At 33.1% G+C, this 56,250-nt stretch overlaps 3 protein-coding genes across 4 annotated transcripts; 2 read left to right on the top strand and 1 right to left on the bottom strand.

The window, feature by feature from the left end:
- Positions 1-915: 915 nt before the first annotated feature.
- LOC132753819 (uncharacterized) lies at positions 916-16,969 on the top strand. Its single transcript, XM_060744355.1, has 8 exons — positions 916-973; positions 1,564-2,443; positions 3,070-3,165; positions 3,557-3,631; positions 4,405-4,560; positions 5,303-5,353; positions 15,448-15,862; positions 16,443-16,969. Exons 1-7 carry the CDS (start codon positions 916-918, stop codon positions 15,449-15,451), a joined length of 1,320 nt encoding a protein of 439 aa, XP_060600338.1. The 3' UTR covers positions 15,452-15,862; positions 16,443-16,969.
- Positions 16,970-17,897: 928 nt separating this feature from the next.
- LOC132753813 (uncharacterized) lies at positions 17,898-27,647 on the top strand. 2 transcript variants are annotated; one of them, XM_060744349.1, is made up of 3 exons: positions 17,898-18,240; positions 18,625-18,876; positions 26,338-27,647. In XM_060744349.1, exons 1-3 carry the CDS (start codon positions 18,211-18,213, stop codon positions 26,458-26,460), a joined length of 405 nt encoding a protein of 134 aa, XP_060600332.1. In that variant the 5' UTR covers positions 17,898-18,210; the 3' UTR covers positions 26,461-27,647. The 2 variants fall into 2 exon arrangements, with proteins under 2 accessions (XP_060600332.1, XP_060600331.1); XM_060744348.1 differs by lacking the exon at positions 26,338-27,647 and adding an exon at positions 19,653-20,380.
- Position 27,648: 1 nt separating this feature from the next.
- On the bottom strand, positions 27,649-50,604 carry LOC132753818 (tRNA-dihydrouridine(16/17) synthase [NAD(P)(+)]-like). Its single transcript, XM_060744353.1, is given in 12 exon segments — positions 27,649-29,689; positions 29,936-30,017; positions 33,456-33,651; positions 34,475-34,569; positions 35,239-35,335; positions 35,825-35,969; positions 36,266-36,369; positions 40,810-40,817; positions 41,117-41,127; positions 41,130-41,184; positions 43,076-43,323; positions 50,531-50,604. Coding segments are annotated over 12 exon segments (1,269 nt in total). The 5' UTR covers positions 50,535-50,604; the 3' UTR covers positions 27,649-29,465.
- Positions 50,605-56,250: the final 5,646 nt, after the last annotated feature.

The raw sequence follows: 56,250 nt of genomic DNA, 5'->3' as shown, positions 1-56,250 counted from the left end.
GCAAGTGAAACATTTTCTCATGTTTATCATAACCAATGTTCATTCCTTATAAAGATATTACTATACTATTTGGATTGCAACATGCTTTACCCAAAAAAAAAAAAAAAAAAATATTGAACATTTACTAAATATGCCAGGTGATTCAGAGCTCAAAATCCGCAAAAGCTTAGTATTGTGTACACATGGTAAACCATACAACATCTGAACATGTCCGTCAAACTGCTACACTTTTATGACGGTATGTTATCATTGTGTCATGCATCATGTGCATAGAGTATGTCAGGCATAGAGTACAATCACCCAAACCTACCGCCCACACCCTTGTAGGTAGTCTAAGCTAGCCCAGGAAGAATCATCATCTGACAGTTGCAGTATGACTGCTTGTTTGTTTGGGGTTGTACGCCTCTACAATATTGCTGCAATATGACTGAAATATGGTTGAGAGGCGTAAAATCTCAAACAAACAACTTTGTCTCTGAGAGGACCATATCTGGTTTTAAACAGTTAAAAAAAGAAGCAAAATTGAATTTGTAGAACTCTCCAATTGAGAATTTATGGCTCCCCTGGTCCTGGGATTAGCAAAACTGCCCAATAAAACCATGTTATATGTCCTCATGGGTATGCAATTAATATGTTATATTAACATGTTTAAGACAGTTAACTGGTTTAAAAGTTGGAATGCAGTAACAGATACTAACCAAGCTAACAAAAAATTAACAAGCTAACCAAAATTAACATCACTTCTAACGTATCTGACTTTAGCTGATTTCATTTAAACTTCATAACCCTTAGTGGTTTTAAAATATATTATACTTTGTACATGTTTCACTATTACCGATAAAGAATAATTCAGTGTAAGTTACTAGAGGTATTTTTGCTTCAATGACAAAGTTACCTTTACACATCTTAAAAAGAATGAAGCAGCAAACCTTAGGTGTAGTGATTGTCATTGAAAATGGTCATGACCTGATTAGTAAATTTGTTTGTTGCAAATTTGTTTGTTAAGTGATTTATAGGTTACAAATATTTGCCTCTAACCGCCTCCGTAGTCGAGGGTTTGAGTCAATTCCTCCTAACAGGTTACCTTTCTGGCGCTGGTTCGATCCCTGGGAGATGCTTTGGTAGTTTAGCGCGGAGGAAGGTAGTCTAGTACTGGTGTAATTCTCCAGGAACAATGGTTTTAGGAAACTACCCGCCTATATGACTGAGATACTGTTGGAAAAAGGCGTAAAATGAAACAAACAAACATTTGCCTCAGAATTTGAAATAGCTGTAACATGCTTGGAAAATTTTGCTTTAATCATGCTAATAGGAGGCAGGTGATATAGCTGTCATTAAGAAAGGTTGGTAATTGTTTAACAAGTATAGTTAAAATGCATAGGTGACCAGGGATTGATATGTCACTGAACTAACTGCCTTGATATTACTGAAATATTTTGGACACAGTGCATTAATCTTCAAACACTCGCACATATTAGACTGCTTCTTTATCTTGTTCTACATGTTTTAAGACTGTCATGACTATTTTATTAAAAATTTCAACCAGTATCATCTGCTTTTTAGATTCAACAGACCTGAAGGACCAGACCAGCATATGGTTTGACAAACCAACAGCAGCACTTGACACAGCAACACTTGACACAGCAGCACTCGACACAGCAACACTTGACACAGCAGCACTTGACACAGCAACACTTGACACAGCAACACTTGACACAGCAGCACTTGACACAGCAACACTTGACACAGCAGCACTTGACACAGCAACACTTGACACAGCAACACTTGACACAGCAACACTTGACACAGCAGCACTTGACACAGCAACACTTGACACAGCAACACTTGACACAGCAGCACTTGACACAGCAGCACTCGACACAGCAGCACTTGACACAGCAGCACTTGACACAGCAGCACTCGACACAGCAACACTTGACACAGCAGCACTTGACACAGCAACACTTGACACAGCAACCCATGACAACAGTACAACATATAACAAACACAAGAAATTAAAACCTGGGACAAAAATTCAATGCGCCACTAAGGGTGAGCAATATAAAAGACAAAAGCAAGCTCTGAGAATGCAAAAATCCAGAGCATTGAAGACCATACAAAAATGTTCCCAGAAATTGTGTAAGCAATCAATTGAACCAGTCGAATTTGTGTTCGTAATGAAGGAAATAAAAAAAAATAAGTATAAGTATTTTGGTACTGGTTCTTTGCTGAAAAAATTGGAAAGTGGCAAAGTACTTCTTGATATGGATGGGAAAAGCAAGAAGTTACCTGTAGATGGGAAAGCAACAACTACTCAAGCCTTGACTCCGGGGAAATACCCCTTCAGCTTCACAGGAAGTCTGGCGGAAGACCAGAGACAGAAGCTGGATAATGTTGAAGTTCAGCCAGCAACTTCAACACCAATGGCTACAAGCATGACAAGGTATGAAATTTCTTAATACTGGACTGTTTGTTCAAAATGCTTATGGGGGGGGGGGGATTTACGCAATGCCTGAGATCCAAACAACCCTACTGCAGTCATCCATAAAGAATCCAACAATTTCAACCCTTTCTTATCCTTGAGAAATCTCTGGAACATGCATGGCTATACGGTGGTTGCTATGATGTTTGCTTTGCCATTTTAATAGGTAGTCCGTCAGCCACAAGGGGCAACCTTCAAAATGTAATAGTCTCCAGATTACAATTCAACTTTGGGAAAACCTTGTTAACTGAGTACAGGATAGGCAAGCTGGTGGTCCGAGTTACAATATCTGGCTTATGATGCAGACATTTTAGCCCATTTTAACATTATTAGTAATTCCAGATTACAGTCAAACTTGTGCTTAAGAATACCCAGTCACACACAGACTTTACCATGTCAACAGTCAAACTTTAAGGCAAAAGTATAGATGAAACTTGAAGTGTAATCTTTACAGCCACAGTCTGGATGGAATAAAAGTGCCATTAATAGAAAGCCCTTAAACCTGTAAAGGGCTTTTCAATATTAAAGGCCTTTAAAAAATTGTTTTAACAAAATACAATGCCTTTACCTTGTTTTAATTTTTACAGCAGCAATGTGACTAAAACTGCTAAACGGAAAATTGCAGAAGCATTTCAAAGTTCAGACTGCAGTGATTCCGAGCCAGAATCCGATGTATATGACATGTAAGCAAAATTTACTGCATATATATTTCATAATCATAATATTCGTGCTAGGAATATTTTTTACTAAAGGAATTCAAAACTGCACAACAATATTAATTTTAACTTGATAGTGTTGCATTAACCTTGTTACAAGTCAAATGGTTTATTGCGGCCAAATATTACTACAGACCAGAAAATATGTGTGATCGGTTTTGGTTTCTTCAGCATGTTCAGTCATTTGTGTGTTCAAATAGTAAATGTTAATTTTGATCTAATAAACAGTAATTTTTGTAAACTACAGCCATGAAATTCAGACCATGTGCACCATCTTACAAGCAGAGATATCAATACTGGCTATATATTTCACTATGCACTCATTCAACTTACAAATTTGTTTTCATTTTGTTGGTAGACTTCCTGTAATGAACAGTTCAACAGACAATATGGGCGATGAAAGTACTGAAGACCTGCAGTTTGGTAACAATATGTAAGTACAACTTTTTTTTTATTGTCTATCCTAAAGTCTTCTTTGTCTTCTTATCATTTCACATCAATACTGACTCCAGTATATTACTTCACATACTGGATTTGCCCAATAGTTGCATTAGTGCTCTGCCATATGCCTGAAATACTGCTAAAAGCAGTGTTAAACACCAAACAAATTAACAAATACTGATTTTCTAAATTTAGGAGAGACTAAAATGTTTTTAGACAGCAAATGGTATAAGCAAACTTAAACAACTTCTGCTCTGTTACAAGTCTACCGAAAAAATGTTAAAGTCTGCAGAAAATTTAGTTGATTTAGTTGTCACCAATTTACCTTTTTGTTTGAATGTTATTCTACAGCCCTATACATAACCTGAGTAATGATAATGTTCACAGGTATATCGTGATGCCTGTATTTAGCTCACCAGTCACAGAGTGAGTTTTTGTTATAGCATTTTGTCTGTCGTCCATCCATCATCCGTTAACAATTGTTTAACACTGTAGAGGTTACATAGATGACTGTATCTTAGTGAAACTCTAGATAATCCCTAGCTCAAATTTTAATCATGGTTATGTAGGGTCAAAAACTAGGTCACCAGGTCAAATTAAAGGAAAAGCTTGTTAACACTCTAGACATCCCATAAACAGCAGCAAAATATATTGTTTGAAAAAAGTGAAATACACTGTTTGGTAAAAAAACTATGACACTGGAGGTTGTGGGACTCACTTACTTGTAATATGTAAGTACTTTAATATCTGCATTTTTTTATGTAGGGCACCAGGGAGAGGAAGAGCCAAAGGTGGTCACAGCAGAGGTGCTCAAACCAGAGGAGCTCGCAGAGGTGCTCGAACCAAAGGTGGGCGCACCAGAGGTGGTCTTAGTCGGAGGCGTGGTAGGGGAAAGGAAACAAGGACTAATGTGCCCAAAATGTAAGTATTGCATTTTGAAATTTTCCGTAGAAGGTATTTGCCCTTGAAAATGACATGTAATAGCAAAAACCTCAGATTCAAGGGCAAATAACTCATAAATTAATTCAGTGACACCCTTTTTTTCTTATCAATATGTTTCTAAGGTTATTTCTTATGATCATGCCAAGTTTTAAAATTTTCTATGGAACAGTTTAATTTTTCCTTCTTTGTCTATATGAGAAAATACGAAACTGTGTGAAAAGATTTAGGTACAGGGATTTTTTTGGCTTATTTTATAGACGTTTATTGGGTCATATTCCCAATTGAAAATAGTATATTATTTTCCCAATCCACAGAAAAAATTCCCAATTGAAAGTTACAAAATAAAAGTATTGAATAAAAATTCTAAAATCTTTGAAAATAAGGGCTTCTTCATTGTAATTAGTGCTTAAATCTTTGAAGATGCCATCCTAGACAGTAATTCTTTGCATCCATTTAATCACTGTAAAATTTCAGTCATGTTTTTTTTCCCCAATTTTTAACAAAACACCGCTGAAATTCCCAATTCTATGGGTATGGGTCATGTTCCCAAAATCCTGGAAAAAAATCCCTGAGGTAGGATAGGCAACAATTTCTTTCATTTTTCTCAGTCCAAACAACATTAAGGATAAGAAATTGTCAAATTAATGTTAACATATATATATAAAAAAAATTACAAGTGACATAGTTACATTTGATACAGAGTATGATTTTGGGGTTGCAGGAACCGATTGATGACTGCCACAAAGATTCTGAAAGATCTGCAGGATAGTCTGTAAGTAAACAATTGTTGCTATAGATATTAAAGTCATGAGAATTATGTGATCCTGAAATCACAACAATTTTCTAATCCTGTTTTAATTTGTTCACCGTTGTGGCAACACACTTAACAATGACTTATCAATGATTGATTATATTTGCAGCTTGTACTTTGTGGTATCCTTACGTTTCACTGTACAGCTTTTGTTTGTGTTTTGCTATTCTCTATTCTGTTCAGGTACTGGCTTTGTGTGGGTGTGTTTTTTAGCTCACCTGTTACAAAGTGACAGGGGGGAGCTTTTGTGATCGCTTTCCGTCCGGCTTCTGGCCGTCCGGCGTCTGTAAACTTTTACTTTGAACGACATCTCCTCATAAACCACATAGCCAATTTTCTAGTGAATGTCTACAAAGTTTGTTTAAATAAAAGCCTTGGAGTCAAAATTGGCCCCGCCCTGGGTGTTATTGATTTTCCTTATATTTTTATAGTAAAAACTTAAAAATCTTCATTGAAAAAAACCCAAATAGCTAGAGTTTAGATATTAAGCATGAAACATCTTACAAAGTTTGTTCAAATAAAAGCTCTGGGGTCAAAATTGACCCCATCCCAGGGGTGTCATTGGTTTTAACTATATGTGTATAGTAAAAACTTAACATTGTGAAACATCTTCTAATGGGTGTCTTCCAAGTTTATTCAAATAAAAGCCCTGGGGTTTTAAGTGGCCCCGCTCCGGGTGCCTTTTATACAGGTGAGCGACCTCAGGCCCATCATGGCCCTCTTGTTTTATTTAGCATTGTTTGATTTGTATTATAGACAAAAAATGATTCTGAATAATAAGCATGTTAAGGCTGTAGAAAAGTTTTAGATTCTCACCCCAAGATGTTCAAAAATGACTCTGGAAAATACTGTTCACGTCCCAAGCATCTGCTCAAAAACTTGTTAAATCAAATAATAGTTATTTAAACTTCTCATAATGTTACCAAAATTAGAACAATTGATATCATCAAATTAGATTTCATGAGCAAGAGCTGATACTTTCTTAAATCAAGTAAGACTTAAGACAGTGAGATACTGTTCAAAAATCTTGTGACTTCATTGCATTATACTTAATTCAACACTCCTTTTTATTTCAGTCCTCTTTTAACATGTTTAAAACAGCTATGCAATGCCCTGTGTGTTACACAAATTTCCAAAGCACTGTTAATCACTAATAGAATAAGAGAACTTTGAAAAATTATTTACAAATTTTTACAGCAGTAAATGGTAAAATAATACATGTTTTAACGTTTGACACTATACCTGAATAGTTTGACACTATACGTGAATCACTGTTATGTTTACATGGTAAAAATTAACCATGTAATTAGGGGTTACATGAGCCAATAAAACTCCCATTAATCCTCCCATCAGACCCTTTGATGAACCAGTATCATTTCAAGGCAGTCAATGATTTTATAGCTCTTGTGACTAACAAGAAGGTGTAATAATATAACTGTAAACAAAATAGAAGGTTTACTGTTAATTTCTGTGAAATCATACAAAATAGTTTTAGATTGAAACTTTTAAATTTATTTTTCTGCCATGTGATAATTTAAGGCATAATGAGCTTATTTAAATGAAAAAAAACAAAAAACAAAAAAAAACATTTTACTCCCCAGTGTATCCTTACTGCAATAATAGCAGACTGCACAGGAAGTATTATACTTCCACTTTGGGGTATATATGTGTCAAAGGTTCAACTCAATATGTGTTATAAAATACACAATTTATACACAAAGATGTTTAATGGGCAGATACAGGCAACAACAACCAAAGAAACAAGGTTTGAGCCAATTGAGCAAATTGAAAATGTGGTGACCAAAGCTCCGACAGAAAATTCCACAAAATTCGTGGGTTCCATCCCAATGAATCAAATGGTCTCCACAAGGAAATGCCTACATTGTTACAATAAAATTGACATGGGTGAAAAGTTGTGTGTATTCACATAGCCTGACTATTAGAACAGAACACATTGTGTCATTGTTACAATATCTTGTGTTTTTATATAGTTTTATTTATTAAAAGTTAGTCTGTAGAGGTTACAAATATTTTTTTCATGTCTACACAATTTTTTTTGTCCTTTTGATATCTTGTCTTACATACTTTATTGTATAATAAACTTTGTAAAGATACACACAAAAAAAACAACAACAATGAAACCAGCAGAATTTCTGGAGAAGGCGGAGTTAAGTAGTCACATGGTAGTGAAATCACAAATCAACATGGCTGTTTCCACCAAAACTACGACTTTCAAATCTAAAAGCTTCTTCACTGAAGATGACGCGTTAGAAATAATAATGAAAGAAAAGTTAGGTGTCACGGCAGTGCAGGTTCGGGAAAAACTAAGAGATATTTTAAAACCAAGCATGGCAAAAAACGCCAAGGAGGGAAAATTTGATTGACTTCAAAACTTTTTCAAGAGATATAATGATTTGTTAGAGTGAATAACAGAGAACAAACAGTTTTTTTTGTGTGTGTTTTTTCTTTATTTTGTTAATATTAATTAGTGTGTAAGCTTTTAGTGTGCTTTATTGCTTGGTACCTGTTTTATATCTAGATCTTTTTGTTTGTAAATATAACTATAAAATTTTCAATCGATTTTTTTTATGAATTTCACCTCAAATATGTTTCTGGTAAAGATCTTAAGATACATAAACATCAGGCAAATTTGTTTTATGGAGACATATGTCAGAAGTGTTTCATGTTCCCCATATCTCTTGTTAAAAATCATATGAGCCGCGTCATGACAAAACCAACATAGTGCGTTTGCAACCAGCATGGCTTCAGACCAGCCTGTGCATCTGTGCAGTCTGATCAGAATCCATGCTGTTCGCTATTAGTTACTCTACTTGTAATAGGGTTGGTAAGCGAACAGCATGGATCCTGATCAGTCTGCGAGGAGGCGCAGGCTGGTCTGGATCCATGCTGGTCGCAAACCCATTATGTTGGTTTTGTCATGGCACGGCTCATATTTAAGAACTTTCAGGTATGCTGGAAATGGGCTGGATTTTTTTCCATGCTTTACCATTGATCCTAGACCATGGACTATTTACCATGGTAAAATGTCCAGCATCATTATGTTGATAGTGCATTGAAACCCCTGGAAAATGTTGCATTATTTCATTGCAATACAGTGTATATCTAAGCAATTTGATTCTTTTTACCCACAGTTGATTACATTTTTAATTTAAATGTCCCTAGACAAAACCAATATGCTGTTGGAGAATAAGAAAGGCTATTATTAAGAACAGTTTTCCGCCCTTATAGATAATGCGTCAGGTACATTGCCTAAATTATAGGAAATATGTACGATCTGCCCTAATACTTAAAGGAGTATCGAAAGATGACAGGAGATGTGACCAGCCCGACTGCAAGGGAAAAAAGGGAGTCTTGCGTTTGATACAGTGCTGTGTTTGTGGACGGTGGTTCCACACAAAATGTTGTGGAGTCACAACAAAATCAGCCATCGAAGATGATTTTGAGTGTGTGTTTTGTTTGGCTGCATATAATTAAAGCTGCATGCCTCCAGATGAGCCAAAATATTTCAAGAAAATAAACCTTAAGAAAAATGTTCTTAGATTTTAAGAATAGTAAAAGTATTCACAATTCAAGAAATAGTTTACATGCTGTATGCAATAAATGACTAATTTTGAATTATTTTTTATCTTATACTGCGTTACTTACGCAATAAGGACTATTTTTTCATATTTTGTTAATTTGAAGTGCTGATTGAAATATGAACATTATTTTCTTTGTTCACTTTACAATATTTTACATTTAAATACATTTTCAAAATGTTCTCTAAAAGTAGCTTGAATCTGGAGGCGTGGTGCTTTACATACATAGGAGACTTTGTATTTCAGTTTATTATTGACAGACAATAATTAGGTATATAAAAATGTTAATGTGTTTTACTTAATGTTTGTGAAGTGTCATATTCAATTGATTTTTAAACATTTTTGGCTTAAAATCCCTATCATAATTGATGAATTGAGTAAATTAAATTATTTATTATTATTAAATATTTTATCATGGAACTCATATGATTTTGTTCAGAAACTTCACTTCAATACAAATCAGTATGGTTAATGTTACTGAGAATATGAAATTAAAAACTATGGCTCCATAGATATTTAAATTCCGAACTACTTTAATCATTACTATATACATGTATACTGCAATACTTTGGTTAAATGTCATGGTTAGATCATTTGGTAATTATGATAATATATATCTAGAGTTTATACCATTACATAAGGGGCACATTTGATAACTTATAAAAGATCAATTTCTCAAAAAAAAGTCAACTTTCCAAGTTAATCACTTAAAAATTGGAATACTGGTCCACCGACAGGTCATGTTAACTATGGATCCAATGAAAAATCCACTCTTGTCTAGGTCAGTATCACTGGCTATTTGCCTCACTGACTTTTAATTTCATATTTGGTATGAGGTATGATTCATCTGATGGTTCTCAAATTTTTGGAGGCATATTGATTACCTTCTTAAACTAGCCATCCAACTAGAAACTTTGGTTTCCTTTATTTGTCTTTAATAGTTATAATAGTTGTATAAAAGTTGTCTTTAATAGTAACATCCTTGTGTTGTCATGAAAATTAGGCTGTTTAAGGGTCAAGGTATTACATACAATATTTTTTTACTCTTTTAGCTACATTTTTATAAATGATGGACACTGAAATACAATAATTAACAAATATGCAGATTCAAGGGTAATCCAGGATCTGAAACCATATACTCTTTCTGGTTAATAGGCGAAATATATTGGTAATCCTCAGTTGTTTTTTTTTTTCATTTATCATGTTCTTTCATATATGAATTACAAACATTCCAGTTACCATACTGTTGTTACATATATCGCATAAAATGCTGCACATGAGTGTAATAAAGCAATTTATATTAAAAAAGATATAACACTAGACATTATTACACTATTGTAATAACACTTTGATGTGACGTCATTTGTGTAAACATAGCGTTAAGGCGCACTAATGTTAGCGTTACATTATAGGAGTGTCAAATGAAAATGACTATTGTTAACAGTTTACTGTTCTTATTTTATATATGTGATAAATAGAATATTATATTTGTGTAGATCAAATACTAAATTTATTGAACTCATTGAATATAACAATATTATGCTCACCAGATGCTTGCATAATATGATTTTATTCAACTTGTTCAATAAATTTAGTTATAAACCAAACCTCATTCAATATCCTCTATGTATTCAACATAATATATTCCATTTTAATAATTATTCAATTCTAAAACAGTAATGTAAACACACACACTAATGCACACACACACATGCACGCACTCACACACACACACATATACACATACATACACAAGCACTCACACATGCTCTCTCATGCTTAAAAATCTTTTTGTCCCCTTTTTTGTATAGTGATGAATACAAATGTTATTAGTTTTCTTTACAGATAGGTTTTTTAGCATTATTAGGTTTTTTTAGCATTATTTTACTCTTGATTTACACGACAATTCTTATGTGACAGAGGATATTCCATTTTGTCTTTAGGTAATGCAATTTGTTCTTCTATTTGTATTGTACTATATAACATTTTTCTAAATATTTCAAAACTAAAATATTTTTGATATCTTAATCCTCAGTTTTGTTCAGCATTTACCTTGAATCAAAATTGACCCAATCACCCCACCCATTCATAAAAATCTTGGACTCTTAAAAGACCTCTTTTAAGGATCATTTTCCACAGGGCAAGAAACATTATGTAATTATGTAAGCTTTTCTTCATAGATCTTTTGAAATTTATTAAGTTTTGAAATTTTCACTAAATATCCAAGACAAGAAGTTTGTAGGTTCTTGAATGGGTCCATCCAATTTTATCACCTTGAAGTTGATCATTTAAAACCTCTTTTATAATATGTTAGCTGATTCACCCGGGACAATTTGTGTATTTTTATGTATTTTTGAAATAAAAGTTACACACCTTACCCATTAAGTATAATGGTGTGGTTTAAAGCTGCATGCCTCCAGATGAGTAAAATTATTTCAATATAACCATACTTGAAAAATATGTACTAAGATTTCAGGAAAAGTAAAATGATTCAAGATTCAAGTAATATTTTACATGTTATTTGCAATAAATGACTGATTTTTCAATATTTACAACTATATTTCTACTGTGTTACTAACGCAATAAGAGCTATTTATGCATAATTTGACCACTTTTTGGTAATTAATGAGGTTATAAAGCGCCATTGAAAATGTGTAAATTGCTTCCTTAAGGTTATTTCACAATGTTATACATTCAAATACATTTTCAAAATTTTCATGAAAATAAGCATAAATCTGGAGGCGTGCTGCTTTAATCATAGTTCTAGTATATTTACTGTTGTACACTGTTATAGATATGTTTTATTGGAGTTTTTGCATGTGCTAAAAATGCAACTTATATCTGGCTGGTATAATGGATTAATATAAGAAATATTATGCTCATCTTTGGAAAAACTACTGTTATTGCAGAACTTTTTTTTTTAAATGTTGAGAATTCAAACTAAATTTGTCTTAATTTGAATATGTTTTGGAATATGCATTCTCTGTTACTGACCTTTCTTAAAAAAAAACTGCAAGTTGTTTTTGTAATGACACCATGTATCTAGACTGTGATAAAATGTGTAGCAGTGTCCCAGTGTGCACTCAAAACTTATAAAACACAACTCTACATTAAAAACATAAACCATAGTTATAAATATCAATGTTTTCAAATATAAAATTTGAGCATAATATATCTTTAAGTTAGGTTAGTTATTTGAAGAATAAATACATTTAATACCTTATATGTGGTTTTTCTAACTTAAGAAATAATATTATTGAGACAGTGTCCCCTGAAACATTCAGGTGTCTGTGGCAAAGGTCTGTCTGTGTGTTCATTGCAAAATAGTGTAATACAATACTTCACCATGATGAGTGGTGTGTCACATGGTAAACCCAGGTCTGTTTTTCAAAGGTTAAGGTCACACTTGAGGGGACGATGCAAATGATTGTCCAGAGTGTAATTTCTTCAGGCAAAGGGTCGCTCGAAAAATACAGGCGTCTGTGGCAAAGGTCAAGGTACTACTTGAGGGTCAAAGGTTGAATAAATTAAACATTCATTTGAGAGTATAACTTCTATATATACATGGCTGGATTTTAATATCACTTAGAATGGGAGAGTTGTCATTTGCAAAATGAAGGTCAAGGTTACAAGAGGTCAAAGGTAAAATTACAATATTGTTTGTTTTGGGTTTTATGTCACATCGACACAGTATAGGTCTATCGCGGCGTTCCAGCTTTACTGGTGGAGGAAGAACTCAGGCGCCCTTCCATGCATTATTTCAGGCACGAACGGGCACCTGATTAGAACCACCAGCTAGCTGGAGAGCTTCCTCACATGAAAGAATCCAAAGTCCCTGTCGGGATTCGAACCCAAAGCGGTGAGGGGCAAGTGGTCCCTCTATTAAAAAACCTATTAGGAGAAAGATTGTTTACTTAACTTTTAAATGATGTTTTTTACAAAAAATATTCTGAAGTATATAAATTATAAATTCTTCCTTTCTCTACAAATTCACATACAAATTAGTACTTTCATCAATAAAACATATTATTTTCCTTGAGTGGATTAGTACTTTCATCAATAAAACATATTATTTTCCTTGAGTGGAGCTAGGTCTGTGACCGTGAAAATTTTAAAAAATGAAATTTTTATGAAAATATATAAAAAGCAATAAAATTAACCACTACCATTTATATATAATTATGGGTCGAGTTCGTAAAGGGCCGAAATTTGTTTTAGAGTTGACCCTGATTTCTGGATAAGTGGGGCTTTTTTTGCCTTTTATTACATTATATATAGAGCAAGGCAGGCTATTATCGAACCCTTAGATGACCTTTGTATTAAATACTGGATAATTATGTCAGACAATGATGCTGCACTGCAGTTGATTGCGATAATAAAAATATTCATTATTGCAAAAAAAATTTAAGAGGGGGGGGGGGGGGGTTGGGGGAGTTTCTGGGGACTGAATTGCCTTGGTACCCATACAAATATAATTTGTTATGGTCCAAATTGTCAACGGTCCATTTGATAGTCACACAGGATACTTATTATTATATGTCCTTAACAGATTGCACTTTCTTGATTAATGATGAAACAAAGCCTTATGGTGAAACAAAACCTTTTAAATAATATATAATGTTTACATTTTCTCATAATGATCGCTATATTCAATCCCCACCCACCTGTCCACCACTATTTTTCTTATTTATTATCAAATATGATAAAATTATGTTATCACAGAAGTAGCTCTTAACATCATATACTGATCTGTGTTATTAATTGATAATTTTAAGTCTGCAATTTTATCATTAACAGTAAACTTGCAGTTCTCATGACTTGCGAGTCTCATGAACCCCAACATGAAATCGGCAAGTCATTTCGAAACCGGAAACGGAACTTGCATATCTCATGGTACTTGCACATCTCATACGACACCGGCAACCTACTGAAAGGGGAAACGAACATTTTTTAGAACAGGTTCAAAAGCACATGGACAAAATCAACGCAGCCTGGGCTACTGTTCAGAAAGAATTAGATGTTGATGTAGATAATAATTATACAAGTCTTGCACAGTTAAATATATCCATTGACTTTAAATTTAGAAAATTTCGTAGACTATGCTTTGAATATTCAGATTTTTTAGACAGAACACGTACCGAAGACAGCATGAGGAGACTTCGGGAATTCGGTCATACAAACAAAATGAATTAGATGATAGTAAATGTGTTCACTCGAAATCAAGCAGAAAATCAAAGAGCAGCTCTATTTCAACATCAAGTTCATTGGCTGCAAATATAGGGCGGAAAAAACAGCACTTGCTTGTTTGGAGGCAATTTTATGTTTTTTATTGCTTATATGACATTGTAAACAACATTCCCATGGGACTTTGTCAAACTATCCTTCAAAAGAGAAACATGTAAATCTAACATGCAAGATTTTCTTACAGCACAGTCTCTCTGGAATTTTCGGCAGTCAATAAAAGGCAGGTTTTTTCATCAGTGTTTAATTCAGTTAACATCTCCATAACTTTCCTGACAATTTTCCAAAACTCTTATCGATTTTTAGAAATTTTTATTAATTTTGTTAATATTTTTATATATCATGTGACTTATCATCTTACACAATCTTTATGCTTTAGATAGATTTATTTTTGTAAATTTTATCCTGATGAAGATCCAGATAGGTTCAAAACCGGTAGATCTTTATTAAAATTTTGTTCACATTTATCCGGTGTTGACATGTGGTTTCTTTGTATTCTTTCTTTTCATCCAGTGTTTAATTTAGAAAAGATAAAGGGTTATTTTTATAGGCAGCTGATAATATAAAATGATCTTGTTCAATTGTATTTATTTTTTTACATATGCAAATGGCTTAAAGTAAATTTATTATTGCCATTTTTTTTTTTTGGAAGACTTGAGATAACGTGTGGGGTATTTATTGCATGACTCAGACTGCAATTTAGTGGTAAAATCTAGATTTACCATGTACATTATATAAATAAAATATAGATGAATAATAAATAAATTAAGTAATAACATGCACCTGATCAAAATACGATACTTAATTTTGACTTCATTTTTTTTCTTTTTCATTGATAAAATATAAGAGGTTCACAATTTACTAGAAAAAGGAATGCCCCAAGCCGGCTAGTGGATGAAGGAGTTGAATCTCATGCTAAAACTGTTGATAGCCAAAATGATATCCAGAAAACGGTCCCTGTTGCAGTTGGTGGCTTGGAGGTGCCAGTTTAGGTTAATCAGCCAACCCAACCTGTTGGTTCTACTACTAGTTCTGCTTCAGGTGCTGATGTGTTAGGTAATATATTACCTGAAGTAGCACTTTTCGAACCCTGAACGATCCCTTCAATAAGATCAGACTTTGGGTTAGCAGTCACTCAGATAGTTCGGGATAAAGTGAGGTCAGGCCAATATGTTTATACACAATGTATTATAATTCTTTAATTATGATTTTTAGATGAAGCTGCAGAAAATGTGGCATATGAAGAAGCAGAAGTTGGATTGGAGATAGATGATGGTATGATTGAAGAGGAGTTGGAAATAGATGAAGATGTACCGAGATTCAGTTCAATAATAAGGTTTGTACACATTATTTGGACAAAGCAATTTATCATGCACTCAGGATAACGGTATGTTGCTTTTAGTATATTAATACAGAACCGTACATGAAGTACGGAATTTTGTTATCTTCCTTTCTGGAAAACACCGTGAAGAAAAAAGTCGAATTCATTTGCAGAGAAGCATTTCTTTTTTAATTACTATTTTCTTCACTTATTAACAGTATTTCTTTTGCACAATTGATACCTGATTATAAATAGTCCATTTTGGCTCTGTATACATGTCATGTTTATTGCAAAAAAAGTTTATAGACGGTAAAAGAATTTGGTCACGTTGCCATCGCATGCTCTATGATGACGTCATAATTACAATTATTAATTCTTGAAGAATATTCTATTTAATTAGTACAAAAACACATGTTTTAATCATTGTCAGCTAACATGATATGTTGGTTTTTGAACACGGGTGCCTTAGCGGCCTACGTATAAATATTTATTAATGACTTAAATTTACGACTTTAAATTTAATAATTAGATATAGAGCTAGATCTATTTGATACGATGAAGTCGTCATCATCAGATGATCTACTTCCAGTACAACTAATAATAATGATAATAATAATAATTAAAAAATAATAATATTAAATAAATAAAAAAATAAATAAAAATAAAATAAATAAACTAAATAATAAATAATAAAATAAAAATATCTAGAATCTAATAATAATAGATTCTATATAGAATATCTAGGTAGATAAATAAACTGGTATTTTATTTATTGATTAATTACCAGCTAATCTGGGATTAGAACCTAGTGCCCGAACAGCCTTACTAATGTCAACTGATTATTTAATATCTTTTTAATTTTCTATTAATAAAATTATCTTTGTCGTAGATGCCAAAAGCAAAACCAAGGTCAAGGAAGACTAGGTCGGAATTAAGAGAAAATAATCAACAAGGTGTCCAGCCCCTGCATCAGCAGGTCTTGCAGCGTAGGGCATGTCAGTCACCCCCTGATGTCCAACCACCTGTACAGCCTCCTGTGATTGTACAGCAACCTGCTGTCCAGCCTTTTTTTGTTGACATACAGCAACATGTTCAACCACCTGTCAGTCAGCCTCTTTGAATTACGACATCTCAGGAATGTGAGGATTTAAGTAAATCCACAAGATGCATAGTTTAACTTGAACAGTTGAAAGTCTTAGCTAGTATACATGTAGAAAAATGTTCAACACTTGATTGTACAAAATCTCCAAAGATTCCTACTGACTTTGTGGGATCTGGTTTGTATTTGATATGGGTATGTCTCTCATTTTTTTAATTAATTTATTAATACATAACTTCATTGGCCTTTGTTTAAGTGAATTCTTTATGAATTATTATTATCAGATGGAGAACATATGTCAGATGTTGGATTAAACCTACTTGTTTAAGAATGCATTAAAGGTACATTTTGCAAAATTTAATATAATATAAGAAAAAAGTAAGTTGGTAAATTAAAAACAAAAAAGATTTTTAACAAATTTGAAGGGCAAACATGTTAAAAAATTCAATTTCAGGTTCATATCAAAGTTAATTTTACAGAAAAAGTACTTAAAAAGGTGAATCAAAGCAGTAGGTAAGTTTCAAGTATTTTCTTTTTAAACTTTTATGGCAAACACTCAAAGTAAATTTATTATAGCCCCTTTTTTTTTTTTGAAGGCAAAAAACCTTGAGAATAACCCCAGGGGGGGGGGGTATTTATATTTCCATAAAACTCAGGGAACTTGCAATTTTTTAAAATTCTTAAGATTTACCCCAAATTTTACATTATATAAATTGAATTATAGATGAAAATAAATTTAAAATTTAAGAAATAAATTTTGACCTATAAAAAAGGATACCTATAATTTTGCCCCAAAATTTTTTTTTTTTTCAATTTTTTAAAATATAAGTTGGTTTAAACAAAATTTTAAATTTTTTTAAAGAAAAAAAATGCCCCAAAGGGGCCGGCTAATTGAAGGGTTGAATTTGAAAAAATTTGTAGATTTAGCAAATGATAAAAAAACTCCTTTGTCTTGGCTTGAAGTGGCCTTTTCATTAAATAGGCCAAGCCCCGGTGGGGCCAATTTTGGCCCAGGGCTATTATTTGGAAATTTACTAAGAGCACTTTTAACCCAATAATACCTTAGTAAGTCTAGTTTTTGGGGTTTGCTCCAAGATGTTTAAAGTTTTATACAATGAAATTTATGAAAATCAATTTAGATTTTGCCCAAGGGTATTTTTGAAACTGGAAGGTTAAAAGAAGAGGCAAAATATTAAGTTGGGTTTTGGTTTTAAAGAAGGATTAAATTAATAATGTCCCAAAAAACATTACAAAATATGGCCCCATTTGTTCATATCATCTTGTAGAATGTTTAGGTATCTCTTCCTACATTAATTATAAATATGTCTGATATGTTATTTTTTTCTACATATAGAGCAATGGATCTGAGTCGGAGGAAAGAAAGACAGAGTTGGTTGGTCGAGGACGTGGTAGAGGTAGAGGTGTAAGGGGTCGTAGTTCAGGTGAAAGCGCTTAGTCCAGTAGGGGAAGAGGTAGAGGGAGAGGACGTGGACGAAGCAAAAGCAAGGGTAGAAGCCCACAAAGACTTGAAAAGTCAGACAAGGAAAGAATAGAGGATATGTGGGAAAAAAGGAAAGAGGAAATGAAGGTATAAACAAATCTTTAGAAAGATTTTTATGATTTTATTAAAATACTAGTGTAGATCTAGTTTTGATTATAGTTTACATAATATTGTTTCAACTGTGAACATCTTCATAAAGAAATAAATTTTAAAAGGCATATCTAAAGTAATATTTTAAATTTAATATTAATATGTATTTAGTGGCGTATGCTGTGGTGATGAGACGGGATTAGCTAACAAGCCTCTAGAACGATCTTTATATATTCTTTGATACAACATTTAATAAATAACAAAAATTGCTAATATTAAATTCACACCTTTCATTATAATTTCAAAATTTGTGAATTTAGTGGATCAAAAAAGTTTAAGTAATTTGTCGGAATAGCTTATCATTTTTCTACTTTATTTCAGGGCATTATTGCCAGAGTAGATGAACACAAGTTGAGAGAATTGGTTCTGAATATAATAGAACGTGAGCCAGGACTAATTTTTGACTTGTGCGAGGCAGCAGGGGATGGAAACGGTGGGGATAGACCAGATCCAAAAACACAGACTTATCCTGTCCCTAGTTGGTGCAAATGCAACAGTTACCGTGCAATGCCCACAGACTTGAAGAACAAGTGCTGTGGCTGCTTGCCAAGAAACTGCATAGCAGCTAGACCTGTAAGTATGATTATTTCATCATGTACCAACTGTATGAATATAGGCAGTAACTTCAGCAGTTCACCCATATCAGAGTGCACAAATTTTGCCAATACAATGTACTAAATGATTGATTTGCCAGTCAGCGAATACTTTCAAGGATATTCTGTTTATTATGCAAAGTTTGGATGTAAACAGTCAATAGATGAGTATAACCTGTCAAGTGCAAACCAATAGAATTGTGATCAATCTTATCAAAATGTTGTTATGGATGTTCTTTCAGTACTATCGATATGTTTTAGTAACAATTATCAACAAAATGAAAATAACTATATTAACAGCTTATGAACAATCATCAAATTTATTTAGAAAATAACTAGTACTGACCATTTTCACAAAATTTCAACTGAAGTTATTAAATTTGTCATGGTAATTTGAGCCGCATCATGACAAAACCAACATAATGGGTTTGCGACCAGCATGGATCCAGACCAGCCTCCACATCTGCGCAGTCTGGTCTGGATCCATGCTGGTCGCAAATGTTGGTTTTGTCGTGACGCGTCTCATTTCTGCTAACTTCTAATCATATGAATTTGTTTATATTGTTTATTCCAATCCGTAAATAACTAGTACTGACCATTTTCACAAAATTTCAACTGAAGTTATTAAATTTGTCATGGTAATTTCTGCTTACTTCTAATCATATTGTATCTTACTGTATGTGATCTGCTGTGAATTTTAAAATGCATTTGAAACTGTCTAAAGTGGTCACCTGTATAAAGTAGTCATCTGTACAGCAAATGGACAGGATTGTCCTTGACCTAGAGGTGCTTGCCATTGGCAACAGGTATTATAGAGACATGCTTTGTCGGCACAGTCAGAGGGTAGAGGACAATAATAAGAGTAAACGACACACTGCCTACAGAAACTTTACCTTGTGGAGGCATGGAAGGCTTGGGGCAGGAATTAGACGGGTTATCCCGAGTTGTTGCATTTGGCACAGACATTTAGTGCATTTTTTAAGTAAAAACACACCATATCAAATTTCTTGGCTCTGTATTTTGAAGCTTCAGGCAAAAAGGCCAAAAGTGCCGAGAAATAAAATGTTTAAAATAGTTTATTTGCATAAGACAAAATTACAAATGAACATGTCAAAAGCTCTTATTCTTACTGAAGGACTGCTTTCAGAAGAATGTACTGAAAAAGAAGACGAAATAATCAACAACATAAAAACAATATTTAGAAACTCCAACATATCAAGTGAAGCAGAGACAGTAAATATTCCGACATATTCATCCAAGACTTTGTCTCAGCCATGTTTAGCTGCTGATTTTTCAATGGTCTCTTGAAACACTGGAGATGAATGTGGGACAGGGAAAACTTTATATTATGGTTCATTTGAATGTCCCGGTAAGCTTTATGAAATACAGTGAAACCTCCCTACAACAGCCAGCAACCAGATAGTCAAAATTGTTCAGTATTTTCTGCAAAAAATAGCTTTTATAGGCACTAAAACAGACTTTAAACAAGAAACATGGCAATGCCATGAAACCAGGTTTTCAATTATCACCATTGTAGATAAATATGTTGTATTTGAAATACAAATACAAGCAACAAACAATGTAACTATGTGCAATGTAAAACATGAATAATGTAGGAGGAATTGCCACTGAAGAAGTGTTCACTATAATATTATGTATAAGGAAAAAAACAAAGGGCCATAATTAGGTCAAAAAACTATCCAATCACAAAACCCCGACAATATGTGCCAGGGTGCTTGATGACAAAGCTTCTGTGAAAGTTTGAACAAAATCCGTTGAGAAATGTAGGACGAGTTCAGCACAGAAGAATTTGTTCACTATAATTATATTGATAATTCTGTATAATGAAAAACAAGTTACAAAGTAGACATGAAATAATATATCATATCTTTTTTAAATTACCTCCAAAGATGATATGACCTTTGACTGCCAAATCAAGTTAAAATCATGTAAACAGGATTTTCAATGTTAATGTCACTGTGACCTTGACCTTGGAGCCAGCCATGCGGAACATGCGTTCTGCACGTCATTTTGATGTGGTAAACATTTGTCTGAAGTTTCATCAAAATTCTTCAAATGGTTGAAGAGTTACAGAGCGGACAGGATTTTCAATGTTAATGTCACTGTGACCTTGACCTTGGAGCCAGCCATGCGGAACATGCGTTCTGCACGTCATCTTGATGTGGTAAACATTTGTCTGAAGTTTCATCAAAATTCTTCAAAGGGTTGAAGAGTTACAGAGCGGACAGGATTTTCAATGTTAATGTCACTGTGACCTTGACCTTGGAGCCAGCCATGCGGAACATTGCGTTCTGCACGTCATCTTGATGTGGTAAACATTTGTCTGAAGTTTCATCAAAATTCTTCAAAGGGTTGAAGAGTTACAGAGCGGACAGGATTTTCAATGTTAATGTCACTGTGACCTTGACCTTGGAGCCAGCCATGCGGAACATGCGTTCTGCACGTCATCTTGATGTGGTAAACATTTGTCTGAAGTTTCATCAAAATTCTTCAAAGGGTTGAATAGTTACAGAGCGGACAGGATTTTCAATGTTAATGTCACTGTGACCTTGACCTTGGAGCCAGCCATGCAGAACATGCGTTCTGCACGTCATCTTGATGTGGTAAACATTTGTCAGAAGTTTCATCAAAATTCTTCAAAGGGTTGAAGAGTTACAGAGCGGACAGGATTTTCAATGTTAATGTCACTGTGACCTTGACCTTGGAGCCAGCCATGCGGAACATGCGTTCTGCACGTCATCTTGATGTGGTAAACATTTGTCTGAAGTTTCATCAAAATTCTTCAAAAGGTTGAAGAGTTACAGAGCGGACAGGATTTTCAATGTTAATGTCACTGTGACCTTGACCTTGGAGCCAGCCATGCGGAACATGCGTTCTGCACGTCATCTTGATGTGGTAAACATTTGTCTGAAGTTTCATCAAAATTCTTCAAAGGGTTGAAGAGTTACAGAGCGGACAGGATTTTCAATGTTAATGTCACTGTGACCTTGACCTTGGAGCCAGCCATGCGGAACATGCGTTCTGCACGTCATCTTGATGTGGTAAACATTTGTCTGAAGTTTCATCAAAATTCTTCAAAGTGTTGAAGAGTTACAGAGCGGACAGGATTTTCAATGTTAATGTCACTGTGACCTTGACCTTGGAGCCAGCCATGCGGAACATGCGTTCTGCACGTCATCTTGATGTGGTAAACATTTGTCTGAAGTTTCATCAAAATTCTTCAAAGGGTTGAAGAGTTACAGAGCGGACACAATTTCGTTTGACGCCCGCCCATCCGCCCAGCCGCCCATCCGCCCATCCGCCCGCCATACCCCAATCTAATAACCAGGATTTTCAAAATTGAAAACCTGGTTAAAAAGGATTTTGCCATTCATGAAATGTGCATAAAACTTTGCAACAGAATGTTTTTGGTCTTCAGAAATTAAGCTCATTCAAGGTAAATTTTCTTATTGTTATCATTTTTATTTTTGTATAAAATAGTCTTTAAAACATAGAACTGGAAGTGTACTTGCAAATGGCTCATCATATAAAAATGTGAGCTTTGATGTTATATGAATTTTGGCCTACTTTCACTTTGGACAGACTTTGTGAAAACAAACATGGCTGACAAAGCGGAATCACCTTAAGGCAGCTACCCACTATGTTCCGATGCAAGCTGCCATGTTGGAATGAACGAACCAATGAGATTGGTTGTTACAAATTTGATTGGTGTATCCCACAATGCTAATTATTGTGCATATAAAAAATTTTTTAACCTCATAAATATGTGTTTTACAACATAAATATAATTTAATATTTTTTTTCTAATTATTGTTCATATATTTTTCATTGTCCAAAATTTTTTTTAAACACGTCTTTTTAAGAACATAAATATATTTTATACAACAATTATTATTTTCTAATAATTGACCATAATTATTTTTTTTTGTCCATATATATTGTTTTATTGTCCATAAATATATTTTTTATTGTCCATATATATATTTTCATTGTCCATATATATTGTTTTATTGTCCATAAATATATTCTTTATTGTCCACATATATATATATATTGTCAATATATATGCTTTTTTAACTTCACAAATATGTTTTTAGAACATAAATATAATTTATTGAACAAATATTTTTTTTATACAATTTTGCAACACTCCACACGCCATAGTTATGGATGTTCTTTCAGTACTATCGATATGTTTTAGTAACAATTATCAACAAAATGAAAATAACTATATTAACAGCTTATGAACAATCATCAATTTATTTATAACATAATACTGATTATTTCTACATAGAAATAACTCGAGTTTAGTTTGGTGCTTGGGTTTTTCTTCTTGCTATTTATAGCACATAATCGGATTGGTTCTGTTATTACTACCGTGGTTGAGTATAAATACCAGTCACCGGATGTACAATTCCTTTCCGCTTTTACAAACGAAAGAAACACAGCGTATTTTTTGTATCGTAACAATCGAATAAATCAACAATGCCGGGTTGTGGGAGAGGCGTTAAGAGAAGGTCAACGACTGTGCCTGTTGATCAAGGAAGACAGCGGGTTTGTTTGGAGGAAGACGAGAGTGATAGAAGTACAGATATATGGTTAGTTGGGGATTCTATCATCCATTGGGCTGGCGTTAGGGCAGGCAACACTGGAAAACCTAATTTAAAAACAGGTTAGGTAAAGTGTTAGGATGGTACGGAACCAGGGGTATGTCTTGGGAAAGTTTCCTACATAGCCTACAATTAAAAATTGCTTTTCAAAGTCCACCTTCAATATTTCTTGTTCATTTGGGTGGCAATGATGTAACTGGTCTGTCTATGACACATATATTTAATTTAATATCCCTCGGGGCTTAAGTATGTAGCCAGTACGTTCCCTTCATGTGATGTAATTTGGTGCGACATCTTACCTAGGTTAGATTGGGGAACTCGTCAGGACAAGAAAATAGCCGATGAGAAACGTCGGCGGATAAATCGCCATGGCAGGCAAGTAGTGCGCTCACTAGCGAAAGGCTATATCTTGTCCATTGACATTGATGGTTCTACTCCAGGTTTTTTCCGCAAAGACGGTGTTCATTTATCTGATGTTTGATTAGAGTTGTTCCTAGATTCTTTAAAGGATAGTTTACCTTCTTGCCTTTGAATTTTGGGGAATAAATTTTTTTTTTAAATTTCTTGTGGCGGAGAATTCTGGTAGCCGAGAACCAGTCATGAAAAATATGTTTTTAGAACATAAATATAATTTATTGAACAAATATTTTTTTATACAATTTTGCAACACTCCATAGTTATGGATGTTCTTTCAGTACTATCGATATGTTTTAGTAACAATTATCAACAAAATGAAAATAACTATATTAACAGCTTATGAACAATCATCAAATTTATTTATAAAATAATACCGATTATTTCTACATAGAAATAACTAGAGTTTATTTTGGTGCTTGGGTTTTTCTTCGTGCTATTTATAGCACATAATCGGATTGGTTCTGTTATTACTACCGGGGTTGAGTATAAATACCAGTCACCGGATGTACAATTCCTTTCCGCTTTTACATCCGAAAGAAACACAGCGTATTTTTTGTATCGTAACAATCGAATAAATCAACAATGCCGGGTCGTGGGAGAGGCGTTAAGAGAAGGTCAACGATGGTGCCTGTTGATCAAGGAAGACAGCGGGTTTGTTTGGAGGAAGACAAGAGTGATAGAAGTACAGATATATGGTTAGTTGGAGATTCCATCATCCATTGGGCTGGCATGCAACACGGGAAAACATAATTTAAAAACAATTAGGTAAAGTGTTAGGATGGTACGGAACAAGGGGTATGTCTTGGGAAAGTTTCCTACATAGCCTACAATTAAAAATTGCTTTTCAAAGTCCACCGTCAATATTTCTTGTTCATTTGGGTGGCAATGATGTAACTGGTCTGACTATGACACGTATATTTAATTTAATATACCTCGGGCTTAAGTATGTAGCCAGTACATTCCCTTCATGTGATGTAATTTGGTGCAACATCTTACCTAGGTTAAATTGGGGAACTTATCAGGACAAGAAAATAGCCGATAAGAAACGTCGTCGGATAAATGGCAGGCAAGTAGTGCGCTCACTAGTGAAAGGCTATATCTTGTCCATTGACATTGATGGTTCTACTCCAGGTTTTTTCCGCAAAGACGGTGTTCATTTATCTGATGTTTGATTAGAGTTGTTCCTAGATTCTTTAAAGGATAGTTTATCTTCTTGCCTTTGAATTTTGGGGAATAAATTTTTTTTTAAATTTCTTGTGGCGGAGAATTCTGGTAGCCGAGAACCAGTCATGTTTATGTATAAATTTTTCAAAACTGTTGCTCTCGGTGGTCTCTATGGTACATCCATCGGGAAAAGCGGTTCGTAAAGTATTTACGCTTATGTCTGTAGTCTGGTATATATTTCATCTATTCGATGGTCTTGTTTCGACAGAATATCCTTCTATAAGCTGGAATTACTAGATTACATTAATTTCAAAATTGGAATTTTTTATATGAGTCCTGGGTTTTGCTCAAAGCTTGCGCTATGCTCGGTATTTCCCAGGTGTCTCTTTGGCATTTTTAAGTAACTGAGTATTTGCTTGAAAGTTGCTCCCATTTATTTCCCAATAATGCATTGGCTCCTGTCTATTCGCTTGGAAAAGTCTACCATATGCATTTTATTACCGCATTTACACATTTGGCACCCTCGCATATCAATTATGCAGTCTTGGCACGCATATGCCAGAAGTTATCGCATTTACGCATCTTGGCACCCTTGCATACGGCAATTACGCAATCTTGGCACGCATATGCTGGAAGCAGGTACATCTGTCCTTAAATGCTCAGTAACTTTCGCATGTAACTATTGCATTTACCTGGTTTATTCGATTGCTGGAATTTTCTTTGTTATGCTAGGGACATTTAGTTGTCATATCCTAGCTTGACATACTTAGATGCGGCCAAACATTCCAATACATTTTAATTTCTAGTCATAAACTTGTTTCGAGTCTCGACTTTGTTCCTTATAATGGTATTTTATGTTTATTATTATTTTTGATTACATTAAATAAGTGGTGCATGCTATGCTGGCAACAAGCTCTGAAATAAGCTTGAAATAATTAAATTGATATGTAAAGTTATGAATTTGTTTATATTGTTTATTCCAATCCATAAATAACTAGTACTGACCATTTTCACAAAATTTCAACTGAAGTTATTAAATTTGTCATGGTAATTTCTGCTTACTTCTAATCATATTGTATCTTACTGTATGTGATCTGCTGTGAATTTTAAAATGCATTTGAAACTGTCTAAAGTGGTCACCTGTATAAAGTAGTCATCTGTACTTGAAAGTCTCTTTTGATGTCTACATTGACTGTTTGATTATAGCTTGATTTTTGGTATGTTTTCAGCAAATGGACAGGATTGTCCTTGACCTAGAGGTGCTTGCCATTGGCAACAGGTATTATAGAGACATGCTTGGTCGGCACAGTCAGAGGGTAGAAGACAATAATAAGAGTATATCCTGTCCTTGACCTAGAGGTGCTTGCCACTGGCAATAGGTATTATAGAGACATGCTTGGTTGGCACGGTCAGAGGGTAGAAGACAATAATAAGAGTAAACGACACGCTGCCTACAGAAACTTTACCTTGTGGAGGCATGGAAGGCTTAGGGCAGGAATTAGACGGGTTACCCCGAGTTGTTGCATTTGGCACAGACATTTAGTGCATTTTTTAAGTAAAAACACACCATATCAAACTTCTTGGCTCTGTATTTTGTAGCTTCAGGCAAAAAGATTTGAATATGTGTTTTCTTATATAATTTTCTGAAGAAAAAAAACAACAAAAAACAACTCCCATTGTTATATACTGCATAACATTGTGTTTCTGGAATAGTATTGCTTGGTGGGGAATTCGAGGATTGGGATGGGAAGATTTTATTCATTGTGTTCAACTACCTGTGCTTTTTCGAACACCGCCAAAGGTAGTATTTTTTCATTTAGGGGGCAATGATCTAACAAAACATTCATTACGCTTCATTTTTAAAATGGTACAGGAAAGCATTCAATATATAACATCCGCTTTTCCCCTGACTCTGAATTCGTCTGGGTTGATATTTTGCAGCGAATTAATTGGAGTGTTGGCAATGACGAAAAACGTCTAATAGAAAAGAAAAGGAAACGTGTAAATCAATTTGGGTGCAAAATAATTAGGCTCAAGCAACCATCATTGTGTGCGATTCGATATTGATGAAAGTACACCAGGTTTCTTTAGGAGCAATGGGGTTCATCTATCTGGTGTAGGCCTGGATATGTATATTGATACAATACAGGAAACTTTATTACAAATATTGTAATAAGAATTTTGGGGAAATAAATAATAATTTATTCTGTGGCGGAAAATTCTTTTTCTTAGGTGCGACCAGGAGTCCCTTGCTACAATTTGCGAGTGTCTTTTTTTATACAGGGAGATAAAAAATTCACATTGCATACCTATGGTCGTGGAATATTCCATAGTGGTTGTCTGTGGGTAGACTGCGATTTGTAGGATTCAAAATTACTTATTTGGGTTAAATGGGCCTTCAAGAACTGGCCAGATAGCTATGACTAGGCGTTCTTTGATGAGCTCTAATTTTGTTAGGCCTATCTAATGTTAAGCACTCTATAACTATGTTGCACTGGTGGTTATATCAGGTACGGCGGAGTTCCTTGGCTACTGGTTATATTAGGTATGGCGGAGTTCCTTGGCTACTGGATATATTAGGTACGGCAGAGTACCTTGGCTGCTGGTTATATTGGTACGGCGGAGTACCTTGGCTGCTGGTTATATTAGGTATGGCGGAGTACCTTGTTTGCTGGTTATATTAGGTACGGCGGTGTACCTTCATAGCATATTATATGTATCGCGAGGGGGCGGCTATCATTACAAAATAATAGTGCAACAGGGGTAGGGATCTATTCGGGCGTACGGCATATCGCTCCTGGTCGCACCTTTTATCTCCTATAGTGGTAGTCTGTAGGTAGATCAATTTAATCTTCATTAGTGGTTGTCTGATGAAGATTCATCGCGCTGTCATGAGCGATTCCGCAATTTTTCACAAACCAATTGAAAATACTTAATAATATGTTTTTATTGATGAAATGTCTGATGACGTGCCTCGTACCATAAATAGAATATAAACAGTTTGTTGTTGTTTGTTTGTTTACTATAAACTGAGTCCTAGAATAATAAGAGTAAACGACACGCTGCCTACAGAAACTTTACATTGTGGAGGCATGGAAGGCTTGGGGCAGGAATTTGACGGGTTATCCCGAGTTGTTGCATTTGGCACAGACATTTAGTGCATTTTTTAAGTAAAAACACACCATATCAAACTTCTTGGCTCTGTATTTTATAGCTTCAGGCAAAAAGATTTGAATATGTGTTTTCTTATATAATTTTCTGAAGAAAAAAAACAACAACAAAAAACAACTCCCATTGTTATATACTGCATAACATTGTGTTTCTGGAATGGAGATTTTTCTTAAGTATTATTTTTAATGTGTATTTACAGCTCCTGTGACTGAATCATTTACAATGTATATTACTTATAAAATGTTTGAAAATAACTCACATAAGAATCATTTCTCTGAAATTTAATCTTAATCTACTAAAAGAAATGGTTGGTAGTGTTTTTAGTTTTTTATTTCTTAGAAAAACCGTGGCTAACACAGGAAGACACAAAACAGAAGACCAACATCAGGCAATCACAAGAGCTCACCTCAGAACACTTAGTGCTCAGGTGAGCTGAAAAAAAAAAGCACTTACATAAGGTGATGCACTTGGGTACAGAAGACAATTTATATGTTCCATGCCTTCTGTTTTACCTTGTGTATTGTTATACAATAGCTTTAGGCAACATTTTTGACGTAGTTGCATTCTTGCATTTAAGTTACCATTACATATCATAATCCTTTAGACATGTGTTATAACTACATAATTATATTCATTTCCTACAATGTGATCCTGACATTGAATTAAAGCAATTCTAGTCAACACACTGCTTACAAAACTAAATAGACTGGCTGACTGTATGTTTTAAAGAGGTGCATGCCTCCAGATGAGCTAACATACTACAAGAAAATCAAAAATTAGAAAACTGTTCTAAGATGTAAAGAAAAAGAATTCAAGTAATAATTTACATGTTATGTGCTATTAGTAACTGATTTTGCAGTATTTATCACCTTATTTCTACTGTGTGTGACTAACACAGTAAGTGTTATTTTTGCATATTTTGACCTATTTTTTGGTAATTTACATGGATTGTAACTACTGTTTGCAATGTTAAAATCCTTCTTTTATCACCTCACAATATTTTACATTTTAAATACATTTTTGATACTTTCATGAAAATTATTATAAATCTGGAGGCATGCTGCTTTAAAACAATCTGGATTTAGACAAGTTATAGCCCAATGAAAAACTGTAAAAGAAATACTTGTATAATATTTCTTCATAAAACAGTAATGAAAGCTCTATGGTGGATAATAATTCTACTTGGTTAGGTTGTCGTCTCTTTAGTTCCATCACACCTGTCACTATCACAATCTGTTTTTAAGTCACATGACTGAATGTCCTTTGTTACATCACTTCCTGTTTTAATGATGTCACTTCCTGCCTCTTCAGAATTATCATTTGATGAATTTTTATCCTCTGAGCCCTTTGCCTCTGAATTATTCATCCGTTCCAAAAGTGCTGGATGAGTAGTGAAAAGAATTTTATGTCCTGAAATATAATACATGTATGTACATAATGAAAATGTACAAAAACTATTTGGGAGGTACAAAATAATAATACAAAATTAATCTTTTCAATGACCTGTATTCAAATCAATTCTTACAGACTTTTGAAAACATACTCTACTTGGAACAAAACTGTTTTTATAAATCAGGTTGAAAACAGGTAAAGGAAGAAGCTTTCACAAGCTATACACATATGCCCCAGATAAAAGACAGTTGAAAATGAGTTTACCTTTACCTGGACAATCTAACACCTCTTTTGATGTTCTCTTTCTACAGCATCCCTTACACAAATTAAAATTGCACTTCTGACCCTTGAAAATAAAACATTATGATTATAGTTAGCTATTTTCACAAGTATATGCCAGGAGCTATATCTTTTTTATGTATTGCCAGTGCTTTAAACTTTTAAATTACTAAAGAAACATGGTCAAATATTAGTTACTGCCTTGTATATCAAACACAGTTCAGTGTTGTAATGCCTAGGCACTAAATAATAAGAATAAGAAGTAAGTTCGCTTGCTTCTTTTGTTGGTTTTAGCACCAGTTTTTATAGTGCTTTAAGTTTACAGTCAGGTAGAAAGTCTAACAAGTGTTTGTGTATTCAGTGTCAGTACTGACCTGTATTCTTTACAAATAACAGCAAACATCCATATATCAAACATTTGAAACAGCAGTGACGGGACAATATTTCACACAGCAGTGAAAGGCCAATGGCATAAATTTATTAGTTAACCAAATCTACATTGGAAAGCACATGGTGCACAAAGATCTCAACTTCAAGAATCTGAGATCTGTAAACCTTAAATTCTATCCCAACTGTGTTTAGTAAAACTAAATTATAAACTATCAATTATTACAATGACTATACAAGCTTTACAAAATACTTGTTCTTACTATGAAAACAACAAGAGCTGTCGGTAGGACAGCACGCTCGACTATTCTAAGTGCTTGATAGTAAAAGAGCCTTGATAATGTTAAATTTTTTAAGTTCACAAAAGGGCTAATTTTTTTTATAAATCATGTTATAGGCCTTTTAGAGAGAGTCTAATTATACAGAATTGGCTTGACTATTCGGAAGGTAATGTCACGAGGGTGTTTTATTGAGTATAACAGGGATCATTCTAGGGGGCGATTTCCGCGATTTCTCGCAAAAAAATCACCAAAATCTCAGAGAAATTTGTGAAATGAGAGAAAATCTCGCACGGAAATTTGAGCCAGAAAATGTCTAATCACAAGCTAAAGAATGCTTAAATTACACAAAAATATGATGAAAAATTCACGATTCCCATCAAGAATTTAATTTCAAATTGTTTATTAATGAAATCGGTGTAAAAAAACTCCAAAAAGTAGTCCAACACTTTGTATTATTTAGCTTAAAATAATTGCCGATCGGAGAACGCAGATTCACCATACAGAAATACGGTATGATGGCTACAGTAACCTTTATGTATCTGTAAGTCGAGAATTTACACAAAACACTTTTAATTGATTTTAATAAAAATTGTTAGACACAGACTAACATAAAAATGGACATAATATTATCCAAAACAAATAGGCATACCGGTAAAATTTGTCTTCTAAATGTCACATCAACCACGGTAAATTTTGCCGTAAAGAACAAATTAAAAAAATTTTGTTTTACGATTCCTGATGAAATAGCCGATAATAAACATTCTTTTATTGAACACAAATATTTAATTTGATATAATTGCAATCAGCAACAGCTAGAATTGTGAATGTTTCAGCGGAAAACAGACAAATATTCATTTGTCACATATTTTCGCGATGTCGTGATTAAAAAAAAAATACTAAAAGGAAGCTGAGTGTTATTTAAAGGTGTTTTTTAACACTAAAAATGATGTTTGTGAATAAAAATTACTTTAGGTATTGTTTATATTTGTGGATATGGAGATATTTGTCATTATGTGTTCAGGTCACAGTCACATATTCAATGAATATTTTTTAATGGAGGGAGGTGTGTGAAGAGAATCATAAAGAAAACAAAATGTAAGGTTATAAAAAATATTCTTCAAATCTCAAGAATCACTTCTGTACAGTACAGTGTTGTCCATTAGGAACATTGGCTGCAAATAATAGTTGTAGTCGATATCCATGTATAATTCTTTTATATTTCAGAATAAAGGTGTTATATTTATTTTTCACAATTTTTAATTTTATTATGTTTAAAAATTCACAAAAGAAAAGGCATAGGATGTGTTAAAAAAGTGAAAACAAAAATCACTGTAATAAACAGAGCTACATCTTCTTATATCCTCATTTAGATAAACAATGTTTATATGTACAGTGATTTTAAAAAGTTAGAAATTTCCATATTTTTAAACTCGCCCATCATGAAAATTAAATCTCTCAAGAAAATTTCATTTCTCTCATTAAAAGTTCTCAAATGAGAGAAAATCTCTCACTAAAAATCCTGACCAGAATGATCCCTGGTATAATAATACTAATTACCTATGAATACATAAATTTGACAGAAAAGGTACAAAGACTTGTTATTAAGATGTTTTATCAAGTAAATAACTGCTTTATTATTATGAATGCATAAAATTGTCCCAAAAAAGGCACAAACCCTTCAGTAGTTATTGAGATAACAGCTTACAAGCAAAGCTTTACCATGAATTTCTAAGTTGAAAAAGGGGAGAAAAATCAGCCAAAATGCAAGATAGAATTATGGATCTTTGTCAGTGACCTACAATTATGACCCTTAATGCATATGTTAAGTTTTAAATAAATATCTTTAATAGTTATTGAGATATGTAAAACTTGCATGTAAACATTAACCAAGAGACTAAGTAGAAAAGGGGATATGAATCAGCCTTAATGCAAGATAGAGTTATGGAACTTGGTCAGTGACATACAATTATGACCCTCCAATTATGACCCTAAGTGCATGTGTAAAGTTTCAAGTAAATATATTTGAAGACCTTTAACCAAAATATCTAAGTTTCAAAGGGGCAAATAATTCTGCAAATATTGCAGGCAGAGTTATGCAATTTTGCAAACTGATGTACATTGTTACTATAAAAAAAGTATTTTAAATTTCAATTGAATATCTCAAGCAATAATTGAGATATTTGACTTTACAAAAAACTTTAACCAAAATTTCTAAGTTAAAAAGGGGCATAATTCTGTCAATATTGTAGGCAGAGTTATCCAACTTGTCAACCTGATGTAGCTTGTTACTATAAATAAGTATTGTAAGTTTCAAATGAATATCTCAAGTAATAATTGAGATATTTGACTTTACAAAAACCTTTAACCAAAATTTCTAAGTTAAAAAGGGGCATAATTCTGTCAATATTGTAGGCAGAGTTATCCCACTTGTCAATCTGATGTACCTTGTTACTATAAATAAGTATTGTAAGTTTCAATTGAATATCTCAAGTAATAATTGAGATATTTGACTTTACAAAAAACTTTAACCAACGCAGACGCGGACGCCGACGCCGGGGCGACTACAATAGCTCTCATATTCTTCGAATAGTCGAGCTAATAACACACCATAATATCAGTCAACAAAACTTCTGCCAATATAGCAAAATAGTTATGAACTATGGAAATAAGAAATCAACATGAAAAAGAAGGATTGTGTGACAGGAACAACTTTAGTTTCAATGTATTTAAAAAAGCACAATTTTTAAATTGTTTGCATAATCAAAAGGTAAAATTTCCACCGAAGCTGTATAGTTCATTTGTTACATTGTTTTACTTCTACATAAACATGAACTTACTCTTGGATTATTGCATAATGTGTCCTCACAGATGTCAAATTTCACTTTTTTCTTTGCATCAAAATTTTTATTTGGATTGCGTAAACGCTTCTTCACTTTTTTCTTTGACATGCCCTTCAACTCGACAAGCTCTTCTATTGTTGCTGGACGTGTTAGTAATTCACGTTTCTGGCGATTTCTTTCTTCCTCCTCTGGGCTGGAAATATTTAAATTATTTAAATAAAAATATAATAGGGTGATTATTAAAGTATTTTGACCTGTAACTACTATCTGACTGGATTTGATTTTTAAAGGCTTTGATCTGTCTTTGATTCTAGTTAAATCCAGAATGCAAAATACAAGTACTAGATTATGATACTTTCACAATAATTCCTTTTATTACAGACTTCTTCATATTCAAACTATAATCATAATGTAATGCAATTAAAGCAATTAAAACATCATTCTAGATTGCGAGAAAAATAAGACATACATTACTAAATGTGATATATGCTTCCCATACTTGTGACCTTGACCCAAGTGACCTCTAACTCAAGCCAAATTCAGAGGACCACATAAGGTATGCACCTACTTTATATATAACACATTGGTCAATGAATAAAAGCTGTATAAGAACAATAGTGTATAACTTATATTTAAGCATTGGTGACCTTCACTTTGAGCCCAGTGACCCCAAACTCCACTTAAAGTTAGACAACAATCTAAGGTATCTACCTTCCAAAAATGGAAGATATCTGTCATTTAATAAAGTTGCTAGCTGAAACTGAGAAAAGTATGACAGAACTACAGACCAATGTAGAAGTGACTTATAAAACACACAAATATAATAAGTATTACTCCCTGACATTTTGTCGGTGGTTCTACTCAGGTGCCTGTTCATGCCTGAAATAATGCACGGAGGGGCACCTGAGGGCTTCCTCCACCAGTAAAGCTGGAATGTCGCAATATGACCTATACTGTATCGATGTGATGTAAAACCCAATCAAACAAAACTCCCTGACATTTAAACTGAACATTACCTTGGTCTTTGGTATGGCTGACAATACCAGTATGGTAGAGGTAGTTCTCCAAACAGACCAGCACGAGGATTGAAATCTGTGTCCTTCATCTCAATCTATCATATAATAAATTTATAAGATTAATCCTTAATTTCATGTTTTGTGAAACCAAGATAAATGTTATGAACATACACAAAAATCACTTCATGTATATATTTAAGATGCATCAATATTCATGATAATTTGTTGGAAATTCAAATGTTTCAAAATAAGGCATTTATAAAATTGTCAAGCATACATAAGTAATTAAATGTTTTTCTAAAATAAACCACTCACATAAAAATAAACCATTCACATAAATAACTTGAAATATGTAAATATATGCAAAAATAGCCCTTCACAATGCTAGCTATGGTAAAAACCAGGAATAAAAATATGGTGATAAACACTTAGTGTATTATTCTCAATTTTTTTTTCCATCTAAATGCATGCACTTTAAGTAATTTAATATTATAGTGGGAGCAATGGGCTCACACTTCGAACTTTTAACATGCTTCACAATGATGAATTGATGTCCTATGTACAGCACATATTTTCAAGTAATGATAAGTGAAGAACAAAAATTACTAATAATCAAACAGTTGGTTCAAATCACTGACGCTGCAGAGTCAAAATTTACAAGTAAAAATACCCAGTTAAAGCCTGTTCATAATCTTGATATACTAATTCTTATACTTGCAAAAGTCCGATTCAGAATTGTCTTCAAACAAAAAAGAAGAACCTACCAGACATCTCTGCTTTAAAACTTCCACAGCTTTTCGAAGACATTCTGGTGACCTGGCCACCCCAACCATGTCCCTTACATCTGGGTGCAAATGCAATCTTAAATAAACAAAAATTTATACTGAATACTGTAAGACAAGTTTATATACAATTATACTTTATGAATGTTACAATAATTTAAAGAAAATGCAAATTATATAGAAAACCGTCATATTAACAAAGCCCCAAGCAGTAACTAGCCTAATTTTACTGGTCCGAATGAATCTGTAATTTAGTTATGTGCAAAAACATTTCAAGCATATAAGAACCTATGTAAGATTTATTCAATTTCTTTAATTTACTCTATATTCAACAGTGCATATACATCAATTCAATGTTGATCATGTTAAGGGTCATAACTCAGAGGTTATTGGTCTAACATAAAATTTAAAACATACTAGCTTAATATTTCATCCTATTAAAGGATGGGTAATGGTTAATAAAACATTTCTTATCTGCAAACAAATACTATCATGATGGCCTGACAATCTGCACATACTTAATCATGAAAATAACCAGATAACAGAAAAATTTATCTTATTTCCTTACCCATGATGCAATATTTTAAACACATGACCTCTGATATATGACAAAGGACAAGGATACTTTTCAGCTAGATCTAGATATTCCTCACACATCTGCCATATAGGTGGATTAATACCTGCAAACAGTGCTGGGTTATGTAGATTACCCTCTGAAAAAAGGAGTGAAGTTTTACAACACATTATTAAAATTATTGTTGCTTTAAAATCGATGAACCTTATAAAAGCTGGTGGATGTTGTGACAGGGTATACATTCCGACAGCATGTCAGCTACCTATAAATCCATGACATTAATCTCTTTATCATGCTGAACTACTTAAATGGACTTATTTTTTCCAACATCAATATAGGGGATATCAAGATGAAAATTTAACATGAAGTCATAAATTAAATGCTGATAACTAATTAGAATGCAACATATTGTCTAAGCTTGCACATGCTAATTACCTGCAGTCATAACACCGTCCACGCCAGTTTCTTCAATACATCTCTTCACATCAGACAGGTATTCTATATTGCCATTAGAAAATACTGGAATATTGACAGCTTTCCTAGTAAAATAAAAAAACAACAAGTCTAATGGAGACTTAGATAAATGATTTAATTATTTTGCATACAGGTAAAAATTTCTTCCTGGAGGAGTCTTCATCTGAACTGACCAGGTCTGTTGTTTTTTTGTTGTTATTGTAATTGTTTTGTTTTTTCTTTTTTAAAAGGGGGGGGGGGGGGGGGGATTTGGGGCTTGGGTTTTACATCACACCATTACAGTAAAGGTCATAATGGCAATTTTCCAGCTGTACAGGTGGAGGAAGACCTGATGGTGCCCCTCCATGCACTCCTGAGTTCTGACCAGTACTGGTGTCATACAAGGAAATGTCATGACCTCATTCAGACTCAATGAAATATTTTGTAGGTAACAGAACTGTAACTGAAATGCCATGTATTAGAGAGGACTAGAGCATATCAATCTTGAAACCATGAACCCTACATGTAATTAAGAGGCTGACAAGTCAAAACACTAGAAAAACACTCTCTTGACACTGCATTTGTTACATATAAAATTAAAATCAAAATGTGTAATTATTAAGATGCTATTTTAATTCATATAAACATTATCGGCAACAGCTTGCATTATTTTTGCTTCAAAATAAAACTGGTATCCCAACAACACTTAGATTGTAGTGTAAACAGGATACATAATAGCATGTTAGAACAAGATTGCATTTGAGAAAAATGCTATGCCACCGCATTAATACCTAAGCTCTAGGCCTTTGGGCATTTACAAGAAGGTATTTTAAAGTTTTTAACCCTTTGTCCTTGTACCTACAGAAATAAGATTTTTTTTTTTTTTTTCTTATGTATAATTAAAAACAAGACCCCGGGGGGGGGGCAATTTTGCCCCAGTCTAAAAATTTGAGAAATTTTTGCAGGGGTTCCAAACAATTTTTCATGAAAAAATACAAACCCTCTAGCATTTGTCAATTGCTAGAAAAAATTTTTTAAAATTATTTCTATATACATAAACGAAAAAAAATGACCCCCGGGGGAGGGCCATTTTGCCCCGGGGTATAAATTTTTAAAAATCTGGGGAGAGTCTACAAACAATGCCTTATGCTCAGGCCTTTTTTGGGGGCTTTTCAAGTAGGTATTTAAAGTTTTTCAATGTAAAAATAGGGAAAAACAGTGTCCCCGGGGGGGGGGGCCCCATTTTTTTACCCCCAAGGGGTATAATTTGAAAATCTTGGTAGGGTCTACCAGGCAATGCCTTATGCAAAATATCAAGCTCAGGCTATTTGGGTCTTTACAAAAGGGATTTAAGTTTAATATGTAATAAGTGAAAATCAAACCCGGGCAGGGCCGATTTTTACCCCGGGGCTAAATTTGAACAATCTTGGTGGGGCTACCAACAATCCTTATGAAAATACAAGTCACCTTTTTGGGGTTTTTACAAAGATTTTTAAATTTATTCTTTTTTAATTTCCTTTTTGGGCCATGGCAACCAAATTTCTGCACATTTTTCACAAGAAGATTTTTTAAATTGACCTATTGGTTTTTCACAAGAAAAGAATTTGTTTACGGTTCACTATTAATCTATATAACAATGACCCGGGCGGGTGCAGATTTTGAACTCCCAGGTGCTATAATTTTGAACAATGTTGGTAGAGGTCTACCAGACAATGTCCTTATGCAAAATATCTAAGCCTTAGGCCTTTTTTGGGGTTTTTACAAGAAGGTTTTTTAAGTTTTTACTAATAATGAACTAGTGAAAATCAATTGGACCCCCGGGCAGGGCCAATTGAACCCCAGGGCACAGATCCTTGGTTAGAGGTCTACCGACAATGCCTTATGCAAAATATCTAAGCTAGGCCTTTTGGGTCTTTACAAGATGAATTTTTTAAAAAATTTGTTCTTAATAATTCCTTTTAGTTGCCATGGGCAACCAGATTTCTGCATGGAATGAAATTCTTTTTGAACAACTTTGGAAGCTTCACCCAAGGAAGCAATAAAGTTGGTTTGAAATTGGACTGTGGTTTTTCACAAGAAGATTTTTAAAAGGTTTCACTATATAATCTATATAACACACACACAAACACACACACAAACACACACACACACACACACACAGGTGAATCGCTATATGCCACCGCATCGCAGATGCTGCGGTGGCATAAAAATATAAATGAGCCTTGTCATGACAAAACGAACATAGTGCGTTTGCGACCAGCTGTTCGCTTACAAACCCTATTACAAGTACAGAAACTGTCAGCGAACAGCATGGATCCTGATCAGACTGCAGGGTGTAGGCTTGTCGGGACCATCTGGGCAAATTCACTATTTTTTTTTGTCATTCGGGGCCAAATCAAAACAACAGATACTTTATGTTTTAACATTTTCCCATTCAATGCATTTAAAACGCCTTCATCCCTTTCTCCCAAAAACATTTAAAAAACAAAAATTGTAGTAAAAATCAATTCTAAATTTTTTTTCGGGGGCTAGCTTTTTTTTAATTCCCCCAAAATTCGGGGGAAAGGAGGGGGACCGCCTCCCCTTTGGAAACGTTTTCTTTTGGTCTGGGGTACATTTGGGCAATTTTTAAAATTTTTTTTTAATTTCCCTTGGAAATTGCATAACAAAACAATAACATTTAAAATTTTCCCCAAAATTTTTTAAATTCTTTGATATTTTTCATGAATTTATCTTTTTTAATTTCCTTAAAAACTTACAATTTTTAAAAACATATGTTTTTATGTTATAACTGAGGACTTCAAATAAAGTACCTCTCAACCCTAAAGGTATAAAATCATTTCAGTTGTTCCGCTCTAAATTCTTTCACATCAGAAAGCTATCTTCTAAATTCTTTCACATCAGAAAGCTATCTATTTATATTACAGAAAGTTGATGTTTCTGCTAATGTGTCAGTCTTGACCCTAAATCTTGCAAATAGGAGCACATAGGATCCGCCATACCAAGCTGCTAAACCATTTACAAATAACGGCTGTCATTGATCGATATAGAAAGCCAAATACAATGATATATCAGATTACATATAGCAAGTACAGTGGAAACTATATGAATTTGTTTTTAAACTGTCAACATGGTTCTAAGCTTGCTTACATGTATATAAGACATTAAAGCACAGCAAACTAGAAAAATTGTTTTATTGAACGTTGACAAGATTTCTTCTGAGACAAAAAGAGAAAATTTGCAAAAAAAAGGGGAAAAAATTTTATAATATAATGTATCATATCAAAATTTTGTGTTTTGATATTGTATCCATGATGAATATATATGCAAATTTTCAATGACAGCCTACAGAAATAATTAAAAAACAAAAATAAAAAAATCCTTTCCCCAAATTTTTTAAATGAATTTCTATCCCTACACCCCAGTTTTTCTGCTTTTTTAGAATTTTTGCACGTCTTCTCTATTCAAATACCTGATCTTACTGTAGGGTACCTTAGATTAGCAACAACTTGCAAAGAAAAAAAACACATTAAAAATTCCTTGGTTTTTTTTTCCCTGAATACCCCATTAAAAACCATAACTGTTGGTTTTAAAATATTTTTTTTAAGCTAAATTTGCGAAACAATTCTTGGGAATTTATAAAACCTTTTCAAGTCTCTTCCGGGAACCAAAACCAGAACTGGTGTATACGAAAAAATAGGTTTTGACCCCAGAGGGGTCGAACCCGATCTCTGGTTTTTAGGGAAACCTTAACACTGGGCCCCGCTCCCCTTGTATACTGTCAATTTTTCCCCCAAATACCACTTCTTAAACAGGGAAACAAGATAGTGATTTTGGTCTTAAAGATTTTTTTATAAACAACAACTGGGAAAAATATCTAAGCGAGTTCAAAAATAAACTTTTTACAAGTTTGGTCCCATATATTAGTTTAAATAAAAATTTTATAAACTAACTTTTAAAATTTTGACAAAAAAAATGTATGTACATCAAAACCCAAGTCATCAAGAAAATGGGTTATTATGTTGACAAAGCATCGAATACAGCTGTCACCTTCATTCAACTCACTGTCAATCCTTACTGATTGATTTAAATACGATTAATTACTTGACAAAAATTTGTCATAACATTTTTACCATCATTGTATCATAGTTTGGAGACTTTACTACAGAAAACGTGTCAGAGTTAAATCATATACCAATGCACAGTGTGTTATCTGAAGTGCAGGTATTTGTTACCTGCACTCACTGTCTGTCTAGAGCATACTCATCGATTGACTCATTTCCTCTGGAGTTTACTTATTAGTTTATACAAATTTGTTTTAGTTTGATTGTGTTGGAAGCTATAAGCTTTTTGAAACACTCTCAAATCCGTTCCTGGAACCAACCAGTACTAAGCAATGAATGTAAAGTTTCTTGCTCAAGGAAACAACGGCTTGCCCCTGTCAGGGTTTGAACCCACACGGTCAGCAATCCTTAGATTACTAGTCCGACGAAAAAAACCACTAAGCCACTTTTTACTTATGTTACTTATGTGACTACAAAAAAGAATAACCAAAAGTTCATATTCAGATCTTGACAATGTTTTACTTTTTTCTGGGGGTTTAATAATGGATGACAAAGGGGAAAAAGTTTTTTTTTTTTGCTTTAAACAAAGAAAAGAAAAATGAAATTGACCCTTTTACTTTCTATACTTTAACAAAAGAATTGGTCTATTAATGAATTGGAAAGAAATTAATAACAAAACCCTTTTTTTAAATTTTTCCCCCTCCACTTTAAAGGGAAACCCCCATAATCCCCCCTTCAATCAAATTTGGGAAAAACCCAGGTTTTAATCTATGGGATCAAGTGGTCCCCCGCTAGTTTGGCCGCTGATAAAACAATGTCTGGATCATTTCCACAAAACTGAAATGATTGAAACTTTCATTAGAAAGACAGTTGCGGTATTTGTTTGATATTATTACCAAAGTCATTCAGTCATTTATGGCTATCTTAGTTTTAAAATTTTAACAATCTTGCTTGTGAAACAAATTACTGCAACTTATATTAATCACTTCTCGAGTATCTGGCGTTGTATTTAAATGAAACAACATTTGAAATATTTTCTACCACATTTTCCCCCATTTTATTGGTGCTTGAAAATTTCATACGGTACTAGGGACATCATTTAATAGAAAGATTCTGGTAGCACTGTCTGAATATTAAATATTTAACTGTATAAACAAGCTGTAATAATATTGAACTAAATGTATATAAACAAGCTATTACAGTTATGATTTCACATGTACAGTACCTTAATTAACAAGCAATTATCATAGTATTGCAAGCAATCCATAAGTCCCCTACCGGTAAGAGCCCAAGCAACATTCTGAAGGGCCATTGGCCATTCACTTAGGTTCCTATTTTAAGTAAATTTGTTGAAAAAGTTCTTTAAAAGTGATCACAGGAAACAGTTTTTATGTACAGACAGACAGACTGAAGGACACTCTAAAGTTATTTTTTAAACATCCCTGTTATCAAAATATAACATTTTAAAAATCCTATCATGATTGAAGAAGTTGGAGTAAAAATTACCAATTTCTCAAAAAAAAGTCTAAGTTAAAAAGGGGCATAATTCTGGAAATAGTCTTGCTAGAGTATTGAACACTCACAAATGTTGAGTGACAATAAGAAACATTTATATGAAGTTTGAAAGTAGATACATTCAGAAAAAGAAGTTATTAAAAAAAACAATGTTTTTTTTCATGAAAATTTTAAGTTCAAGGGAGGTAATTCTGATAAATTTTGTGCTAGAGTTGTAAACCTTGTCACATATGATGTGGTTGATGACAAGCAACTTATATTTAAAGTTTGAAGAAATATACCTTAAGAAATAAAGAACTTATAGTGAAAAAACTTAAAAAACTAGAATCAGAAATCTTGAAATTCAGTCTATTTGTTGCCATAGCAACCAGAATTTTCAACATAGGAAGATAAAAAAAGGATGTCCATAATTTCCATACTGCCATCTACCCATATGTCAAGTTTCATAAACATATTTTCAGTACTTTTTGTGTTATCACTGGATCCAGGTTATGTGTAAAATTTGCCATATTTTCAGCCTATTTGTTGCCATAGCAACCAGAATTTTCAACATAGGAAGAAAAGAAAAAGACGTGCATAATCTCCATACTGCCATCTATCCATATATCCAAGTTTCATAAAAATATTTTCAGTACTTTTTGCGTTATCGCGGGATCCAGGTTATGTGTAAAATTTGCCATATTTTCAGTCTATTTGTTGCCATAGCAACCAGAATTTTCAACATAGGAAGAAAAGAAAAAGACGTGCATAATCTCCATACTGCCATCTATCCATATATCAAGTTTCATTAAAATATTTTCAGTACTTTTTGCGTTATCGCGGGATCCAGTTTTGTGGACGGACGGACTGACGGACGGACAGACGGACTGACGGACGGACGGACGGACAGACGGACAGACGGACGGAGGGTAAACCTAAAGTCCCCTCCGGTAAACCGGTAGGGGACTAATTAAATTGTATCCATTTGTGCAGGGTTAACACATACAGTAGACGAGTAATTTAAAAAAAATATATCTAATAATCGTAAACATTTTGTAACACTGTGGAGAAATTACATGTATCAAACTATTTACAAAATGAAAATAACAATATCTTTAAAAAAAAACTTGAAAAGGCAATAAGTCTAAATTTGGCAATTACAAAACAGGGTAGGTAGCAACACCTGAAATTGGTAGGTTTTTGACCTCAGTATTAAAATAAGTATTTAAAGCACCTGTATAATTAATGGTCTATCTTCTTTACAACTTTGCAGGGATTCTCGCCTATAATGAGCATCCCTGGCAAATACTGAGCTGTGAAACATCGGGGTGTAGCATAGCTGAGCAGCATATTTTCTACATAACATTCTCCAAGCCAGTTCACTTTGATCTACCATCGGTGCTACCACATACTGACAACTGTTTAATGTATTCCTCCAGAACTCAAAGCCACCTTCTTTCTGTACAGGTTGGTCAGCGTCGCCTATAAAATATTACCTTATAGTAAGTCACAAAAAAACAACATATAAAATTACTATATAAAATTATAAGTAAATGAACACCAATTTTGAATAAAATGAAAATATGTCAACCATGAGTTAAACTTTCATTTGGCAATTATTGTTTTTTCCAATATGTCAAATTCCAAATCGTAATGCAAGTAATGGTTTTGCAGAGTGCTCTCTCCTTTATTTTTTGTATGGAGTATTTTCATTGGTCTAAGGTTTTCACACGACCAATGAAAATACTCTATACAAATGCATCCATTTATACTTTCATTTTGGATTGAGATTCCACAAATCAGAAAAACTGTTCGTTATAGTTTCATATAATGTTTTGATTAAACAGACAAATAATAATATATTTTTATCATATTTATATGCACAATACAAAACAATAATGATTCATTTCGAATAAACTGCCATTTAGTCGGGTAATTTTGACAAAAACCCAGTGGTCAGGTCTCTGTCGACTTGCACTCGCGGTGTCTTCGAGATTACAAATTTTCTTATAACTTGAAATGATTGTTATGACACTTTATTTCCTTTATAAGAGTAATCAATTCCCTACCTTTTGGTACTAAGACTTTGAAAATTGGTGAAAAATTGTTGGAGTTACGGAGTTCATATTAAGATGAGTGCTGAAAAATGAGCGGCAAATTGCATACCTTTACTAAATATATAAGTATCAATTTTTTATTTTTTGTGGGAAATGAAGGTACCAAATAAAAAAACATGTTTAAAATGAAAAATACTGCAGTTTACATGGTTTTGAGAGGTAGGAGGGTTGTAGAGTGGGTGAGGGGAGGGGGGCAGTGACCAATCAACATGCCAAACACATATGGTTTATGCATCTACTTGATTTGATATTATTTTTTGAAAGCAAATACAATTCAAGCATTTAAACGAAAAATACAGGCACTGCAACTGTACGAGGACTGCTCGCATGCCAGTACATGCACAGGCGCTTGTCACATAATCAAATATTTTACATAATCGGTCTATATATGTATATAAAGATATAAGGCCCCAAACGAAACAAAAACATCATACGGAACAAACAAGAACACTGCTGCAATAAACGACCAGATCACGGTTATCTCTTTCTGGTCGCCATCTGAAAGGATCAATCCAAGTGCCAACGCTTTTTATTTCATTAAAATCCCTCAAATAGCAAAGAAATTGGGAAAAGTTTCGCAAAATGCCATTATTTTCAATTCATGTCGTTTTCGACGTCCAGTCCATTTATGTATACAAACACGATTTCTGATCGATTTTTACGAAAAAAAACAACAAAAAACTGCTAGAATTTCCACGTACGTTCCATAAACAAACTCTTTTCCTATCGATCTGCGAAGTCTTCACTGATCAAATGCCCTCTTCGTACATAATTCATTAAAAAATACCAGGGCTCGAGCTAGTGGGCGATTCGGGCGAAATAGTCGCCGAATTCCGTCTGACTTCGCCGACATCCTACATGAAAGCGAAGATGAAGTCGCCCGATTTTATTGATCCATTATTGAAAATTACCAACAATAACTGTAAATAACATGTTGTGTGTGTTTACTTTGTTTACCCTCGCCGCCGGAAAAAGGGACTGTCATGCATCTCAATCAACGCGAAATGTCATTAATCCGTTTGTTTACCAACATGTCATAAAAGTCTAATTAACAGACGCTCGAGGAACAATTAGACTCCGCCCACGGCGAGATTACCGATACGTGCGAGAAACCAATCGTAATTCACGTTTTAATCGAGGCGACATTATTAAACCAATCATTAAATCGCTAACATACAACTACCCGTAACAATTATTTATGATGGACGGATCAAACGTCAATTAAATTTTCACTATCGAATGATTGTCAGAATTAAGAGGACCGCTCGACATATAACTGTGACGGTAATTTTAAATGAAAGTTATGATAACCTTTTTTGTCGACGAGTTTAATTTGATAAAATTGACGGCGTATTACACTGTATTTATTACAAATGAAGTTAAATTAAAGATCGTTTCTTTCGTTATCTACTTTCATTTTCTTTACAACATAAGTGAATATGAATATAATGTCCGGCGCAAGCTTTTTAATAGTAAATCAGAAGGGAATAACTGTTAATCCACCCATGATATGATCCATGATAGGAATCAACTATGGCTTTTTTATCTTCACTTAATGCAATGGTTGCATTACATATAAATCTTATTACTTGTTTCAAACTACTTTAAAATTAAAATTGAATATTCTGTTCTAACACAGATCCAATTCATTTAATAAGATATGTACAGTGAGTCAACATAATTGCGATAACATACAACAAACATCAATAAATGAATCTCCTCACTTCTCTCTAAAGTCTCCCCACTTCTCCCTAAAGCAGCTGGAGGGAGAAGTGACTTCTCCCTAAATTTTGAACCTAGCTAGAGCCCTGAATACACAAGGATCTCGCTTGTGACAGTATTTTATCGCCATGTATAGCGCATGTATATACTGTTCCGCTCTGAATATTATATAAGGTTTTGATTGGTTAAGATAATTACCGGAATACTATTGACCAATCGTATAATACTATTTCTTTGCTTCATTTATCTGTCACTTCAAATTCCAAATGGCGCACTTTACTTGACCTCCGCTCTTACAACCAATATTTTTTAAATATTTGCGTACAAAGAGGGCTCTAGTTCAATTTAGACTTCGCAGATTGATAGAAAAAGAGTTTTTTATGAATTTTATGAGGAAATTTTAGATGTTTTCTATTTATCAGGCTGGGCACATCTCCCAATCGGGCTAAATTAGCTCAATCGGGGTAATTTAGCCAAAATTGGGGCAAAAAATCCAATAAATGAAAATAAAATAAAATGTGTGGGGAAATTTTAGGGACCCGTTTTAAAATCGATTTCTCCCCTGTCTCAAATGTACCCATTTTCTAAAAATTTAACCCTTTCTGATCCCATTAAATATGCTGTCCCTAGCTTGTTTCTTATTGCCCCCAATTTTGGGTGAAAAAAAATCCCGGAATTTAAAAATTTTGGATCACAAATAAAACCCAAAAATCTTTTTATATTAACTCCAAAACTGTACAAAATTCTTCGCCAATTCAACGCAGCTTCATCATCGACGCCATCTTGGAAAGACTGATTAAAATCCGTCATGCACGAAACACTTTTATCTATTGTTTTTCATTAATTAACCAAAATATATACAGGGTGTGTTAAAAATATTATATATGTGGAAACTGAAATAGAATAGTTCATATTTATTAACGGAAGTGTTAAAATGGTTTGCATAATCGATGCACTCTAGTGAATGTGATAACCATTGCTTTCAATAAACGTACTAAACTGGTCTTACGAGTATCTGAATGTAAATTGTAAACTTATGTTATATCATATATTATATTGTACATGAAAATAATAAAAAATTCGTGAAAAGCGTGTTTTTCTTTATAATTACCCTGTGTCTTTCCATGTATACACTTGAAAGTCCCTCGTAGAGGATATAGGTATGTATTTCCCTCTGTCTGTCTGTCTCTTTATCTATGTATGTATATACATCCCATTTATATGAAGTAGTAGAAGTATTTGAAGCTGGTAAAGGATATATTCCTCCCATATTATACTTACAGTATCTGAAGTAAGTTAAGCTTATTTTATTTTCATCAACAAAACATTGTTAAATTGAGTCATGAGATGTGTCACAATAAGCTAGTAACACATATTCCATTTTCGATAACTATTGCGTATTGTAACTTATGTTCTTGTTGCATTTCTTTACATGAAAATACTTTATTTTGTTATTTAATTAATCTCCAGTCATAGTTTCTTATTTCATAAAACCCTTATGGGCATGCAAATGAATTATTGAAAATGATAGATTATCTAAGAAAGCATTAATTGAATACTTGAAATGTGAAAAACAATATCAACAAGGAAAATGCGGTGTTAAATGAACCCCACTCGACCTAGAAACAAGTTATCAGAAAAACTATTAAATCAAATTAATTAAATAAACAAATAAAACATTTCTTAAGAGACGATTTATCAGAGAAAAACTATATAAGATATATTATATCTTTCGTTCTAATCCATTTCATCATTTTCTATATTAAATGATCGTATATTATATAATGTGTATGATTATGAATAAAATATGTTTTATGTAGAGCCGATTTCAGTTTAAAAGAAAGATCATTAATCGAAATTGCAAATTCAATATCTTATTATAATAAAGGTTAAACATACTCTTATTTCAAATAGTTTTATTACAGAGGAAAACACCATGTCAAAAGTTTTTTTTGAACAACATTCTTCTTTGACTGAAGGAAAGTCGTTGAAAATAATAAAAAATTGTGCATTAGAAAATAAAAGTGGGAAAACAATAAAATTTATGAAAAACCATTGCATTATCCAGAAAAGGCAGCAGCTGTGTGTGATGTTTGTTTGAATTATGTAACAGGATACCTTAATGATAGAACCAAGTCATAAAAAATTAAAGGCAGAAAATGATTGTAAAACATTTTTAGAAAATTGAAAAATGATAAATTTGAAGAAAATGAATTAGTAGAAATTGTTGCAGCCATTGGTGAAAAAATTTCTTCAAATATATATGAAGATTCAATGGTTGTTTCGTCATGGTACAAGAGTATAAATTTTGATGATGATGTAAAAGTAAAAAAAATATATAAAAAAACAGAAATCGTATACTCACATAGAATCTTTCCTATTACCTGTTGCAAATATAAAATCTGTAGACGAAATGAGAAAAAAATTAAAAGTATTACTAGCAACATTGACTGTTTATTGAAAGCCAGGAATCTTCCAACTATAACACCAATAATACCATTTTATAAAAATCGTATTAGCTATTATATCACTGGCAGCAAAATTATAACTAAATTGAATAGCGTACATTCCCCAGCAGGTAGCTATTCATGTCTAACTGAATGGCTGAAGAATGTCTCCGACAAGTCCCTCAGTTACTCCGAGTCCACTGACACGTTTACTTATTTTGACAATAACCAAGTTGTGGCCAGAAATTGGCGGGTTAATCATAATTATAAATCAAAGGCAAGTGTTGTTACCACGGTTGTTAATATTATACCAGCAAAGAAAACAAATCTTCAAAAACAACAAGAAAAATTTCACCGTCAAAATGGTATTACAACTGTAATTAATGTTGACACATTTTCAAAAATCAAATCAATGTTGCATGACAATGAATCGGTCTTCCAAAATGTAAGGAATAAATTTATTGAAAAACGACTGGCCAAAGTTGTCAACGACATGGGAGCACCACAACACTAGTATGACACGTGATTACATTGATGAAAAAATTTGAAGGTAATTTCTGACATAATTTGTATTCATTATCCCAAAATATTGTAAAAAATATATATATTTTAAACACATTATTTAGATTATATTAGATTTTGTTTCGTTGCATAAGTAATAATAAAGCAAATAAATCTAATTACACGCACAAAATTACATCATGAACGCATTTTGATTTCGTCATGAATTCAGACAAACACAATGTCTATTTAAATGTCATGATGCAATAGTTAATTTGTCTTTAATTTCTCAAATTCAATTACAATTATATTTATATTCAGCTGGAGTTAATCCAGTCGTTGAACAGGATATGTTTAATCATTATAATTGGATTCCAAGCATGCACCATAAAAGAGTCCCCGAAAGTTGTTGTAGGAGAGCCTATAATGGTCAATCCATGCTCTTATGCTTCTGTGACAAAAAGTTCTACAGGTACACATTCTCTTAAAATAAGTGTAAAAAAATTAATATATAACATGTGAAAAACGATTATTATAAGAATCATTTGAAACAACACACAAGTTATTAACAATTACTGGAAACTAAAATTATTCAATTATTATTGATGCTTTACAAACGAATATATCATTTCAGAATCTTCAGAAAGTTCAGAGAATGAATACGAATAATCATCAATATACACGTGTTCATATGTACTTACCGACATCTCTAGTCTTCACTGCATACGAACTCAATATGACCTCAAACCGAAAAACTCGTGCAAAGTCATGTGGTATATTTTATAAATATATATATAGATATTATTATTTTTAATTCATTTTACATGTATAAAAATAATTATGATGTTTCTAAAATATGCACACACCCTATATCAATTAATGAAAAACAATAGATTAAAGTGTTTCGTGCATGACGGATTTTAATCAATCTTTTCCAAGATGGCGTCGATGATTGAAGCTGCGTTGAATTGGCGAAGAATTTTGTACAGTTTTGGAGTTAATATAACAGATTTGGGTATATGTTGATCCAATTTTCAAAATTCGGTATTTTTTTACACCAAATTGCGCAATAAGATCAAGCGAGTACAGCATATTTTAATGTATCAGATGTGTTATTGTAGAAACTGGATCACATCGAGACAAGGGGAGAGTACTCGATTTTATACGCTTCCATAAATTTCCGACACATTTTATCATTTTCATTCATTGGATTTTTAGCTCAATCAGGCTAAATTACCCCGATTGAGCTAATTTAGCCCGATTGGGAGATGTGCCCAGCCTGTTTATTTCGTAGAAATCGACTAGAAATCGTGTTTGTATACATGAATAGATTGGACGTCGAAAACGACATGGATTGAAAATATTGGCATTTTTCTGAAACTTTTACTCATTTCTTTGCTATTTGAAAAATTTAAATGAAATAAAAAGCTTTAACGCTTGGATTGATCTTTTCAGATGGCGACCAGAAAGAGATAACCATGGATCTGGTCGTTTCTTTCAGCATTGTTCTTGTTTGTTCCGCATGATGTTTTTTGTTTACGTTATGGGGGCCTTTTATATCTTTATATACTATATAGACCGATTATGTAAAATATTTGATTATGTGACAAGCGCCTGTGAGTACATGTGTTCAAATTTGATTTGGAACGGCTTTGGAACTGGATTTTTTTTACAGAATTTAAACATTTAAATCGCTCTGACAGATCATAATTTTAGACATTTCTATACACCTCTATGTAAGCACTCTGACATTTTGTTTTGCCATTGTAAACGTCACCATCTATATATGAAACAATAGTATCCGCGAAAAAAACATTACAATCATTATTTTGAACTGTAAACAAATTCAAATTTTGGTAGATATAATGTACAATTAAATATCATATCGTAAATTTAATTTACCCATATTTTCATTAAACGTTCCCTTTTTCAAATATGGGTAAAGATGCAAGTCTGTGAAAACAGCGAGCTTTTCTAATGAAATTCACACGTCGTGGTTATTGCTGTATCTTTTGGGTTGAACATCACTATAAAAAATCAGGAACACGGACTAATTTAAGGGGGGTCCTACTTTAAAAAGTGAAAGAACTGCTAATGAGGAATTAAAAAACTCAAGATATAACTGTAATCATTGATATTATTAGCATTGTAAAATTATGGGCTAAAACAATTGTAGAAAAAAGAATTGCAATGATTTACAATGTGTTTCATATCAGATGAAAGGTAGATCTGGCTTCCATAACTTTATTAGTTAGAGTCCATCCGAGGGTAAATTACAAGAATCGTTCAGATAATTCTACAAGCAAACCACTTTGTATTTTAAAAGTCTGATATCTTACCCATCAAATTTCATCGAGACCCCAAGCTCAAAATTAATGTGGTTCCCAAAATTCAAAATGGCCGCCAAGATGGCGGCTGAAATTTATTAAATATTCACATACTCATATATTAATGTTGAAACTACCAAATTAGGATATTCTAATCATTTTTGTTAAATATAATTATTGTAATTGAACTGTTTTTCTAAATAAATTGATTTTTTATGAAAAAGAAGGATAAAATAACAAATTTTCAGCCATTTTATAGTTGAAAAATGTATGAAAAATCGAATTAATTACCAAAAATTAGGTTTCACTTTTGCTGGTGCTTCAAATGAGCCATCAAGTATATCAAACAATCATTAGTTAACAAGTTTATGGTATATTTTGTCATTTTACAAAAGTTTGCTACAACTGCTATGGCTTTTCTTTGTCTTACTTAGGCGACGCGAAAAAGTGGGTGGGGTAATCAGACCCTTATGTTAATAATGGTAATCACACATGCTGACTCTGCGCAATCCCAACACAATCACTATAGTGAAAATAATAATTAAAAAATCCTACTGATGTTTGGCTCAATTGCAGATTTATTTATGAAATATAAGTACAATTTCTCATTTTTAGATATTTAACCTTTTACCGCATGAGCATATTGTGAAAAATGGCCGTTTTTCATTGATAAGCCTCCTGTCACAAGTTCAAACTACTATGAAACTATGAAAAATGCTTCAATACTGATGACACTTGGCACATATGTTGACTGGACCATAGCCTCTGTAACCACATGCTCAATATTAAATTTACTATTACCATGGCAACGGAGGGACGTCTCAAAATTGCGAAAAATCACTATTTTGCATTGTGTTTTTTTTCATCAAAACTGATTTAAAAGTTCCTGCAACTTCTCAATGGATTGAGATAGAGTAAAAGGCTTTTCAGTGTTGGTTACACATTACCTTAAGATCGAGCTGAGGTCATCACTTGTCCAAAATTTGCTTGGTGATTAGGGGGTCTACCGCCCCTTCAAATCCCCGAACAAAAGGGGGCACATCCCTCTTCTGGCAACCTCTTGATGTACCTTTTTTAAGGGGTCAGCGCCGGAAAAGTGACACTTTTTTTTAACAACATTTCTCATATAAAAAACAGTATTTTGGGCCTAAATAGGGCATTCTTTTACTGTTTGAGGCCACCAAAAGGGGGGGGGGGAAGCCGTCAAAACACATCTATATGAGTTAAAAGGTTATACATGTATTAACATAAACACAAAAAACAACATATATCCCTTTACATTGTACATGTGACGTCATTTTCTAAAGTTGATTAAATTCAATTGGAGATTTAATTGATTTCTTACTGTAGTCTGTTTTTTTAAAAGAAATCAGACTGATTTTGATTTTAATTCTGATAAAATAGCTGATACCTTTTCTTCAGCATTATAACAGATTGCTCGCCATCAAAATAATGTATTGAAAAATAAAAAACCATGGTTTAATGATAAACGTTAGAAATCTGTAAGTCAATAGAACGTTTATAGTTTATCTTCGAGCATTGTCCAACATCCAAAAACCTAAAACATCATGAAATATTTAGAGCCAAAGCTAGTAGATCAATTCATCATCTGAGCGCAAGTCATGGAAGTCGTATGTTTTTAGATATAAATGCAAATATCCCTATTAAGAAAGTATGGGATGCAGTTATAGATGATAAGTGGTAAAATAAAAAAAACATATCCCACTACTTAGTCAAATGAAATCTAATAATTGTCAAGATGCAAAAACACAAAAGGTAATTAAGAAAACATTTGCAAAAAAAAACTCTTCTTCAAATAATTATTCAAATGAGTTTCTACAGCATTAAGTTTCTAAAGATGTAGGAGAACAAATAAATTTTACTTCAGCATTTGACAAAATTCACAATTCTCTCTTTTCTATCAAAGATTTATTTGATTTGTTCAAGAAAGCAAAAGTCTACAGCAGCAGGTCCAGATGACATTTACTACGATTTCTTTAACACCTTCCACATCAATCTATTGAATTACTGCCATTTTGTGCCCTTATTAACATATTTAAAACATTTTGTTATCTGGTGAATTTCCCTAAAAGTTCGAAAGGAGCTCTCGTTATCCTAATTCCTAAACCTGAAAGGGATAGCACTGACCTTGCAAATTACCGTCCAATTTCACTTACAAGCCTCTTATTCAAAACATTTGATAGAATGGTAAATAATCCCCTGGTATGGCATTTAGAAGTTAAAGCAATAATTTCTATCTTTCAGTTATGTTTCTGTGAACAACTTAGTACAAACAATCATCATATTCATCCCGATTTTTTTATATGAAAATCTTGAATAAATAAACAACTCTCGGCTTCAATTTAATTTGATCTTGTAAAACCTTATAATACAGCATGGAAACATGGTATTCTTAAAGAAATAAAGGATGCAAGATGAAATAGTAGACTTCCAATCTTTATTTCTACCTTTCTTGTCGATAGAAACTTTAAAGTAAGACTTGGTTCAACTTCTGATGAAAAGCTTTCTGTTCAATATACAGCTAGGGTATCATCAACTGGTAAAAGTCCTGCTAAAACAAAATTACATCTACAATATTTTTAACAAACTAAAGGAAGCTAGCCCCTTTGTTTAAAGGATAGTTTAGAAAAACTTTAAGTAGATCCAAAGTTTAAAATGTTGTAGATGTTTCTCTGTGGACTTAAATTCTCCAGAAGTTCAAATTAGTCTTTCAAATTTAAAAAAAGTCATCCATTTCTCCTGATTTTATTTAAGAACATTTTTCAAACTTCAAAGAACATCTAGATTTTATTCATATTTAAACAGACGATTCCAAAGATTGTTTTAAAGAAGGTGCAGTTGTCTATATAGATCATTTTACATCGTGAATGAGTCTACCTGATAATGTATCTATATTTACTGCTGAGATTTAGTCTTGTCAAACATCTATATTTACTGCTGAAACAAAAGCTTTTGATTTAGCCCCTTGTCCCAAAACATTTTACAGCAATAAATTTTTTAATTTGTTAACATTTTCAGATTCACTCTTCTGTACCTAATTTAATATCAATCAAAAAAATGAAAATTTGATAAATATTATGATAAATAAGAGCTCTTTTTGTGATTTCATGATATATTAAAAAAAAAGGCAGTAAAATTATGTTTTGGATGCCCAAGGCCACGAAGGAGTACAAAGAAATGAAAAGTTTTGTCTAAAGAAACATTAAAAAACCTCAACCCTTTACTGCAACCAAAATTTGCTGATTTTTAATCTTCAATAAATAAAATTATATCATCTGATGAAATCATATTGGAAAAATGTATAAACCCCCGACTGGGAATGTGTCACTATTCTTACTCTTATTAAACCATCAATGATCCAGGTGGTCTTCTGAGATAATCAACATGACACAATAGAGTTACACACTCTCAACTTTAAACTTGCCATTATGCTGAATGCTATGATCTTGCACAGGTTCATCACAGATATTACCGAGTGAATTCACTTTCACAACTTTTTGACTCATGTCCTTCCTTAACATTGATCAACTACTAAAGGATATAAACCTGTATTATAAACGTTATTAACTCCCTTTTTAACCATTTTTTAGGTTTAATAATCTTATATGAGCAAATTACTATTCATGTAGTGTTCGGCACGGTATGGCCAGTTGGTGTGTCAATGTGCCATTTAACCAAAGCACACGATCATAAATTAATAAAAGGTCATTGTCCAGACTTAACTTAAGTAAGCTTAGGAGCTGCATGCCTCCAAATTCCATGCTGATTTTTCAGGAAAATGTTAAACATGTATTAAAAAGTAAAATATTGTCAAGTGAACAAAAGAAAGAAAATTATACTTTCAAACCATACTTAAAATAATTATTAAGTAGGTCAGAATATGCAAATATAGCACTTACAAATACGGTGAAAAATACTGTAAAATCATGTATTAATTGCATATTACATTTAATTTATTTCTGAAATTGTGAATAGTTTAACCTGACTAAAATCTTTAAAATATTTTTTTTTGGAAGTTGATTTTCTTGAAAAATATTTAAGCTCATCTGGAGGCAATCAACTTGAATTTCTTTTATTTTTTTAATTTCTGTGAAGTTGTTGAACCACATAACACTTTGATTTTGATATAAGCCAATACATGAACTGGTCAAGACAAAAAAAAGCTGATCCAATATTTCTATGTCAGCTTCTTTGGACAAGTTTGTTGCCAGCAGAAAAAAACATGTATGTAACAGTTTAAATGTAGCTGTAATTAGGAAAAATGGTTACCGGAGGAAGTAAATGTGCTAAAGCTGATCTTCCAAGCTACTGTTACAAGCTACACAATTTCAAATTGTGTAAAATATTACTCAGCGACCATTAAATGTTACATTGTATTCTGTTGAATATACGTTTTAAACTGGAGTTATAAGGTGAAGTCCGAAATGTCTAAAAAAAAAGCGTGAAGTATGAGTCATTAAAATGCAAAACCATAAAAATCCTATACTGGCAGCCATATTTACCTCAATATCTTATGCCAAATATTATGTGCAACTCTGCAAAGATTTGTTTGTTTGTTTAAAAGACAAAACGAATAAGATATAATGCTATATTTTGCATTATTTTGCAAATATTGTAAAGTGTCAGAAGGGTATCTCAAAATACTGGATTTTGGCGGCCATCTTGGCGGCCATTTTGAATTTTGGCCGCCATTTTGATTTTTAAAGCTGGGGTCTCGATCCAAAACAGCAAGACATACATCAAACAAGAATAATCCAAAGTGGTTTGCTTGTAGAATTAATAGAACGATTATATGTACTTTGACTCTAACTATATATGGGGCTACACTATTCTCCAGTCTGGTCGCTTCCGGTCTATTTTGACCAGGCTTTACTGGAGACTGGCGAATAGTATCTTATTTACTGGTACTGTCAATGCAGGTCTTTTAATATCTTCTTCTTAATGTCTTCTTTATATGTTGATTTTATTTTGACAGTGTGACACATCTATATCATACAAATCTAACAGTCTTGTCATATGAAAAATATAAATTGGCATGTCATAATTTGCTCAGTGATATGCAAATCATCGAAAATATAATTTGAATCACTAAAACTACAGACGGTTATATTTTTGCATATTTAAATTATAAGCATATTCATTTTTTATTAAAGTATGAAAAATTCTTGTACTCATTTAATATAAAAAAATTAAATGCATTTAACAGTAAAATGTCACCACTTAGACAAAAAAAGAAATGCAAATTTCACCTTTGGCAACAGATACATAACTTTT

The sequence above is a fragment of the Ruditapes philippinarum genome, unplaced genomic scaffold, assembly GCF_026571515.1.
Source record: "Ruditapes philippinarum isolate M1 unplaced genomic scaffold, ASM2657151v2 ctg6359_1_1_1_1, whole genome shotgun sequence".
Lineage (NCBI taxonomy): Eukaryota > Metazoa > Mollusca > Bivalvia > Venerida > Veneridae > Ruditapes > Ruditapes philippinarum.
Note: the sequence above shows the minus strand (reverse complement) of the source record. Positions and strands in the feature narration are given on the sequence as shown.

Coding starts and splice junctions, on each gene's coding strand:
- LOC132753819 (XM_060744355.1), top strand. CDS start 916: ATGAAGCAGCAAACCTTAGGTGTAGTGATTGTCATTGAAAATGGTCAT. Junction 974..1,563: donor AAATGGTCATGACCTGATTA/GTAAATTTGTTT, acceptor TCTGCTTTTTAG/ATTCAACAGACCTGAAGGAC. Junction 3,632..4,404: donor CTGCAGTTTGGTAACAATAT/GTAAGTACAACT, acceptor TTTTTTATGTAG/GGCACCAGGGAGAGGAAGAG.
- LOC132753813 (XM_060744348.1), top strand. CDS start 18,211: ATGTGGGAAAAAAGGAAAGAGGAAATGAAG. Junction 18,241..18,624: donor AAAGGAAAGAGGAAATGAAG/GTATAAACAAAT, acceptor ACTTTATTTCAG/GGCATTATTGCCAGAGTAGA. Junction 18,877..19,652: donor ACTGCATAGCAGCTAGACCT/GTAAGTATGATT, acceptor TCATCTGTACAG/CAAATGGACAGGATTGTCCT.